The sequence below is a fragment of the Lolium perenne genome, chromosome 1, assembly GCF_019359855.2.
Source record: "Lolium perenne isolate Kyuss_39 chromosome 1, Kyuss_2.0, whole genome shotgun sequence".
NCBI classification, from domain to species: Eukaryota; Viridiplantae; Streptophyta; class Magnoliopsida; order Poales; family Poaceae; genus Lolium; species Lolium perenne.
The window spans coordinates 14,940,746-15,012,834 of record NC_067244.2 but is presented as its reverse complement, the minus strand read 5'-3'; the positions used below and the strand labels follow the sequence as shown (position 1 = coordinate 15,012,834).

General features: G+C 41.5%; 4 protein-coding genes and 1 pseudogene across 4 annotated transcripts; 1 reads left to right on the top strand and 4 right to left on the bottom strand.

Annotated features, from left to right (window-relative positions):
* The first annotated feature begins 13,710 nt into the window (after nucleotides 1–13,710).
* LOC127328848 (uncharacterized) lies at nucleotides 13,711–14,463 on the top strand (annotated as a pseudogene).
* Nucleotides 14,464–22,383: 7,920 nt separating this feature from the next.
* LOC127327897 (uncharacterized) lies at nucleotides 22,384–23,192 on the bottom strand. Its single transcript, XM_051354738.2, has one exon. It carries the CDS (start codon nucleotides 23,083–23,085, stop codon nucleotides 22,384–22,386), a length of 702 nt encoding a protein of 233 aa, XP_051210698.1. The 5' UTR covers nucleotides 23,086–23,192.
* An 18,326-nt stretch (nucleotides 23,193–41,518) lies between these two features.
* On the bottom strand, nucleotides 41,519–42,687 carry LOC127343369 (uncharacterized). Its single transcript, XM_051369492.2, has one exon. The coding sequence runs from the start codon at nucleotides 42,288–42,290 to the stop codon at nucleotides 41,703–41,705; it is 588 nt and encodes a 195-aa protein (XP_051225452.1). The 5' UTR covers nucleotides 42,291–42,687; the 3' UTR covers nucleotides 41,519–41,702.
* Nucleotides 42,688–46,736: 4,049 nt separating this feature from the next.
* Nucleotides 46,737–47,909, bottom strand: LOC127343375 (uncharacterized). Its single transcript, XM_051369498.2, has one exon. It carries the CDS (start codon nucleotides 47,529–47,531, stop codon nucleotides 46,989–46,991), a length of 543 nt encoding a protein of 180 aa, XP_051225458.1. The 5' UTR covers nucleotides 47,532–47,909; the 3' UTR covers nucleotides 46,737–46,988.
* A 4,068-nt stretch (nucleotides 47,910–51,977) lies between these two features.
* LOC127343380 (uncharacterized) lies at nucleotides 51,978–52,837 on the bottom strand. The gene has a single exon (XM_051369501.1). It carries the CDS (start codon nucleotides 52,764–52,766, stop codon nucleotides 52,230–52,232), a length of 537 nt encoding a protein of 178 aa, XP_051225461.1. The 5' UTR covers nucleotides 52,767–52,837; the 3' UTR covers nucleotides 51,978–52,229.
* Nucleotides 52,838–72,089: the final 19,252 nt, after the last annotated feature.

Sequence of the window (72,089 nt, the reverse complement as noted above, 5' to 3'; positions counted from 1 at the left end):
CATCGGGATCGGTGTTCCAACTTGCATCGGTGTAATCTTACAACGAGCTCTTGGTCACCTCCATAACAAAGAAACATATCCTTAGTTCTTTTCAAGTACTTCAGGATATTCTTGACCGCTGTCCGAGTTGTTCCATTCCTGGATCACTTTGATATCTCGCTAGTCAAACTAACAAAGCATGTGCTATATCCGGTCTAGTACATAGCATGGCATACATGATAGATCCTACTGCCGAGGCATAGGGGATGTTACACATCCTTTCTCTTTCTTTTCTGTAGCCGGTCCTTGAGTTTTACTCAATACCTTGCACAGTAACATAGGTAAGAACCCTTTCTTACTTTCGTCCATTCTAAACTTCTTTAGAATCTTGTCCAGATATGTACTCTGTGATAGCCCTATTAGGCGTCTTGATCTATCTCTATAAATCTTGATGCCTAATATATACGATGCTTCACCAAGGTCTTTCATTGAAAAACTATTATTCAAATAACCTTTAACACCGCTTAATAGTTCTATATTATTCCCAATCAATAATATGTCATCTACATATAATATCGGGAATGCTACAGAGCTCCCACTCACTTTCTTGTAAATACGGGCCTCTCCATGACACTTGTATAAACCGTAAGTCTTTGATCACCTTATCAAAGCGTCGGTTCCAACTTCTTGATGCTTGCTTCAGTCCATAGATTGAACGCTGAAGTTTGCATACTTTGTCGACATTTTTAGGATCGACAAAACCTTTGGGTTGTACCATATACAACTCTTCCTCAATGTCTCCATTAAGGAACGCCGTTTTGACATCCATCTCGCCAAATCTCATAATCGAAAAATGCAGCTATTGCTAACAAAATCCTCACAGATTTTAGCTTCGCTACTGTGAGAAAGTCTCATCGTAGTCAACTCCTTGAATTTGTCGGAAACCCTTTGCGACAAGTCGAGCTTTATAGACGATAATATTACCATCGGCATCTGTTTTTCTCTTGAAGATCCATTTATTCTCGACAGCCTTTCGGCTATCGTGTAAATCTACTAAAGTCCATACTTTGTTATCATACATGGATCCCATTTCGGATTTCATGGCTTCTTGCCATTTGTTTGGAATACTGGGCTCATCATCGCTTCTTCATACGTCGCGAGGTCCTCATCATTGTTATCTACAATCATGACATTTAGACAAGGATCATACCAATCAGGAGTGGCACGTTCCCTTGTCGATCTGCGAGGTTGATGGTTTCCTCGTTCGAAGTTTCATGATCATTATCATTAGCTTCCTCTGTTTCCGGTGTAGGCGGTACAGAAACAACTTCCGATCTTGCGCTACTCGATCAACAAGTATAGATTCATCAATCTCATCGAAGTTCTACTTTTTTCCAGTCCACTTCTTTAGTGAGAAATTCTTTCTCAAGAAAGGTTCCGTTCTTAGCAACAAAGATTTTGCCTTCGGATCTGTGATAGAAAGTGTACCCTATAGTTTCCTTAGGGTATCCTATGAAGACGCATTTCTCCGCTTTGGGTTCTAGCTTGTCCGGTTGTAACTTCTTTACATAGGCTTCGCAACCCCAAACTTTCAGAACGACAGCTTAGGTTTCTTATTAAACCATAATTCATACGGTGTCGTTTCTACGGATTTTGATGGTGCTCTATTTAAAGTGAATGCGGCTGTCTCTAATGTATAACTCCAAAATGATAACGGCAAATCAGTAAGAGACATCATACTACGAACCATATCTAAGAGAGTTCGATTACGACGTTCGGACACACCGTTTCGTTGAGGTGTTCCCGGCGGTGTCAATTGTGAAAGTATTCCGCATTTCTTTAAATGCATGCCAAACTCATAACTCAGATATTCACCTCCACGATCAGATCGTAGAAATTTGATCTTCTTGTTACGTTGATTTTCTACTTCACTTTGAAATTCCTTAAACTTCTCGAAAGTTTCGGATTTATGTTTCATGAAATAGATATACCCATATCTACTCGCATCATCTGTGAAGGTTAGAACATAACGATAACCACCGCGCGATGCTACGCTCATTGGTCCACATACATCTGTATGTATGATTTCCAATAAGTCAGTAGCTCGCTCCATCATACCAGAAAATGGAGTCTTTGTCATTTTACCCATTAGACATGCTTCGCATCTATCAAGTGACTCAAAGTCAAGTGATTCAAGTAATCCATCGATATGGAGTTTCTTCATGCGTTTCACTCCAATATGACCAAGGCAGCGACAGTGCCACATATAAGTAGAATTATCATTAAGTTTAATTCGCTTAGCATCAATGTTATGTATATGCGTATCACTACTATCGAGATCTAATAGAAATAAGCCATTCTTTTGTGGTGCTCGACCATAAAAGATATTATTCATAAAAATAGAACAACCATTATTCTCAGACTTGAATGAATAACCGTCTTGCATTAAACAAGATCCAGATATAATGTTCATGCTCAACGCAGTGTACATAATAGCAATAATTTAGCCTTAAAACTAATCCCGAAGCTAGATGTAGAGGAAGTGTGCCATTGCGATCACATTGACCTTGGATCCGCTTTCCAACGCGCATCGTCACTTCATCTTTCAGCAGTTGTCGTTTATTCTTTAGTTCCTGTTTGAGTTACAAATATGAGCAACCGAACCGGTATCAAATACCCAGTACTAGAACGAGAACCGGTGAAATGAACATCTATAACATGTATATCAAATATACCTTCTTTCTTTTTCTTGACAAGGCCGCTCTTGGATCAGCCGGATACTTGGAGCAATTACGCTTCCGGTGTCCCTTCTCCTTGCGAATAGCACTCAGCATCGTGCTTAGGGCCGTTCTTAGGTTTCATAGGAGGCGTGGCAGCTTTCTTGCCACCCTTCTTGAATTTTCCCTTAGACTTGCCCTGTTTCTTGAAAGCTCGGTGGTCTTGTTGACCATCAACACTTGGTGCTCTTTCTTGATCTCAATCTCAGCAGCTTTTAGCATGCCAAAAAGTTCAGGTAACTCCTTGTTCATGTTCTGCATATTGTAGTTCATCACAAAGTTCTTGTAACTTGGTGGCGTTGATTGAAGGACACGATTAATCCCGATCTGTTAGGAATCACTATTCCCAAGTCACTGAGTTTCTTCGCATGCCCGGTCATGGCGAGCATGTGCTCACTAACGGAGCTGCCTTCTTCCATCATACAGCTGAAGAAATGTTTCGATGCTTCATAGCATTCCACTGCCGCATGAGTCTCGAATATAGCTTTCAGCTCATTCATCAACTCATGAGGATCATGGTGCTCAAAACGTTTTTGAAGATCGGATTCCAGACTGCACAGGATGGCACACTGAACTTGAGAGTACCGAGTTTTCCGAGTCGCGTAAACAGCTTTTACTTCATCGGATTCATCTTCTCGTAGGAGGGTCACCTAGCGGTGCATCAAGCACAAATTGCAGATTTCCGCCAGAGAGGAAGATCCTCACATGACGGAACCAATCGGTGAAGTTGCTACCGTTGCTCTTAAGTTTCTCTTTCTCTAGGAACTGATTAAAATTGATTGGGGACGCCATCTCTACAACATATATTTGCAATAGTTTAGACTAAGTTTATGACATATTGAGTTCAAATTTTAATTCAACATAATTAAAAACCTAAGTGAACTCCCACTCAAAACAATATCCCTCGCATTGTCTTAGTGATCACACGAACCAAATCCACCGCACCTAAACCCGATCATCACGAGAAAAGGTGTGATTTCAATGGCGAACACTCAAAGTGTTCATCATATCAACCATATGATTCATGCTCTACCTTTCGGTATCACGTGTTCCGAGACCATGTCTGTACATGCTAGGCTCGTCAAGGCCACCTTAGTATCCGCATGTGCAAAAACTGTCTTGCACCCGTTGTATGTACTTATCGAATCTATCACATCCGATCATCACGAGATGCTTCGAAACGATAAGACTTGATAACGGTGCTACTAAGGATGAACACTTTATTATCTTGAGATTTTAGTGAGGGATCATCTTATAATGCTACCGTCGCGATCTAAGCAAAATAAGATGCATAAAAGGATTAACATCACATGCAGTTCATATGTGATATGATATGGCCCTTTTGTCTTTGCGCCTTTGATCTTCATCTCCAAAGCACGGACATGATCTCCATCATCTTCGGGCATGATCTCCATCATCGTCCGAAGCACCAAGGTCAATGGCACCGTCTTCATGATTGTCCTCCATGTAGCAACTATTACAACTACTTTGAAATACTACTCAACATGAAATTTAAAGACAACCATAAGGCTCCTGCCGGTTGCCACAATACAATAATGATCATCTCATACATATTCATCATCACATTATGGCCATATCACATCACCAAACCCTGCAAAAACAAGTTAGACGCTCTCTAATTTGGTTTGCATATTTTACGTGGTTTAGGGTTTTCGATATAGATCTAATCTACCTACGAACATGAACCACAACGTTGATACTAATGTTGTCAATAGAAGAGTAAATTGAATCTTTACTATAGTAGGAGAGACAGACACCCGCAAAGCCTCTTATGCAATACAAGTTGCATGTCGAACGAGGAACAAGTCTCATGAACGCGGTCATGTAAAGTTAGTCCGAGCCGCTTCATCCCACTATGCCATAAAGATGCAAAGTACTCAAACTAAAGATAACAAGAGCATCAATGCCCACAAACCATTGTGTTCTACTCGTGCAACCATCTATGCATAGACACGGCTCTGATACCACTGTAGGATAACGTTGCATAGAAAACAAAAATTTTCCTACCGCGAACACGCAATCCAAGCCAAGATGCAATCTAGAAGACGGTAGCAACGAGGGGGTATCGAGTCTCACCCTTGAAGAGATTCCAAAGCCTACAAGATGAGGCTCTTGTTGCTGCGGTAGACGATCACTTGCCGCTTGCAAAAGCGCGTAGAAGATCTTGATCACGATCGGTTCCGGCGCCACGAACGGGCAGCACCTCCGTACTCGGTCACACGTTCGGTTGTTGATGAAGACGACGTCCACCTCCCCGTTCCAGCGGGCAGCGGAAGTAGTAGCTCCTCTTGAATCCGACAGCACGACGGCGTGGTGTCGGTGGCGGTGTAGAAGTCCGGCGGAGCTTCGCTAAGCTACGCGGGAAATATGAAGTGGAGGAGCAAAGCTAGGGTTTGGGAGGGGGTGGCCGGCCACTCAAGGGGGGCGGCCAAGCTATGGTCTTTGGGGTGGCCGGCCCCCTCCCTTGGCCCCTCATTATATAGGTGGATCCCAAGTGTTGGTGTCCAAGTCTTCGAATAAGACCCGAAACCAAAACCTTCCATAGGAGGGGCAAACCTAGCCCAACTAGGACTCCCACCCAAAGGTGGGATTCCCACCTCCCATGTGGGGGTGGTCAAGCCCCCTATGGTGGAGTCCACTTGGGACTCCACCCCCACTAGGGCTGGCCGGCCATGGAGGTGGAGTCCCTTGTGGACTCCACCTTCCTTGGTGGTTTCTTCCGGACTTTTCTAGAACCTTCTAGAACCTTCCATAGAACCTTCCGCGACATTTTATTTCACATAAAATGACATCCTATATATGAATCTTATTCTCCGGACCATTCCGGAACTCCTCGTGATGTCCGGGATCTCATCCGGGACTCCGAACAAATATTCGAACTCCATTCCATAATTCAAGAACTACCATTTCAACATCCAACTTTAAGTGTGTCACCCTACGGTTCGAGAACTATGCGGACATGGTTGAGTACTCACTCCGACCAATAACCAATAGCGGGATCTGGAGATCCATAATGGCTCCCACATATTCAACGATGACTTTAGTGATCGAATGAACCATACACATATATTACCAATTCCCTTTGTCTTGCGATATTTTACTTGTCCGAGGTTTGATCTTCGGTATCACTCTATACCTTGTTCAACCTCGTCTCCTGACAAGTACTCTTTACTAAATCGTGGTATGTGGTCTCTTATGAACTCATTCATATGCTTGCAAGACATTAGACGACATTCCACCGAGAGGGCCCAGAGTATATCTATCCGTCATCGGGATGGACAAATCCCACTGTTGATCCATATGCCTCAACTCATACTTTCCGGATACTTAATCCCACCTTTATAGCCACCCATTTACGCAGTGGTGTTTGGTGTAATCAAAGTACCTTTCCGGTATAAGTGATTTACATGATCTCATGGTCATAAGGACTAGGTAACTATGTATCGAAAGCTTATAGCAAATAACTTAATGACGAGATCTTATGCTACGCTTAATTGGGTGTGTCCATTATATCATTCACACAATGACATAACCTTGTTATTAATAACATCCAATGTTCATGATTATGAAACTAATCATCTATTAATCAACAAGCTAGTTTAAGAGGCATACTAGGGACTTCTTGTTTGTCTACATATCACACATGTACTAATGTTTCGGTTAATACAATTCTAGCATGATATATAAACATTTATCATAAACATAAAGATATAAATAATAACCACTTTATTATTGCCTCTAGGGCATATCTCCTTCAAAGGGTAGGTCAAGAGGCGGCGCGAGGGGCCCAGACCATAGGGCCGCGCGGCCAGGGCAGGGGCCGCACCGCCCTATGCTCTGGCTGCCTCGTGGCCCCTCTTCGTTTCGTCTTCGGACTTCTGGAAGCTTCGTGAAAAAATAGGCCCCTGGGCTTTGATTTCGTCCAATTCCGAGAATATTTCCTTACTAGGATTTCTGAAACCAAAAACAGCAGAAAACAGCAACTGGCACTTCGGCATCTTGTTAATAGGTTAGTTCCAGAAAATGCACGAATATGACATAAAGTGTGCATAAAACATGTAGATAACATCAATAATGTGGCATGGAACATAAGAAATTATCGATACGTCGGAGACGTATCAGCATCCCCAAGCTTAGTTCTGCTCGTCCCGAGCAGGTAAAACGATAACACGTATAATTTACGGAGTGACATGCCATCATAATCTTGATCATACTATTTGTAAAGCATATGTAGTGAATGCAGCGATCAAAACAATGTATATGACATGAGTAAACAAGTGAATCATAAAGCAAAGACTTTTCATGAATAGCACTTCAAGACAAGCATCAATAAGTCTTGCATAAGAGTTAACTCATAAAGCAATAATTCAAAGTAAAAGCATTGAAGCAACACAAAAGAAGATTAAGTTTCAGCGGTTGCTTTCAACTTGTAACATGTATATCTCATGGATATTGTCAACATAGAGTAATATAATAAGTGCAATAAGCAAGTATGTAGGAATCAATGCACGGTTCACACAAGTGTTTGCTTCTTGAGGTGGAGAGAAATAGGTGAACTGACTCAACATTGAAAGTAAAAGAATTGTCCTCCATAGAGGAAAAGCATCGATTGCTATATTTGTGCTAGAGCTTTGATTTTGAAAACATGAAACAATTTTGTCAACGGTAGTAATAAAGCATATGCATCATGTAAATTATATCTTATAAGTTGCAAGCCTCATGCATAGTGTACTAATAGTGCCCGCACCTTGTCCTAATTAGCTTGGACTACCTGGATTATCACCGCAATACATATGCTTTAACCAAGTATCACAAAGGTACCTCTATGCCGCCTGTACAAAGGTCTAAGGAGAAAGCTCGCATTTGGATTTCTCGCTTTTGATTATTCTCAACTTAGACATCCATACCGGGACAACATAGACAACAGATAATGGACTCCTCTTTTAATGCTTAAGCATTCAACAACAATTAATTCTTTTCTCATTAGAGATTTGAGGATGTTTGTCCAAAACTGAAACTTCCACCATGGATCATGGCTTTAGTTAGCGGCCCAATGTTCTTCTCTAACAATATGCATGCTCAAACCATTCAACTCAGTGTAGATCGCCCTTACTTCAGACAAGACGAACATGCATAGCAACTCACATGAAATTCAACAATGAAAAGTTGATGGCGTCCCCAGTAAACATGGTTATCGCACAACAAGCAACTTAATAAGAGATAAAGTGCATAATTACATATTCAATACCACAATAGTTTTTAAGCTATTTGTCCCATGAGCTATATATTGCAAAGGTGAATGATGGAATTTTTAAAGGTAGCACTCAAGCAATTTACTTTAGAATGGCGGAAAATACCATGTAGTAGGTAGGTATGGTGGACACAAATGGCATAGTGGTTGGCTCAAGTATTTTGGATGCATGAGAAGTATTCCCTCTCGATACAAGGTTTAGGCTAGCAAGGCTTATTTGAAACAAACACAAGGATGAACCGGTGCAGCAAAACTCACATAAAAGACATATTGAAAACATTATAAGACTCTACACCATCTTCCTTGTTGTTCAAACTCAATACTAGAAATTATCTAGACCTTAGAGAAACCAAATATGCAAACCAAATTTTAGCATGCTCTATGTATTTCTTCATTAATGGGTGCAAAGCATATGATGCAAGAGCTTAATCATGAGCACAACAATTGCCAAGTATCACATTACCCAAGACATTAATAGTAATTACTACATGTATCATTTTCCAATTCCAACCATATAACAATTTAACGAAGGAGAAACTTCGCCATGAATACTATGAGTAGAAACCAAGGACATACTTGTCCATATGCTACAGCGGAGCGTGTCTCTCTCCCATAAAGTGAATGCTAGGATCCATTTTATTCAAACAAAACAAAAAACAAAAACAAACCGACGCTCCAAGAAAAAGCACATAAGATGTGATGGAATAAAAATATAGTTTCAGGGGAGGAACCTGATAATGTTGTCGATGAAGAAGGGGATGCCTTGGGCATCCCCAAGCTTAGATGCTTGAGTCTTCTTAATATATGCAGGGGTGAACCACCGGGGTATCCCCAAGCTTAGAGCTTTCACTCTCCTTGATCATGTTGCATCATACTCCTCTCTTGATCCTTGAAAACTTCCTCCACACCAAACTCGAAACAACTCATTAGAGGGTTAGTGCACAATAAAAATTAACATATTCAGAGGTGACACAATCATTCTTAACACTTCTGGACATTGCATAATGCTACTGGACATTAGTGGATCAAAGAAATTCATCCAACATAGCAAAAGAGGCAATGCGAAATAAAAGACAGAATCTGTTAAAACAGAACAGTTCATATTGACGAATTTTAAAATGGCACCAGACTTGCTCAAATGAAAATGCTCAAATTGAATGAAAGTTGCGTACATATCTGAGGATCATGCACGTAAATTGGCTTAATTTTCTGAGCTACCTACAGGGAGGTGGACCCAGATTCGTGACAGCAAAGAAATCTGGAACTGCGCAGTAATCCAATTCTAGTACTTACTTTTCTATCAACGGCTTAACTTGGCACAACAAAACACAAAACTAAGATAAGGAGAGGTTGCTACAGTAGTAAACAACTTCCAAGACACAAAATAAAAACAAAGTACTGTAGGTAAAATAACACATGGGTTATCTCCCAAGAAGTTCTTTCTTTATAGCCATTAAGATGGGCTCAGCAGTTTTAATGATGCACTCGCAAGAAATAGTATTTGAAGCAAAAGAGAGCATCAAGAGGCAAATTCAAAACACATTTAAGTCTAACATGCTTCCTATGTAAAGGAATCTTGTAAATAAACAAGTTCATGAAGAGCAAAGTAACAAGCATAGGAAGATAAAACAAGTGTAGCTTCAAAAATTTCAGCATATAGAGAGGCATTTTAGTAACATGAAAATTTCTACAACCATATTTTCCTCTCTCATAATAACTTTCAGTAGCATCATGAGCAAACTCAACAATATAACCATCACATAAAGCATTCTTATCATGAGTCTCATGCATAAAATTATTACTCTCCACATAGGCATAATCAATTTTATTAGTTGTAGTGGGAGCAAATTCAACAAAGTAGCTATCATTATTATTCTCATTATCAAATATAGGAGGCATATTGTAATCATAATCAAATTTATCCTCCATAACAGGCGGTACTAAAAGACCAATATCATTATCATAAATAGGAGGCAAGGTATCATCAAAGTAAATTTTCTCCTCAATGCTTGGGGGAATAAAAAGATCATGAAAACCAGCTTCCCCAAGCTTAGAACTTTCTGTATTATTATCAACAATGGTGTTCAAAGCGTTCATACTAATATTACTACCAGCATGCAAATAAGATTCCATAGGTTTTTTAATTTTCGCATCAAACAATCCATGTTTTAAATCAGGAAATAGAAATAGAAGCTCATTCTTGTCCGTTATGCCAAACTAGTGAAATAAAAACATGCATGATATTAAATAAAGTAAAACAAGTAACTAATTTTTTTGTATTTTGATTTAGTGCAGCAAACAAAGTAGTAAATAAAACTAAGCAAGACAAAAACAAAGTAAAGAGATTGAGAAGTGGAGACTCCCCTTGATCTCCCCGGCAACGGCGCCAGAAAAAGAGCTTGATGGCGTGTAACTCACACGTTCGTTGGGAACCCCAAGAGGAAGGTATGATGCGCACAGCAGCAAGTTTTCCCTCAGAAAGAAACCAAGGTTTATCGAACCAGGAGGAGCCAAGAAGCACGTTGAAGGTTGATGGCGGCGGGATGTAGTGCGGCGCAACACCAGGGATTCCGGCGCCAACGTGGAACTTGCACAACACAACCAAAGTACTTTGCCCCAACGAAACAGTGAGGTTGTCAATCTCACCGGCTTGCTGTAACAAAGGATTAACCATATTGTGTGGAAGATGATTGTTTGCAGAAAATAGTAGAACAAGTATTGCAGTAGATTGTATTTCAGTAAAGAGAATTGGACCGGGGTCCACAGTTCACTAGAGGTGTCTCTCCCATAAGACAAACAGCATGTTGGGTGAACAAATTACAGTTGGGCAATTGACAAATAAAGAGAGCATGACCATGCACATACATATCATGATGAGTATAGTGAGATTTAATTGGGCATTACGACAAAGTACATAGACCGCCATCCAACTGCATCTATGCCTAAAAAGTCCACCTTCAGGTTATCATCCGAACCCCTTCCAGTATTAAGTTGCAAAGCAACAGACAATTGCATTAAGTATGGTGCGTAATGTAATCAACAACTACATCCTTAGACATAGCATCAATGTTTTATCCCTAGTGGCAAAAGCACAACACAACCTTAGAACTTTCTCACATGTCCTGTGTCAATGCAGGCATGAACCCACTATCGAGCATAAATACTCCCTCTTGGAGTTACAAGCATCTACTTGGCCAGAGCATCTACTAGTAACGGAAAGCATGCAAGATCATAAACAACACATAGATATAACTTTGATAATCAACATAACAAGTATTCTCTATTCATCGGATCCCAACAAACGCAACATATAGAATTACAGATAGATGATCTTGATCATGTTAGGCAGCTCACAAGATCCGACAATGATAGCACAATGGGGAGAAGACAACCATCTAGCTACTGCTATGGACCCATAGTCCAGGGGTAGACTACTCACACATCACACCGGAGGCGACCATGGCGGCGTAGAGTCCTCCGGGAGATGATTCCCCTCTCCGGTAGGGTGCCGGAGGCGATCTCCTGGATCCCCCGAGATGGGATCGGCGTTGGCGGCGTCTCTGGAAGGTTTTCCGTATCGTGGCTCTCGGTACTGGGGGTTTCGTCACGGAGGCTTTAAGTAGGCGGAAGGGTAGGTCAAGAGGCGGCGCGAGGGGCCCAGACCATAGGGCCGCGCGGCCAGGGCAGGGGCCGCGCCGCCCTATGCTCTGGCTGCCTCGTGGCCCCTCTTCGTTTCGTCTTCGGACTTCTGGAAGCTTCGTGAAAAAATAGGCCCCTGGGCTTTGATTTCGTCCAATTCCGAGAATATTTCCTTACTAGGATTTCTGAAACCAAAAAGAGCAGAAAACAGCAACTGGCACTTCGGCATCTTGTTAATAGGTTAGTTCCAGAAAATGCACTAATATGACATAAAGTGTGCATAAAACATGTAGATAACATCAATAATGTGGCATGGAACATAAGAAATTATCGATACGTCGGAGACGTATCAGCCATCTAAACCACCAACATGCTTCTTACCTAAAACCCAAGTCAATCATGTGTGCTCGTTGTTGTGGTTACCCCACATTAGGAGGTGGGGATCTGGTCGCGTTGAGAGCGGAGAGGTTCGGGGATGCCACTCCCATGGGTTTTGTATGCAGAAATGAAGGATCTATAGATGATCGTAGTCACAAAAATTATTTGAATTTGAATGATGATAAAATCTCGAAAAAATCCTACCGCGGTGAAGGGAATGGTGAGCGATTTTCGCTTCATTTGGTTCAGTATGGTGTTAGAAAATCAATGGCAAGTGTTTTTTACGTGTGACATTTGCCGTAGTGGGTGTGGATGAGGGGTGAGAGAGATGGACATGTGAGGGTGAATTTTTTTGCTTTTCTCAAGATTCAAATTGTCAAAAAAAAAACTATCTTGAGAACGATTCGTACAATTATTAACCGTTTTCACTTTTAAGCTCTTCACATCAAAATATTCAAAAATAGATTTCATGTTGATAGATTTTCATGATACTTTATTTTAGCTTCCAAAACTATTTTGGTTATACTTTGAATTTTATTGTATGTTTAGTTTCAATGTAGTTTTACTTTGAATTTTACTATACTTTGTACTTTTGTTTCTATGGTTTTTTACTTTGGGTTTTCAGTATATTTATGTTAGTGTACTTTATATTTTGTACTTCCATTTTAGTATAATTTGTACTTCTGTTTTAGTATACTTTGTATTCCCGTTTCAGAATAGCTTGTACTTTTATTTTTGATATATCTTACTTTGAAGTACACCCGCACACACTGTGTAATACCAAAGAATGCCTCAGAAAAATACTCCGCTTGTGACATGTGTCAGCATGGAAGCCTTTCGCTGATGAGCTGTCAAATTTTGGGGTGCTACCCACACTGATCAGAAGTAGACCTTTGCAAAGATCAGTCTTTCGTCGATGCCACCCCGATCACGATTATCGTTGTCAAAATTTATGGTGCTCTATCAAACTATGAAAGGGGCTACCCGCATGGAAGAAAATAAGGTGATTGAGGGAGAGGAAAGACGCAAGTAGCAACCGGTAGATGATCACATGTCACCGAAACGTAACGAGGAAGAAGAAAACGAAGAAGAGTAGATCAATAGTACCAAGCCCTAGTTTCAAGATGAGGGGGACATAATGACGGTATTTGAGATTTTTTCCGCGTAGTCACTTCGTATTAAAAAACAATTGTGAAGATAAAGCCCCACGGTATGTTTATTGCAACTATTACATTGATACCAAAACATATCAATATTTGTTTGACAATACATAAAAGTATTAGCTTTTACTTATTAGATAAGTTTAGCTCTACGACTATAAAGCTCATCTAACAATTCAATAATCTCACCAGAGGTGCCATTTGTTGCAAATAACTTTCCGATAGTATATACATTAATATATATTCTCTCATTAAGCGGTAGGAACTATCGGATTATTAAATTAAAGAATTACCTTGCAAGCAAAATCGAAAGTGAATCAGCTAATTTGGCACTATAGGTTGAGATTTTAGAAATTGAGATGAGAGGAGTTGTTTTGTGGCACCCTTAAATAAATACCAGCCCTCTATTTTGGTCCATCTGAAGTCTACAATAATTTATACTACTGTAGAAAACCTGAGAGGTATGATTCATACTCCTTGCAATTTTCATCAAAAAAGGCCACAGATGGGCCCGCCCCAAAAGAGCCCAACTTGTTATTCGTGTGGAAAAACAATTTGTACACTGCTTCTTCCACGTCGACCTTGTTTTGTGGGTGCCGCCGCCGGATTGAATTCCCGCCCAACGGAGTGGCGTCCTCCATCACGAACGGAGCGTCTGCCGCTGTGTGCATCACTACTCGCGGTGAGGCGGTGGGGGCACCAGAACAAGCACAAGAGGGGGCTGCAGCATGCGAACCGCGCGCAGTTCCTGAGCGCCATGGCCATGCATGGCCACTAGCTACCTCACCAACATGTAGCTGGGCCTTGGGCAGTGGCTACCGCTTTTCCGTTGCCGCACCGACGCACATGGCCCTTTACCACTACCCGTCGTCGCACTACCCCTCGTGGCCCAACTACCATATCGGATCCAACGGTCTAGCCGCGGTGCCTAGTTACTACGGCAGCGGTCCCGACTTCGTGTCCCAACCCATCAACGATAGCCCTGTGTCGGCGGCCGTGCTCTGGCGGGTCCCGGATGTCAGCGTGACCGCACTAGCGCCGCTGCAAGCATGGCAACACCCTTGACTCTAGCTTGCTAGACGTGACATGATAGCGGTGGTGTGGGAATTGGAGGACAAGTTGGCTCGGCATCATCAGTGTCGTCATCTTCGCAGCATGAAGCAATACGCCACAAGGAGACGACGCCAACAACAGAGCAAAAGTGAGCTTGGATCCCACCTTGTGTAGTTCAATCTCGAAGAAGAACACTGTTAATTAGTTTGTTCATGCAGAGATTAAGATCGTGAATTTGTTTAGCTTGATGAGTGATGTTGTCGCTTGTCAACGTTCCCTCCCGCGTATTTTTTCCCTTGAACGATAATTACGATTTCGTCGTTGATACATTTCCTCGTTTTGCGTTTGTACCGTGTTCTATGGCTTTTTATTTGAGATTGTGCAGCTGTGCGCATCTTGGTTATGCAAAGATTAAGTGTAATACTTAAACTTTAAGTAATAAAATGCCCTTTATAAAAAAAATACGACCTCTGGACCTGTTGGCCTAATCTACAACGTTTAATATGAGCCGTTTGTGCAATTCATACCACATCCTCTATTATGAGTGGTAAAAGTACAGTAAAAGAATGAAAAAGAAACTACATGTGTAGTTCCAATCAGATCAGTCTACTCGAGTCTGATGCTGGGATGAGTCCAGTCAGGATTAGTGGGCCGGTCAACAAGTGGCCTGCAGCCTGGTCGGTACGCATGGTGATGGGCTATCTAAACCTGCACTTTCTTTTACAGCACCTGCACACTCAGCTTGACCTGATCGATCGCACGGGCCGCACTGCATGCCATGGGCTGATGCGATCGCTATATTTCCCTCACTGCAAGTTTTTTTTAGGGCCACGCTACTCGTCGGTCGGCGGATCCGCGCACCGAAAATCGGTTGCTTCCACGCCCGTCAATCAGCCATCGTACGGTACAACGAAAGTTTCTTTTTCTCACATGGTCTGGGTCCGGTCTGAGTCTGACGGGGCCGTGAGAGGTCTTTCGTAGCCATGCGTTGGCTGTTGTGCATTACCTGGTGTGGCATGGTCCTCCTAGTTGGGTTTGCTAGTGATTATGTCAGGTGCTGTTTAGACTAGTGGAGAGGGTGGCGTAGTTGTTTTCGTCAACTTTGTGGAGCCCATCATGTGATGCTGCATCTCCTACTCCCACTTCCAAACAAGCTGCCTCAAATGTACCGCACATAAGTATTACTAGTTCAATGCATGGGGTGTTACAATAAAATTATTAAACCTTGTGTATAAGAAAATAAAATAGTACAACAAAACCTGTTAATAATTTTTTTTAAAAATAATGCTAAAAAAGTGGGTAAATAACAATTTTTATTACAAAACATCTCTCAACTGATTTATAAAAAATATGTACTATTACAACAAAATATTCATAACAAAAAAAAATAAAATTAATTTTATTAAAAGTGGTTAAACAACAACTAGTTTGCTGTAGGTTACAACAAAAATCACAACTAGTTTACAACAAAAATCACCGACAATTCCAACAAAAAATCACACACTATTACAACAAAAAGTATGTGTTTGTGCCTATGAGAAATTTGTTAAGCAATAACAAGTTCGCTACATTTCTGGTTACAATAAAAATTACCAGCTATTTTTAACACAATTTATAGTCGATTACAACAAAAAATTAATGTGTTAAATTGACTTAGTTATTTTTCCAACTAGGCATAGACCTTTACAACATCTGGCGTCTGCTTTCCCAACAAAATTTCTACGATCATGTTACATATTTAAATAACTAATGCTACATCGAATAATCTAGGGTAAACATAAACTTGAGGCAAACATCCAGTTAAATATTACAACAGCTCGCGTGTTCTTACGCTACAAAATTCATATGTGTTTGTTACAATATAGACACATGCGACATCGAGAAAATTACAGGAAAAACTTAGTTGTACCATTGTCCATTGCGGCCACGTATTCGTCGAAGGCCCGTCGGCGCTTGATCCGACCATCCCATGCATGTTCCCACTGCTCTATCGTCTTCCCTGAAATCGTCGTAATCGATTGAAGGAACTAGACAACATCGCGAATGTAGACTCGAAATAAAATAAGTCGTGGCCGACGATAGAGACAAGGCAAACTAACGCATACCGGGGCGAGCGACCAAAAATAAAACATAGGTATCAACCAAAGGAGAGCAAAACTAGGTAAAAAAAGAGAGCAAAGCTAGCTAGGTACACATGTTAGCAAAAGCAGCAGAAGCTAGCTAAGGGCATGCCCAATGCACTGCCCTAGAGGTGCTGCTTCACACCTTTAGCTAGGTTCGGGTGGTTCAAAATAGGTTCGGATGAGAAGGCAGCCTCTTCTTCAACAAGTGGGATCTTCAGTCATAAAAGCATGCTTTTTGGAGAGAGAAAAAGATACATAGTGTCATATTTGTGGAGTCCCTTCTCTCTTTTTCCTAACTACAGTTGTAGCTTCCATTGGAGAGATAAAATTTAACATGTTGCTTCTTACAACTTTTTTACATGGAGCAGCTAGTTGTGTATGCCACCATTGCTCATGCCCTAAGCGTCCGAGCCTACATGCTACGTAGTAGTTTGCAGCGTACATCGTACATGCATGCTAGTGCCAAACAGCCCCGCGCATGAAAAAGCATCAGCCACCACCAGGGGAGCGGCAGACAGGCCACATGCAGTCCGTCAGCGCGACCGATCTTTCGCGCCGGATCGGTCGGCTGATAGCAAGCGTTTTCCTTTTTTTTAGAAAGTTGTTAGTGTCAATTGTGGGTATGACCCCGGCAACACTTACAAGATAACTCCCGAAAGAGCAAGAGCGCGAACAACGCAGAAAAGACCCTAGCACAAAGGAAATGATAATTAGCCCCACTAGATCTGTGCACAACATAATGTCGCAGATCGAGGGATGGAGCCAACCATTAGGCTTGGAGGGGCATGCTCATGTTGGTGGGGGTAAATAGGCTCAGTATACGGATGAGTATTAGTGTATTTACGGAGAAAATCATAATGTTGGGGGTGGCTTAGCCCCGCTCGTCCCCCTTCCTCCATCCCTGGCAGTGTCAAAGAGGAAGAAGCCAACATCCATCAAAGACGAGTCCGCCGCAGTACCATCGCTTGTCGGCCGGGGCCAAACCCATGTGTGCCGGACCCCAAATCCATGACCAACGTTCGATAAACTCGAAGAAGATGGTTGCATCTGCTGGCCTCCTCCAGCAAAAAAAGGTTATTATGACTCGCATGCATGATCCATGGACGATCCAGTTACAAGAATCTATTTTGCATGCTCTCCTTCACTATTCTTTCTGTTTGTTTTTTCTGTCCGTTTCTTTTTACCTTCCTCTTTTTTGCTCTATCTTTTATTAGCCCTAAATAAGCTCATCTTTTTGAAATAAACCTTTTTACCAGGTGAATAATTTCAAAATATAAACCATTTTAAAATTATGATTCTTTTTTCAGGTTGATATTTTTTAAAAATATGGGCCTTTTTACACTATGAGTGTGGAATTATCTGCAAATTCCATAGAGGCCCGGGGACACTGCTGAATCCCTGTTGGCTGCTAGAAGAGGTTTCAAAGTTCCTTGTTTTGTTGAGATAGCAATTCTGGCATGCTGAAATATCTAGAAACAAAGGAATGCATGGGTATTCAAACAAATAAGTCTAACTTTCAGAGGATGGAAAGTAGGCTTCTTTCATGATATCACCATGCTTATGCATAGGGTGAAAAGTAGTGTAGCTGACAACTTAGTTTTATGGCTTGATTCTCTTCCATAGTTGTTCCTGTATATATTGTACATATTGTATTTTTCATTTTTTACTGTAAGTAAGTGGACCTTGGAGGTTTTAATAAAGTGAGGCTGTGGCCTGTGGGGCTCCCCCATAGTAGAAAGTTTCAAAAAAAAAATCTAAAATCGGAACCTTTTTAAATTATGAATATTTTAAAATCTATACCTATTTTTACATGGTGAACAATTTTTAAAATTATGATTTTTTTGAATCTATACCTTTCTAAATTATAAAAAAAATTAATCTTTACCTTCTTACATGATGAACAATGTTTAAGATCTGAACTTTTTAGTTTAACATTTTAAAATTTAAAACTTTTTACCTAGTGAACAACTTAAAATCTGAATTTTTTTTGAATCATGAGTAATTTTGAAAACTGCATTTTAAAAATAATGGACATATTAAAAATCCAAACCTTAGTCATGAACATTTTTTAAAATATTACCATTTTAAGAAGATTGGTTTTCACATTTATTTATTTTTTAAAATGATTTTCACATAAAATTCTTATAAATTTTCACAAAATAGAGAAAAAGGAATACATAGTTTGAAGCAATGTTCAAGACATCGTTAATTGTTAACTTACCGGTTGGCCTCAAAATGAAGATTAATCGCTTATCGGACGATTAATCAATTTTATCTGTCGGCCATGTATCGGCTTATTTTTTGTAAATCCTAATTTTTGGCACTATATTTTCTATAATATGCAATATCAAAAATAATATTAGAGCATTGAACAGAAGTATTACCTTGATTCTTTGCATTTGAATCAATAAAAATGGAAATTTTAAGCTAATGCACAATACCGCCCCCAGCGATATGTAATCTTATCGGCTATCACCCGATTCACGATAAATCGGTATCTCGGCCGATTTTTTGAACTGTGACTTCGAAAACAAAAAATTGAACAAAAAAGAAAAGGAAAAGAAGCATGTATACATGCGCTGGTACGATCTGAACATGCGTTGATGTACTTGATCGCTATTCTTTCTTTTTAAGTGGCCCACGTTGCTCTTCGCTGGTCGCCTAGATGGATGTTGGGCTAGGTCCATCGAGCACGATATCACTAAATGGGCGAGTCGAGGTCCCGGAGGCATAAGCTATTGTCAATACAATAGTAAATTATCATATGTTCTAATCCGAATAAGCCGTAGATTTTGCATGATCACGAAAGCAGGAAATAAACTAAACATGTGAAGTAATAAAGTAGATAAACATATCACATCTAAACAAGAGATCACATCTACTCCGATTGTTAGAACAAGAAACTCTAGCAACATCTCAAAGAGGAAAGATATGATTAAATACGATGCAGCACCGGCAGAAATGTTCGCGTTGAGGGTGCCCATGTCGGTGGAGAGGTTGTTAATACCGGGAAGAAGTTGTCGCACCTGCTAGAGTGCTCTCTAAATAGTTGATCGCCCCTCACCCATACAGATCTCCAAGAGGCGGGATTCCAAAGACCTATTGTTCCATCCTTCGGTGTCTTCATGAGTTCACGCCGAAGGTTATACAGTGCTTGCAGGTCGGGTAGAACGTGTGGCGCAACCCCGTCCGTGTTAACACAGCTCAATACCCGCAATGTAGTTGCACTCAAGAAAAAGAAAGCTCTCGTGTCTTCTTTTTTAATAGGTAGGGTACAGTTAATTTCCTTGATCACTAATTATGTGAATACCGTTCCTCTTTGTACCTTCTTCTGACGTAAACGACAAAATGATAAGAGCTGAGTTTCCTCTCGATCAGCTTTCAGAGGATGATGCATGATAAGAGCATGTGCAACCTGCTGATCTCGTAGCTACTTCTCCCTAATTAATCAACTACATATATACTTGCCAGCTGCAGTCGCCAACAACTTAATTAACGCGTCACACATCCGTTCAATGGCTTAAACCGTACGTTTCTGTTCTCCGTAAATTCTTTTCCAATGGATTAAGTATATTGTATAGATCTCTGCTTGAGCAGCTGCAGTTTGCTACGTATGTGAGTATATTACTATTACAGGTATGAGAGTTGCGTTGGGATCTTGCTTCTCGATCGCGTACAAACACTAGTTTAGCTTAAAGATTCGATCGCTTTAGAAGTTAGTAACAGTGTGTGCTGCTCCTGGTTGGATCACACGACTAGTGGTAGACGGAATCATTCATCAAAGCTACGTATTCGTGTAGTATTAAAAAAACAAGGGATGCTAAGTCGGATTTGTCAACAGATCGATGTGCTCATGCTAACCTCATCAAGCTTATTATAATCACGGGGAAGAAGTCCTTTTAGTGTTGCTGTATACAGGGAATCTAAGCTACAATGAGCATTGAATTTTTTGACAATTTTGAAAATCACATTTGATGGTTTAAACAACTGTGCAGAAACACTGAATTGGCCCGTAGATGTGTCCTACATGTCTATAGAATGTCACTGACAAAAGTTTGATTTTTTTTATACACAAGAGAACTAATAGCTAGGTTTATTGACCTATCCATATTAGCAAATTAGTAGATATTGATCTGGATGCGCCGTTTTGGCTCATAGGAGCCAATGATCCTATTGTGAAAACAAACTTTTAAAAATGGTTAAAACATGTTCAAAAATTTATTTTGTGTTGGGAATGTACATGCATGTATATGGTACATTTTGTGAAGAAAAAACATATGTAGATCATTTGTAGCAAATTTTGTTATGACAAGTGTCCCATTAGAGTAATTTTCGGGAACCAATTTATTTAACACGGTCGCGACAAATATCTTTTCCCCTAAAACTTTATATGCACAAATAGAAATGTAGATGTACACCAAAGATCTTTTTTTTTTTACATTTTCCAATGTGTTTTTCCACAGTGGGAGTATCTATTCCTGCGAGCCAAAGTGGATTTCCACATATTTGTCACTTATGTAGCTCAGATTAAAACGTATTTCTTAGTGTAATTTTATGCATGGCACATCAATCACATCTATATTTACATGTACATTAAGTTAAGTTTTCTGAAACATTAAACTCTTGTTTTCATTTTATGTGAAACCAGGCTCACTGGAAGCCTAAATCCATGTGGGATTTCCGGATAATACACACACTGCTGTCTCCTTTAATTTATAGGATTTTCAAAGGATTTTTGTAGGATTGAGAATCTGTGAAAATTTCCTGTGGAAGCCATTTGATTCATACGATCATACCCCACAAGAATTTATCGTAGTGTAAATTTAATAGGAAATATTCAAATAGACATGCATCCCAGTACCATATGTTTTCTATATCTAGACTTGAATTGATCACCAACAAATAAATCACTACTTGAATTGAATAATTATATTATGTGAAAAAACACTAGATATATATACTTTATAGAGAATGCTATGAGATTATTATCTACAATAACTCATCTAAAAATAGGCTATTTGCGTTATGTCCAAATTAGCAAGATATACAGATTCCACATCTCTACTATACACACAAAAAATTTGTCATGTTTTCGAATGAATTTCTACTGGCACCAAATATGTAGCATTAGACAAGTTACATTTATTTCCATTTGTTCTGATGAAGTTAAGGCGCAAATTTAATCTAAATGAATTTGTTAAGGTATGGAGTGTGGTTTTGTTTTTTCTAAATGTATGAAATTCTATGAAAGGGAAACAACGAAATTTTAACCAACTAATATGCTCATGTATGTTCTACGCAGAAACATAGACAATAAATGGTTTTTTCTTGTCTTTTTAGGCGACATAACTAGTCACATTTTGTATAATTTCTTTTGCAGATTATTATTCACATAGTTTCTGATATGAATGAAAACAATTGCCCTTATTTAGAACGTCCAAAATACAAACCATTTTTTTGTGTGTGAATGAATACAAACCAGTAGTCAAAAGTAGGCCCGAGTTCATGTAAACAGTAACAGAAATTTCAATGATATATGTGTACAAGATAATATTGTTGTTTAGAGTCAGGTTCGCCCACAAAGTAATTTACAGTCAAAAGTAGACATTCTTACAAATTTTACCGATAGAATAAGCATACATACCAAAAGAAGCAAAATAACATGGAGCGCCAACTGAAACAAACATAAGCTCTATATGCATTTTACTCCGAGTAAATAATTACATTACACACTTAGCCAAAGTTCTTTTTTGCTGTCAACAGCAACTGGAAACCCTAAGGCAAACTAGCTCTGTGAGCCTCAAAGCCACCAAATTGGGGACACTGTCATCTCAGAAAGAAATGGTCTTTGTGCCATGCCATGCCTTAGATTACGCGCTCATATATAGTTATCTAGTGCTACAAAATGTGGATGAATTTCTCCAACCATGTAAAAATAAAATAGAAGCAAAAGTAGTAGGCAGCACACAGAAAATATTGCAGTGTCCCACTATCCAAACGAGCTAGTAGCCGACGCAGTCCACCGCCATGGCCATGGTGCCCGTATCCAAGAACTGGTGGAACGTATGGCCGGCTGCGTCGTGGTGGTGGCCGCACTCTCCGCTGGAATCGCTGTCGACATCCATGCAGTTTTCGTCACCGCACGGCGGTTGGTTCAGGTCGAGCAACAGACCGCGGCTCATGCCACCGCCAACTGCGACATCGTCGCTTTCTGCACCTCGCTTCTTGATCGCTTCCACGGGCGGCATCACACGGCCTCCAGAGGCCATGGCGCGGTGGCGCCGCATGTGGCCGCCGAGCGCCTGGCCAATGGCGAACTCGAGGCCGCAGATGGAACATGCGTGCAGCTTGGGTTTGAGATCTCCGTCCAGCCGCGGCTTCTTGTGGCTGGCCCGGTGCCCTCCCAGCGCTTGGAACGACGGGAATACGCGGCCGCACGTCTTGCACGTGAACGCCCGCTCCGGTGCGCGGTCACCGCGCCCAGACACCGGCATCGCCATCGCCATCGGCTGCTCCCGCGACACGAGCAGCAGCACGCGCGCCATCTGCGCTTCCTCGAACGAAAATCTGTTCATCATCGTTAGTGCTTTCGATCTGCCAATCAATCCTCGAACCCAATCGAATATCGATCGATCTCTGGCAAAGAAGAAGCTAGCTGAGATGAGATGGAGAAATGGATGAAGAAGAAGCGCATCGGACTGCATCCGTATTTATAGTCATGGTTTTTTCTTGCCATAAAGTAATCAGCCAGTAGCAAGGAAGCAGTGAATGGAACAGACTTCGCAGGAGTTCCTGATTAAAGAAGAGCACACGATGCCCCTACAATGAGAACAAGAAACGGTTGCTGTTCTCTGCATTTCGTACGCGGCGCCACGGAACCATGATGACTTGTCACTTCTCTTGCGCTAATGGATAAACTCGCAGCAGAAGGGTGATGCATGGTGCAGGCTTCCAATTAGATTCTGGGTCAACTGTTCTTCATCAAGAAACCTGTCTCTTATTTTCAGACGAACTGGTGAAAATAAATAAATTCAAGTCAAGGACTCCTTCCCAAAATAAACAAATCGTAGAACGTGCAGTGTTAATAAGGATGTGAATATGAATTGAGGATGCGAATATGAATTTGGGTGTTGCAGATTCTTGCATCGATTCAGCCAAGTGTGGTAGAAGTAGAACAAGAAAGGACCTTCCATTCAGAATGCAGAAAATGATGAGACCACATCAGAGTGCATAAGCCACCATTGATTTTGTTTTGTTCTAGACGCACCATTGAAAATTGCCAAGGCTCCAAGTTGGTCGATTATAATGTGGGATGATACTACTCCCTCCGTGCAGTAATATAAGATGTTGTAGATACATTTAAAGTTGACTAGATACAAAATAAAAGAGTGAATCTACTCACTAAAATGGACTAGAAAACACACAATAGTGAGTGAACCTGCAAAAGACCCTAAACGTCTAATAAAATAGAACAGATGGACTATTTTTTACTGGGACAACATAGGGCCCAAACATACACTATATATGTTCTGCACGCCAAGCACGGCGGCGCCCCTAACCCGCCCCCGCGCGGCGGCGCCGCGCCGCCGCCGGGGCGTCCACCTCCGCCCGCCCACTCCAGCCCTCCCCCCGGCGTTCTCCTCTCCGCCGCCACTGCCGGGAGCGCCGCCAGGCAAAGCCTGGTCGGTGTGGTGGCGGCGGCGGCCATCCTCCTGGCGCCGAGTTGCGGCGACGACGGCGCTCGTTGTCCTCTCCCGCGGCGTTGGTGCAGCGAAGGGACGGCGGCCACGGCGGATCCGGGGACCGCAAGATGCAGCGGCGCCTCCTTTCAATCTGATCCGGTCCCCATGGGGATCGGGCGGAGGGGATGGGCGGGCTCCTGCGGGCAGCGGCGTGCGGGCTTCGTTTGTGCCCCTTCCGCTTCACGAGGGCGCCTGGAGTTTCTACTCTAGGCATGGCGGTGGTGGTCTTCTCTTCCGCCGGAGGAGATCGGCTAGTTGTGTGGCTAGTCGATGCGGATCTCGCGATCTGTCGCCTAGCTCCCGATGGCGAGTGATACGTCCCAAACGTATCTATAATTTCTTATGTTTCATGCTACTTTTATGATGATACTCACATGTTTTATACACATTATATGTCATATTTATGCGTTTTCCGGAACTAACCTATTGACAAGATGCCGAAGTGCCAGTTCCTGTTTTCTGCTGTTTTTGGTTTCAGAAATCCTAGTAAGGAAATATTCTCGGAATCGGACGAAATCAATGCCCAGCATCCTATTTTTCCACGAAGCTTCCAGAACACCCGAGAGCCAGCAGAGGGGGGCCACTGGGCCACCAGATGATAGGGCGGCGCGGCCAGGGCCTGGGCCGCGCCCCCCTATTGTGTCACCGCCTCGTCAGCCCTCCGACTCCGCCTCTTCGCCTATTTAAGCCTCCTCGACCTAAAACCTCGAGACGAAAAAGCCACGGTACGAGAAACCTTCCAGAGCCGCCGCCATCGCGAAGCCAAGATCTGGGGGACAGGAGTCTCTGTTCCGGCACGCCGCCGGGACGGGGAAGTGCCCCCGGAAGGCTTCTCCATCAACACCACCGCCATCTTCATCACCGCTGCTGTCTCCCATGAGGAGGGAGTAGTTCTCCATCGAGGCTAAGGGCTGTACCGGTAGCTATGTGGTTCATCTCTCTCCTATGTACTTCAATACAATAATCTCATGAGCTGCCTTACATGATTGAGATTCATATGATGATGCTTGTAATCTAGATGTCATTATGCTAGTCAAGTGGATTTTACTTATGTGATCTCCGGAGACTCCTTGTCCCACGTGTGTAAAGGTGACAGTGTGTGCACCGTGTGGGTCTGTTAGGCTATATTTCACAGAATACTTATTCACTGTTATGAATAGCATAGTGAAGTGCTTATTTATATCCCTTTATGACTGCAATGTGTTTTGTATCACTATTCATCTATGTGCTACTCTAGTGATGTTATTAAAGTAGTTTATTCCTCCTGCACGGTGTAATGGTGACAGTGTGTGCATCGTGTAGTACTTGGCGTAGGCTATGATTGTGATCTCTTGTAGATTATGAAGTTAACTATTGCTATGATAGTATTGATGTGATCTATTCCTCCTTTCGTAGTGTGAAGGTGACAGTGTGCATGCTATGTTAGTACTTGGTTTGGTTATGTTGATCTGTTATGCACTCTAAGGTTATTTAAATATGAACATTGAATATTGTGGAGCTTGTTAACTCCGGCATTGAGGGTTCGTGTAATCCTACACAGTTAGTGGTGTTCATCATCCAACAAGAGGGTGTAGAGTCTAGCATCTATTTATTTATTCTGTTATGTGATCAATGTTGAGAGTGTCCACTAGTGAAAGTATGATCCCTAGGCCTTGTTCCTAAATACTGCTATCGCTGCTTGTTTACTATTTTACTGCATTTATACTGCCTGCAATATTACCACCATCAACCACGCGCCAGTCCTGGACAGCAAAGCACTTTTCTGGTGCCATTGCTACTGCTCATACTTATTCATACCACCTGTATTTCACTATCTCTTCGCCGAACTAGTGCACCTATTAGGTGTGTTGGGGACACAAGAGACTTCTTGTATCGTGATTGCAGGGTTGCTTGAGAGGGATATCTTTGACCTCTTCCTCCCTGAGTTCGATAAATCTTGGGTGATCCACTTAAGGGAAACTTGCTGCTGTTCTACAAACCTCTGCTCTTGGAGGCCCAAGACTGTCTACAAGAATAGAAGCACCCATAGATATCAAGCTATTTTCTGGCGCCGTTGCCGGGGAGGAAAGGTAAAAGGCACTCATACTCCGGTCCCAGGTAACTAAGTACTTTTCTGTTGCCATTGTGTGAGCGCTCGAAGCTATTTCCTTTAGATCCTGCAATTGCATCTTTTTGTCTCTTGTTTTACACTAGTAAGGCTTAATGGAAGACAACAACAAAATGAGAGATCTTTATGAACTTTATCTTGAATTAGGACATGATGTGTTTGAAGAGAGAATTAAAAAACCCATGAAACTTTATATGCATGCTAATGGAAATGTTATTAGTATGAATGCTTTGAACACCATTGTTGCTAATGCTATGGAAGAATCTAAGCTTGGGGAGGTCGGTTTTGATGAAAATGATCTCTTTAGCCCTCCGGGTATTGAGGAGAAAGTTTATGTTGATTATGATATGCCTCCCATATATGATGATTATAATGATAGTGGTCTTCTGGTGCCGCCTACTATGGAGGATAAAGTTTATTATGATGATATTATGCCTCCTACACTTGATGAGAATAATAATGATAGCTACTTTGTTGAATTTGCTCCCACTACAACTAATAAAATTGATTATGCTTATGTGGAGAGTAATGATAATTTTATGCATGTGAATAAGAATGCTTCATGTGATAGTTATATTGTTGAGTTTGTTCATGATGCCTCTGAAAGTTATTATGAGAGAGGAAAATATGGTTGTAGAAATTTTCATGTTGCTAAAACACCTCTCTATATGCTGAAATTTTTGAAGTTACACTGGTTTTATCTTCCTATACTTGTTACTTTGCTCTTCATGAACTTATTTATTTACAAGATTCCTATGCATAGGAAGCATGTTAGACTTAAATGTGTTTTGAATTTTCTTTTTGATGCTCTCTTTTGCTTCAACTCGTATTTCTTGGGAGTGCATCATTGAAATTATTGAGCCCATCTTAATGGCTATAAAGAAAGAACTTCTTGGGAGATAACACATGTGTTTATTTTACTACAGTACTTTTATTTTATATTTGTGTCTTGGAAGTTGTTTACTACTGTAGCAACCTCTCCTTATCTTATTTTATTGCATTGTTGTGCCAAGTAAAGTCTTTGATAGCAAGGTTGATACTAGATTTGGATTACTGCGCAGAAACAGATTTCTGTCTGTCACGAATTTGGGCAGGGTTCTCTGTAGGTAACTCAGAAAAATCTGCCAATTTACGTGCGTGATCCTCAGATATGTACGCAACTTTCATTCAATTTGAGCTTTTTCATCTGAGCAAGTCTGGTGCCACTTTAAAATTCGTCTTTACGGACTGTTCTGTTTTGACAGATTCTGCCTTTTATTTCACATTGCCTCTTTTGCTGTGTTGGATGGATTTCTTTGTTCCATTAACTTTAAGTAGATTTGTGCAATATCCAGAATTATTAAGAATGATTATGTCACCTCTGAATATATGAATTATGCACTGATCCTCTAATGAGTTTGTTTCGAGTTTGGTGTGGAGGAAGTTTTCAAGGGTCAAGAGAGGAGGATGATACAATATGATCAAGAAGAGTAAAAAGTCAAAGCTTGGGGATGCCCCCGTGGTTCATCCCTGCATATTTTAAGAAGACCCAAGCGTCTAAGCTTGGGGATGCCCAAGGCATCCCCTTCTTCATCGACAACTTATCAGGTTTCTTCTCTTGAAACTATATTTTTATTCAGTCACATCTTATGTACTTTACTTGGAGCGTCTGTTTGTTTTTGTTTTGTTTGAATAAATTCATGCTTGTGTGGGAGAGAGACACGCTCCGATGTTGCGTATGAACACATGTGTTCTTAGCTTTACTCTTAATGTTCATGGCGAAGGTTGAAACTGCTTCGTTCATTGTTATATGGTTGGAAACAGAAAATACTTCATGTGGTAATTGGTATAATGTCTTGAATAATTTGATACTTGGCAATTGTTGTGCTCATATAGATCATGTTTAAGCTCTTGCATCATGTACTTTGTACCCATTAATGAAGAACTACATAGAGCTTGTTAAAATTTGGTTTGCATGATTGGTCTCTCTGAGTCTAGATATTTTCTGGTTAAGGTGTTTGAACAACAAGGAGACGATGTAAAGTCTTATAATGCTTACAATATGTTCATATGTGAGTCTTGCTGCACCGTTTTATACTTGAGTTTGCTTCAAACAACCTTGCTAGCCTATCCTTGTATTGAGAGGAATTCTTCTCGTGCATCCAAATCCTTGAGCCAAAAACTATGCCATTTGTGTCCACCATACCTACCTACTACATGGTATTTCTCTGCCATTCCAAGCAAATACTTCATGTGCTACCTTTAAACAATTCAAAAGCTATTATCTCTTATTTGTGTCAATGTTTTATAGCTCATGAGGAAGTATGTGGTGTTTATCTTTCGATCTTGTCATTTACTTCTGACAGACTTTCACCAATGGACTAGTGGCTTCATCCGCTTATCCAATAATTTTGCAAAAAGAGCTGGCAATGGGGTGCCCAGCCCTGATTAATTAACTTGCATTAATAATTCTCTTCACATGTTTTGCTCTGATCTATCAGTAAGCAACTTAATTTTGCAAATAGACACTCCTTCATGGTATGTGATTATTGGAAGGCACCCGAGGATTCGGTTAGCCATGGCTTGTGAAAGCAAAAGGTTGGGAGGAGTGTCATCAATAATGAAACTAAAATACATGTGTAAACAAAAGAGAAGAGGGATGATCTACCTTGCTGGTAGAGATAACGTCCTTCATGGGAGCCGCTCTTGAAAGTATGGTTGATAAGGTAGTTAGAGTACCCATTACCATTCGTTGACAACAACAAACACCTCTCAAAACTTTACTTTTATACTCTCTATATGATTTCAAAACTTAAAAAGCTCTAGCACATGATTTAATCCCTGCTTCCCTCTGCGAAGGGCCTTTCTTTTACTTTATGTTGAGTCAGTTTACCTACTCCCTTCTATCTTAGAAGCAAACACTTGTGTGAACTGTGCATTGATTCCTACATACTTGCATATTGCACTTGTTATATTACTTTGCATTGACAATTATCCATGAGATATACATGTTATAAGTTGAAAGCAACCGCTGAAACTTAATCTTCCTTTGTGTTGCTTCAATACCTTTACTTTGATTTATTGCTTTATGAGTTAACTCTTATGCAAGACTTATTGATGCTTGTCTTGAAAGTACTATTCATGAAAAGTCTTTGCTTTATGATTCATTTGTTTACACATGTCATTACCATTGTTTTGATCGCTGCATTCATTACATATGCTTACAATAGTATGATCAAGGTTATGATGGCATGTCACTCCAGAAATTATCTTTGTTATCGTTTACCTGCTCGGGACGAGCAGAAACTAAGCTTGGGGATGCTGATACGTCCCAAACGTATCTATAATTTCTTATGCTCCATGCTACTTTTATGATGATACTCACATGTTTTATACACATTATATGTCATATTTATGCGTTTTCCGGAACTAACCTATTGACAAGATGCCGAAGTGCCGATTCTGTTTTCATTGTTTTTGGTTTCAGAAATCCTAGTAAGGAAATATTCTCGGAATCGGACGAAATCAATGCCCAGCATCCTATTTTTCCACGAAGCTTCCAGAACACCCGAGAGCCAGCAGAGGGGGGCCACTGGGCCACCAGATGATAGGGCGGCGCGGCCAGGGCCTGGGCCGCGCCCCCCTATTGTGTCACCGCCTCGTCAGCCCTCCGACTACGCCTCTTCGCCTATTTAAGCCTCCTCGACCTAAAACCTCGAGACGAAAAAGCCACGGTACGAGAAACCTTCCAGAGCCGCCGCCATCGCGAAGCCAAGATCTGGGGGACAGGAGTCTCTGTTCCGGCACGCCGCCGGGACGGGGAAGTGCCCCCGGAAGGCTTCTCCATCAACACCACCGCCATCTTCATCACCGCTGTTGTTTCCCATGAGGAGGGAGTAGTTCTCCATCGAGGCTAAGGGCTGTACCGGTAGCTATGTGGTTCATCTCTCTCCTATGTACTTCAATACAATAATCTCATGAGCTGCCTTACATGATTGAGATTCATATGATGATGCTTGTAATCTAGATGTCATTATGCTAGTCAAGTGGATTTTACTTATGTGATCTCCGGAGACTCCTTGTCCCACGTGTGTAAAGGTGACAGTGTGTGCACCGTGTGAGTCTCTTAGGCTATATTTCACAGAATACTTATTCACTGTTATGAATAGCATAGTGAAGTGCTTATTTATATCCCTTTATGATTGCAATGTGTTTTGTATCACTATTCATCTATGTGCTACTCTAGGGATGTTATTAAAGTAGTTTATTCCTCCTGCACGGTGTAATGGTGACAGTGTGTGCATCGTGTAGTACTTGGCGTAGGCTATGATTGTGATCTCTTGTAGATTATGAAGTTAACTATTGCTATGATAGTATTGATGTGATCTATTCCTCCTTTCGTAGTGTGAAGGTGACAGTGTGCATGCTATGTTAGTACTTGGTTTGGTTATGTTGATCTGTTATGCACTCTAAGGTTATTTAAATATGAACATTGAATATTGTGGAGCTCGTTAACTCCGGCATTGAGGGTTCGTGTAATCCTACACAGTTAGTGGTGTTCATCATCCAACAAGAGGGTGTAGAGTCTAGCATCTATTTATTTATTCTGTTATGTGATCAATGTTGAGAGTGTCCACTACTGAAAGTATGATCCCTAGGCCTTGTTCCTAAATACTGCTATCGCTGCTTGTTTACTATTTTACTGCATTTATACTGCCTGCAATATTACCACCATCAACCACACGCCAGTCCTGGACAGCAAAGCACTTTTCTGGTGCCATTGCTACTGCTCATACTTATTCATACCACCTGTATTTCACTATCTCTTCGCCGAACTAGTGCACCTATTAGGTGTGTTGGGGACACAAGAGACTTCTTGTATCGTGATTGCAGGGTTGCTTGAGAGGGATATCTTTGACCTCTTCCTCCCTGAGTTCGATAAACCTTGGGTGATCCACTTAAGGGAAACTTGCTGCTGTTCTACAAACCTCTGCTCTTGGAGGCCCAACACTGTCTACAAAAATAGAAGCACCCGTAGACATCAGCGAGGCGCAGCTGCCGGTGAAAGCCGGCCCGGACTTCGGTCTTGGCGGACGATGGCGGCGTGCTTCGTCGTTACCTTGTTGAAGGCATTGTCTCTGCAGCCTGCGTTCTTCGTCTGGGCTGCTCCGGGGGAAATCCTAGACCCGGGTCTCCTGGATCGGACGATGGCGGCGCGCAACGCCGTTCTCCCTGTTGGGGGCATCGTTTTTGGAGCAGACAACGGATGGCGGTGGTGCTGAGGTGGAGCGGTGTGCTTTCGCTGTGTCGACGTCGTCGAGTCGCCGCGACATGGTGCAGTGGTGTCTCGGGACGGATGCAGTGTGATGGACTCGCGCAGGATGGTGGAGTCGTCTGGCGCCGTGGCGGCATCGATGGCAGGCCTGGCATGGTCAATGCGATGATCTCTCTTGAAGATGGAGTCGAGGAAGACGGCGGTAGCAACTTCTATGGCGTAGGCGTTGGTGTATGCTGGGAGTCTGCTTGACTGGATGTGCTTCTCATCTGCTATTGGGCGGCCTGAGAAGGCATTTGGTTTTTGGTTGATGTGAGGTGGTGAATTGCCATCCCCTTCATCCCTCTGTATGTTTAGCGAGGTGGCTTCGAGTTTGATCTTTTGTATTGCTCTTGTAAGGCGGTGTGAATAATCTAATAAAAAAAGCCGTGTGCATCCTTTGGATGCAGAAGCTGGGGCGATATTTCCCCCATTTCGAAAAAAAATGTTCTACCAAGCAAACAAAAGATGACATAATTGAGAAGTTTTAATATGCTTCAGATTTTAAAATATTTTAGGCCAAGATCTCAAACAGTGTAACCAATGTATGTTCCGTCTTCAGGGTCATACTGTCTTTATGAGATGAGATCTTTGGAACTAGACCTCATGTTGATATGGATTTTTTAATCTTTAATTACAACCCCATGATTTATCAAAATTTTATTACCACCGTATTTTTACTAAAGACACCACGTGATAACTTCTTACAAAATGGGCTGAGTACTTATGTGTTATTCCCTGGTAACAAAAGAGCCTAGATTTTTTTCCTTATGCTTACCCAAGACTTTTGAATCGTCCATATGAAACCAACGGTACAAACAGATTTTCAACCCAGGAGGAATTGTTTGAGCCCAGGCTATTTTTAAAAATTACTCCCTCTGTCCCAAAATGTAAGGCGTCTAAGGATTAGTCAAAAGTCAACATTTTTAAAGTTTGACCAAGTTTATACACAAAAATATAAACATTTACAATACTGAACCAACATGAATAGATTCACCATAAAATATATTTTCTTAATATGTCATTCGATATTGTAGATGTAAATATATTTTTTCTAAATATTTAGTCAAAGTTAGTAGAGTTTGACTTTTGACCAGTCCTTAGACGCCTTACATTTTGGGACGGAGGGAGTACTGGTGTATCTAGCTTAGATCTTTTTATACACACATGTGTACTTGGAAAATACTGATCCAATCATATCCAAACATGCATGCATATACTGTTGCCCACACAACCTCCAATCCTGCAGAGTTTACTTGAGTTGCTGTCAGCTCATGACTCATATACATGACTAGACCAGCAGTACTACCTGGGAAAACAATTATGCCGATGACGATTAGTACCTGCTCGGTGAATGATGATCTCATGAAACGCCTCATGGTTATTCCAAACGCCTCATGGCTTATGCATTCAGTCACACACATCGCTTGCTGACAGTATGAAAGAAAAAGGTCTATTCCAATCTGAGGATTCATCCAGCCGAAAAGATAACTTTAAGTGTTGAACAACCATGTAGTAGTTTTATCCGAGCATTTTAGAAGAGATGAATCTTGCTGGAGAATGGGCGAGGGATATTTTTTCTGAAGTTTTCTATACTCATGAGAATGGAGTATCCCCCCACGGTGCGCCATAGCTATTGATGCTAAATTTGCATTGGTCCTGTATATGAGGGCATACGTTGTAGAAACTGGAGAGTAGGCAATACTAGGTTCGCGCCAAACTACTTCAGAGGATCGATAGATGAAAGTATGAAACACGAGACACGATTTACCTAGGTTTAGTCCGCAGATGTGGATAGCACTATGACCTACTTGATCATTTTCTTATATTCTCACGAGGATTACATCGGTATTTGGGACTAATCAATACTCAATATTGGCAACTAGGGTTTATGGTGCTTGTGTGTTGCTTGTGTTTCATCATGGCCTCTGGACTCTTTTATGTTCTCTATGTTTTGGCCTCTAAGGCAAGACCCGGTCCGATCCGTCTCCACAAATACTAACAACCTAACAAAACATATGTCTATATCTGTTTTAGTCCTGATTCCTTGCCATCCGTATTTGTCTACAAAGTCATTCGCTTAGAATTTGTGTGCTCTGGGAGAGGCACTAGTACTCGCACATGGAGATTCATCAAACATTTTGGTACATCTGTCGGTAACAACATTTGCACATCCGCATGATCCAAATTTATTGCTAAATCTTATTCAAACGCAATTCCACCACCCCCAGCATGTACCCTGTGACAATAATTTTGAGCACATGATTGTCCCTGCATGCAAAGGTTTGCCACAATTTGATTTAAAGCAAGTGTCTCCTAAGCTTTCAAGGTGATATATAAGAGGAAGTTTGTAAATTACTTTCTGCAGTACCCAACAACACACATCATTGCATCCACGGATTGAATACATTTTCTGTCTCTGCTGGCCTCAGAACAGCTTCAGTTTTCTGCGTACGTATGCCCAATACCATTATTAATCTTGCGAGAACAGCTGCAAGAAGAGTTGCATTAGAAATTTGCTTCCTTACACATACTTTTTAAACTTTCTTCAGGAAGATCCGACTGTATATCAACTAGAGCCACCACCATATACTAAATTAAATTAGAAGAAACTAAGGCCTGATTCGATTGCTTTAGTAGTAACAGTGCTACGTGCATCTCCATGAAGGAATCGACGAAGAATCAGTTCTTGTATTGAAAATAATAGTTGGGGATGCTTTGCATTTTGTCAACAGATGTGTGCTCATGACAACCTCACCAAGCACTACATAGTTAGGGCGAATAACAGCCCTTTTTCTACATGCAACTACACACAGGTGGGTATTATATAATCTGGGATTGTGTAGTCCAACTTGTAACGCATTTGCTATCCAATAAAATTTAGGAATTTGTTAAAAAATCAGGAATAAACCACTTCTTCGGATCTCATAACTACTCATGAGCTTGCACAGAAAATAAAAATTCAAATATGTTTCTATAGAGTATGCCTCCATTTTAAATATAAAGCTAACAATACTTATTTAGTTTGTGATGCCATCATTGCAAAATAACATCTTCGCAAGCAGATGTTGAATCATGACTCGTGGTTTACACGACGCAGGGTTTCATATAAAACTTCCAGAGGTGATTTTCATATAAAACTGCACATCCGAAATAAATCTGATAATTTTATTTGGAGTTTGTCTCTATCTATGGGGCAGCGCATGATGCTTTTAAACCTGCCTTCCTTCCCGAGATGGTTAATCTACCAAATGGTAATCCGTATCCCATTATTATAGCTGATGATTTTAATTTTCTTAGATTATGAGAGGAGTAAAGGTAAGTTTGACAACCATTGGCTTTTTTTTTATTCAATGCAGTCATTGATAGCTTGGATTTAAGAGATGTTTCAATGATTGAGATACAGTTTACTTGGGCTAATAGTATCCCGGAGCCTACTTACGAGAAATTAGATCGAGTAATTCCCTCTTATATCTGTACGAGCTCTACATTGGATTTCAGATCTGTCGGATCATACTCCCATTCTATTAACCACTGGAACACCAACGCCTCAGCGTAGAGGTCCGTTCAAATTCGAACTTGGGTGGCTACTGCGGGATGGTTTTCTTGATATGGTTAAGAAAGTATGGCAGAACCCTGTTGCTGGGTCAACCGCCATCGAAAGGTGGAATAACAAACTCCGTTCTATGCGGAGATACCTTGGTGGATGGGCTGCTACGAGCGCATGACTAGGCAGCTCAAACAAGAGAAACTCAACATTTCATCGAATATTAATGATTTAGAGGCACTTGAGGCAATCGCTGAAGTGAGACCGTTGATGACGCAGAAAATTGACCTTAAAGGTCAATATAATGCTAAGTTAGCTAGACTCCTGCGAGAGGAGGAGCTCAAATGGTACCAGAGGTCTATGGCTCAATTTCAGCTAGAAGGAGATTCAAATACGAGATACTTTCATAGTCTCGCCAATGGGAGACATAGGAAGCTCATTCATTTTCTGGTTCAGGATGAGGAAACGATCAAAGGTCATGATAAGCTCAAGTCATATATTACATCTTATTACAAAGGTATGTTTGGCGCCCCGGTGGAATCAGGCATGTCCTTGGATGAATCCAGGACGGATGATGTTCCACAAATGTCTCCAGAGGAAAATATGATCCTTACTGCCCCTTATTCAGAAGAGCAGGCCAGAAAGGCTGTTTTTCAAATGGAACAAAACAAGGTGCCACGTTCCGATGGTTTCTCGGTTGAGTTCTATCAAACTTTCTGGGACATAATAAAAGGTGATTTATTGTTGTTGTTTCTCGAGCTTCATGCTGGACAACTTGAACTATTCCGTATCAACTTTGGAGAGATTATCTACTACCAAGATTTAATGATGTGGAAAGAATTCAACAATACAGACCAATATGTCTCCTTAATGCATGTTTCAATTTTTTTTTTTACAAAAGTTGCTACTATTAGACTAAATTCGGTGGCTGATCGTGTGGTACACCCTACTAAACTGCTTTCATGCAAGGTCGATACATCCTAGATGATGTTGTAACATTGCATGAAACAATCCATGAGATGCACTGTAAGAAGTTGAATGCGGTAGTCCTCAAAATCAACTTCGAGAAAGCCTACGATAAAGTCAAGTGATCTTTCCTTCAACAAACTCTTAGGATGAAAGGTTTTTCCGAGGGGTGGTGCACTTAATTAATAACTTTGTTTTTGAAGGAAATGTTTCCATTAAGGTCAATGGTGACGTTGGTAAATACTTTCAGAAAAAAAAGTTTTGAGACAAGGTGATTCCCTATCTCCAATGTTATTTAACATTATGGCGGATAGGATGGCCATTTCAACTGAGGGTGCTAAAGTTGGTGGCCAGATTGAAGGAGTGGTCATTTGGTGGATGAGGGACTCTCTATCCTGATCTCGACAAAGCTAGACATCTGAAACTAATACTATCAATATTCAAGCATTTGAAGTCTTAAAATCAATTTTCACAAGAGTGAATTGTTTTGTTTTGGCGAGGCTCAAGACGAGGCTAACCAATAGGCTGAACTTTTTCGGATGTGGGTTGGGCAGTTTTTCGATCAGTTATCTGGGCATTCCCATTCATTATCGGAGGCTTACGCTTGTTGAAGGGAAAATAGTCGAGTAAATACTATAGAAGCGACTTGGTAGTAAAGGAAAATTACTATCTTTAGGTGGAAGATTATTCCTCATAAATTCAGTACTCACAAATATGGTATTGTATATGATCTCTTTTTCTAGTTTCCTAAAGGAGTTTTACATAGATTGAACTATTTCCCATCCAGATTCTTTTGGCAAGATGATAGTGAGAAAAACAAGTACTGGCTGACTAAATGGAATATCATTTTCCATCCAAAAGATCAGGGTTGACTTAATCTCCATGATCTGGGGGTTAAAAACAAAGCCTTGCTTGGGAAATGGCTGGCTAGAGTGTTAACCTAGGAGGAGTATGGAAAAACTTGTTGCGAAGAAAGTATATTGGATCAAATGTGTTATCTCAGGTTATTTGGAAACCTGGAGATTCACATTTTTGGGCTGGTATTATGGCTACCAAAAAGTAATTTTTCCTATATGGATCTTTCTCCATTAGGGATGGGTCAGAGATAAGGTTTTGGAAGGATATATGGTTGGGAGCAACCACCCTTCGAGAACAATATCCTCTGTCTATGTCGTTCAGGCGGGATCTTATTAGACCCCGATTAGCTTCTTTGACTGAACTGCTACAACGCTTAGACTTAGTCCAATTGTTACAAGATCTGATGAATTTCATTGAGAACTTACCAAGAATGGTGTATTCTCGGTAGGATCCATGTATAAGGCTCTAGTTGAACCCATTCAGTCGATGCTTAATAATAAAAATATTTGGAAGATGAAGATAGCCTTGAAAACTAAGGTTTTTACATGGTACCTTCGTCGTGGTGTTATTCTTACTAAAGATAACCTTGCAAAACGCATAGCTGTACGAAATGTGTTTATTGAATATAAATACACTGCCTAGTCTATTTCCATCAGCTCGGACTTTTGGTTCAATTGGCTAGTGCAGCAATCGTTCATGGTACCAGAGCCAAGAGGTCTCAAGCTCAAGACCCTGCTCACGCAGTTCTAAAAACAAAACAAAAAGATTCCGCGGCATGCACTGAACCCACGGTAAGGACTAAAATAGTCTAGATGTGAGGGAGAGTGTTGAATATAAATACACTGCCTAGTCTCTTTTTATCAATTCGAACTTTTGGTTCAATTGGCAAAAAAAAGAGTGTTGAATATAAATACACTGCCTAGTCTCTTTTTATCAATTCGAACTTTTGGTTCAATTGGCAAAAAAGATTCTGCGGCCTGCACCGAACCCACGCTACGGGCTAAAATAGCCTAGACGTGAGGAGGAGTTGAATATAAATACACTTTCTAGTCTATTTCCACCAATTCAGACTTTTGGTTCAATTGGCTAGTGCAGCAATCTTTCAGTGTTTTCTATCATGAAGAAGAGATAATAAAACATATTTTCATCTAGTGTCAGTTCGTTAGGTTTATATGGTAAATCATTTAGATAGGTTCTACCTTATATCCTCCAGGAAGCATTGCAAATATTTTCAGCAATTTGCTAAATGGGGTGGATTCTAGGTTTAAGGTTCTTATCAGAGTGTGAGCGATTGCCATAATATGGTCGCTATGTCTATGTAGGTATGACAAGGTTTTTGATGATAAAAGTTCTTCTCTAATGCAGGTCGTCTATTGGTGTACGGTTTTGCTCCATTCATGGTCGTTGCTCTAGCGCTTGGAGGACCGGGACCTCTTTATGAAGGTATCTACATGGTTGGTGGAAATTGCTAAGGAGTTTATTAGCCAACATGGGACCACCAAAGGAAAATTTGGTTTGGTCTATAGGATAGTGGGTTCTTTTTTCACAAAATTTGACTTTTATTAAATTAAAAAATCGCATCAAGGTGATACAAACAAAGACAACTCTACACACAACTGAAGAGAAAGAGCGGAGGAAGATAAAAATACAAATTGCAAAGTCACCCATGACTACAAAAAGGGGAAATTTGCTACATGACACAATTATTTTCTGGCGTTTACCAAAGCACAGTGTCAAATCGTGTTTTTGCCGGGTACCATTAGAATCCTGTGGCACATTTGCCAGAACACACCACCTGGCTAAAACGGAAAGTTTTGCACTTTCACCTGGGATTACTGGTTTTGAAGACAAAATGCATAACTTTCCATTTTTGACCAGGTGGTGTGTTCTGGCAAATATGCCATGGAATTGTAATGGTACGCAAAGACACAATCGGACGGTGTTTTTTTCTCAAATGCCAGAAAATAACGCTGTCATGTATCAAAATTTCCCCTACAAAATGCCTAAGCCTATGTACGGATGATCCCAATAATATGCAACGATCCAGGGGGTAAATATATCATTTACATCCTGCTCCAAACGTAGGCACACCGCCGAGAACAATATGCGGTGTTCCACTCTCTGTAGGGACTGGAGTTAGCTAGTGTGCAAATTGTAAAATAACCTTGTATGGTGATGGAGTTTTAACATTAAAAATCATATCATTTTGACATACCTATAGCGAACCTCTCCCACTTGTAAGATGATTCTATATTTGCAATTTATTTCTTGCAACCAATTGCCAAATTGAAACAACTCGCACGGAAACTTGCATTGAAAGAATAAGTGTTCTATATTTTAGCAGGGTTATCCTAGTTAGGATTACCCTCTTACAAAGGTACCATGTAAAGATTTTAATTTTCAATGGAACCTCCATTTTCTAAATGTAACTATTATTTTTGGATGGCATATCAGAATGGACTAATGATTTGTACATGGATTCCACTTAAAATTTAACATTTTCATTTTGATTGTAAGAAAATTTATTTTGTCCTTGTAACAATTGGACCAAGGCCAACCACCCTTGAAGGGCATTCCATGTGGCTAGAACTGCATCGACTAAGTCTCGTCTGAAAGTCACATTTGTTGGTGATCCTACACAATGGTGCAACTTATTTTCATACTATCTAATACAAATCAGCATATTGGTCTTAGTGAGAGGCATTTCCTAGCCATTAATCCCCCGAGAAAGGAATCTCCGAGCCATAGTTAATCAAGGAAGATGGAAGGTGGAAGAGATGTTTCTTTGAGGCCGGACCAAATGGGCAAATTTCTCGGTTTCCAGTAACTCTGAAGAGCATCTCTAGGAGATACTCAAAAATGCCTTTTTTGAAACTTTTGGAACCCAGTCAGATTTTATATGCAAAACAATTGTACTTAAAAGCAGATTGTCCTCTATTTGTCACATGAATATACTTTAAGCTCAATTTGATCTCTAATTGAATACCAATATAAATCAAAATTAATAAATTTCAATATAATACAATACTTCAACAGTTGGAATTAAAACATTAGATCAAATTATATACTCAATAGACAACATGGGACCGGATATGATTGCAGCAAATGGTCTGAATCAGACAAGAATAGAAATGAACAAATATAAAGGGACTATCTCCCATGTAACTGGAACTGCTGCTCGATGAGATTGTTGTGAAGCTGAGTATGCGAACCCTAGTCTTCAGTCTTCTAGTACACCTAAGGAAAAGCTTCAAACCGATCCAGGTTCTTGCAAAGTTCCGCACGAGTACCTATACTTTCATTCTCGAACTCTAAGCTCGAGAACCTCTCAACCTCCATGATCATGTCGCAAAAAATCACACAAGTGATCATGATGCTGGCCATGGACATCTTGTTCACATAACGAGCAGGACCTCAGACAATGGCGAACCGAGCTTGTAACACACCAAAAACTTGCTCAATGTCTTTCCGACGGGATTAGTGGTGAACTGGAATTACTTGTTACCTTGAGGATTTGTGATCATTTTCACAAAATGTTGACCACGATGGATAGATGTCATCAAATAGATATGCAGCAACACATGTCATACACATGGACATTCACAATGAAGTTACAAGATGGAGCATGACCACTTGGAAGCCCGATAAAACGAGGAACATGTGCAAAATTTGATATCATTTTGAGATCACAACAAGTCCTCCAAGGAAATTTGTAGAATGATTGTTGGGTCATAGTAGTGTCCAGTGTAATGCTTGTGTTATCCACTAGGGCAGTTCTTCATTCTATAGTGCATGCACAGTCGATGCTACCAATCATTCTCGACCACCCTCTTGCTTCATTCATTGACAACAACCATTGTGTGTCCTTCATTAGGAGCTCTCAAATACTCAGCCCCAAATACCTTGATCATTATCTTCGTGAACTTCCATACACTTTTGAGGGTTGTGTCTTCTCCAATTAGAAGATACTCATCGGCATAATCACCAGGAATACCATATGCGACCACTCACCAGCCGCTGATATCTTATGATACACACCAACCTTTTAGGGCCGACAACATTCCCCTGATCACACATTTTTCACAAGCATTGACAATGCACACAAATAATTTCCTTCTCATCTAGCAGCGCCGGTGAAATAGATGATCAGGGTATTTGCATACCTTGGCAAAATAGTCCTTCATAAGCATTTCATGGCCAAGTGCTTGCTTCCTTGGAATGCACAAACGTCTCATTTAGGAACTCGCCGTTTCCTATTCTTCTTTCTCTCTATATCTGTATTGGATGGAAAGCATCAAATACATATCCTCCATCTATTCCGATGATGATGAGTCCTCGAAAAAGAACTTCATGGCTGACAAACTAATCTACACATTAGTTTGTGGTTCAAATTGGACTCTTGTTCTAAAATTGAACTTGTCTCTCACAATTAACACATACTAAAAGTGGCAACAACGGTAAGATACAGTACCAAATGAAAATTCACAAGCTCCATATATATCTTAGTCTGACTAAATAAATGTATACTTGAAAGCCTTATTCTTACCTATAATGACCAGAAAATAATTACCCAAAACCCGTGGTAATTAGCTCTGGTGATTTTCCAAGCCACCTGAGCACATGATTATCTCAAAAAGAAATGATGTGTGACATGCGATGGCTTCCATGGGGCACTCATATCTACTGCTATAAAATGTGGATTCATTCTCCTTCCGTGTAAAAAAAAAAGGAAAGGAAAAAAAAAGAATAAAAATACGGAAAACATTCTACTATCCGGCAAAAACCCCGGCAATCGAGAGGGAGTGTAGCTAGACGCAGTCCACCGCCATGGTGCCGGTGTCCATGAACTGGTGGAACGTGTAGCCGGCAGCAGCCTTGCCGAGGCCACACTCTCCGCTGGCGTCGGCGTCGACGTCCATGCAGCCGTCGTCGCGGCATGGGGGTTGGTTCAGGTCCAGCCACGGCCCGCGCTTGATGTCGCAGCCAAGAGCAACATCGTTGCTGCAGGCTCCGTGTTTCTTGATCGCAGCTACCGGAGGCATCACACCGCGGACGCCAGCTGCCATGGCGCGGTGCCGCCGCATGTGGCCGCCGAGCGCCTGGCCAATGGCGAACTCGCGGCCACAGATGGAGCAGCAGTGCAGTTTGTGCTTGAGATCTGCGCCGTCGCCGTCCACCCGCGGCTTCTTGTGGCTGGCGCGGTGCCCGCCCAGCGCCTGGAACGACGGGAACACGCGGCCGCACGTCTTGCACATGAACGCCCGCTCCGGGGCGCGATCACCACGCATGTCCATCAGAACCGGCATCCGCATAGGCATCTGCATCGCATGCTCCTGCGACACGAGGAACAACACGCGCGCCATCTCCTTCTCCTCGAAAGCAAACGTCTTCAGCATTGCTGATCACTACACAAACTTTCAACTCAATTTTATTTTAGAATTTTCTTTCAACTCAATTGATCGATCTCTGAATTAGAACAAGATAGAAGCTGATGAAGAAGCAATACATCAAACCGCAGCTATATTTATAGGCTATATGCACCATAAACTAATCATCCAGTAGTAGCCAGGAGTAGTGACCGCTTCATCTACTGTGTGTGGCTACGAATCTACGATATTAAAATGGAGCAGCACAAAGGTTGCTGCCCCTAGAGGCAGATGAAGAGTGAAGGAGCGGCTCCGATGCCAAGTGGGTTGAAATCGAGCTCGTTGAGCTGGCTAGCTTGCTTAGCGGAAAAAAAATATCTCATGATGCACGAAGGGGAGCAGAGAGTTTCTTCAGGTTTGACTTGTGCAGCTGGTTAGCTTCTTCAGGTTTAACTTGTTCAGTTTTAACCTAGCTAGCTAGTTTTAAACCATCAATCTGAACTAAGAAAACCGTGCTGCAGCATTGAATTACAGTTTTTCTGCCGATGATTGGTTCTCGGAGTTGCTTGCGCACACAGTGCACCGGCCTGATTCGGCTGAATTGGTCAGTAATTGCTACCTGATGTCAGCAAGAAAGAAAGAAGTTTAAGTTACGCAACAGTATTCTTAATGCAACTTGTGTTAGTAGTGCCATTTTTGGCGTTTCATGGATCAGGATTCAGGAGTTCATGGCGTCTTGGATTGTTCCACACAACAGGAGTGTTTGATGGGGGTCAAGTGGAATCTTTCCCATTTCACATTTCAGAAGAAAAATAGGAAGTTATGGGGTCAAGATTCTGTGCGTTGGATCTTATCGAACTCTTGGTTGCGTCTGACTGATAAAACCTCTAAAGAGACTAACCAGAAACTTAAGACTTCAATTAAAGCGTCTTTGAGAAATCCATTATATACCTGCTCCTCAGTACTTGAGATTCTTTAGGTTAGTAGTAGTACATTGATCGGTGCATTATGCGCATCTGTTTGCTGCACCTGGTCATGTTGGATGCAACCGAAAGATCAAAAAATTCACAACGGCCAACTGGCAGGTTAGTCCTTTGTGGACCCTGAAGCAACACAATCCCTCGGTGCCCGTGATACGCTTAAAGTCAGTATATTTAACAAAGGAGAGCAATTATTCTCTGTCAACCAGCTTCCCAGTTGCTGTAAAAGACTCAGGTAGCTTGCTGAACACACATTTCCCAGGAAACAGAAATGGGCAATTTGCAGTTTGCCAATAGATTATATAGATTCTGCAGATGATTGGTGTTTGGAGTTCTAGTGGACCCTGCATCTTAATCCAATTGGTCTAGCCTAATAATCACCATCATAGCACATAAAATATTACATAAGTAACTTTCATGTCCCTCTGAAGTCTCAATCTGAATTTGGAGCTTAATTTGTGCTCTGCCTGCCCCCATTCTCCGCATAGTTGAGCTAAGATAGAAACTTGCTTCCTTGTCCTTATAAACGACAATTGGAATAACCCTGCTGTTTTTCCGCATAATAAATGGTGAAAAGTAGAAATTTGCTTCTTCATTTGTTTCAAGATTCAGCAAGTGCACCAGAGATCCCAAAACTCCTATATCATCATATGTCAAACGGCTGACTCAGAGTTCCCATAACCTTTGGTCCCTCTCAAGCGAGTCTCCATCTAACCTTGGAGCATGTTCTACACCTTCCGGTCACCACATAATTGAGCAATTGTACTTTGCTTCCCTTTTGGAAAAATGAACTAGAACAAGGCCAGCTTTTTGCCGCATAAATGGTCCATAGTAGAAGTTTCCTTCTTGATTTGCCTCAAGATTCAGCTACAGCTGCACCTGAGATTCCAAAAACTCCTATATCAGCATGTCAAACATATGCAGAGATTGTTTAAACTGGCACACAGCTTTTTGCTAAATGCTGAAAATTGCTTTTGTTGACTTGCCTGCTATGCTAGTTATATCTGATTTCTTCACACTGCAGTATCAAAGCACAAATTTGATACTTTTTTAAAGAATATTCTCACTACGTAAAACATGCTGAGCACAACATATATGAACAAAATATACATTAGAGGAACAATGTCAACCATTTTTTCTGATGGAAAAAAACTAAATGCATCTACTTGGCAAGTGACAGATTGAGGCATCAAGCGGTTCTAGTTTTCTGCATCCACTTGGTAAAATATGCAGTGTGCTGACCACTGAATGCATAAGAATCATCCAGGGAAGGGCAGTACTTTAGATATATACTACTGTTACATTTAAAAGGTTGGGCTACATAATATGATATTTAGGCGCTCTGTCACCATTGAATCTACAGTTTCGGGTTGCGAAAGGGTAGTATATTCCCTAATGATTCTTTGGGGTCAAAATTAGCATCAGTTATGCAACACCTTGCTACTCAAGAGCCAGTGTCTTAATTTTTTGAAAGACATGGACAAGCAATCAGGACAGCTACAAATTATTTTCATCTCTGATTTTTTCTACGCTTTGGAAAATCAAACTGAACTGACAAATCAGAAAGCAATGACCTGTTATAGGATATGCAACACTGTTCTGCTTAGAACCCTAAGATACTGCTTTATGATTTAGTTTTCCTGACATGTTCTATCCACTTCTCTTATGTGTCACAGTTTTAGGCTCACCAAATAAATTAATTTTGGAGTCTTAGAGGAATTATGAATTGTATACTTTGTGCTAATAGTGATGTGATGCAGCTAATATCACTCCAATTCTTGTAAAGCGAAATATTTGATTAGCACACCACACAAAGGTAGAGATGGATGACTTAACAAAACGACAGTCAAATAAACTTAATTAGGAGTTTTTCATAGTTTTTTGGGTGTGTGAAGGAAACATCACAGAAGGATCATGAGCTTTTTTTTTTGTACAATATTCAAGATGGACAAGCGGTTGATGGCGGTGACGACTTTTGAAGCGAGTGCATGAAGTGCTCGCCCAGGGTCTGCTAGACCATATGAGTGCTCATGTTTCCGCCATAGGGTGACTCAGTGATGCCCTGCTGGGGTGTTATTTCTGTTTTCTGGGCACAAAGCCCCGACGACATGTTTCTTGACCCATTGTCGGGTCTGTAGACGTGAAGTGGTGGCTTCGGGTTTTGTGATGTATACTTTGACAAGTGTTTGTTGAATAAAAATATAAATAAAGGCCATATGCATCTCCTCGATGCAGAGGTCGGGGGTTTCATCCTCTATTTTCAAAAAATTGAATAGATACTTCAATAAGATTACCAAAATGTTCATTAGGTAATTCTTCTTTGTTACCATAAAATTCCTTCTCTTTAACAATTTTAACAAACCCAGGGTTGACGCGGAATTCATAAGCTTCATAATATCACACATGTAGTAGAGGCATAGAAACTATCTGCGAGAGAGAAGATCCTCAGTAGAGGCTTATTACATATTGAAGCTTGGAATCCCTTTGAATATTTAATAAAATCATAGTTCACAAATGTCCCGGTAAAATCATTGCATTGAGGCCTGAGTGAACTAAGGTTATAAGGAGGACCTTTTCCGGTCACCTCGATCAAGCATTAATGTTTCATGAACACATTAACTCCACAAATTATAGCTTTCCCCTTGACATCCTATTATTAATTGTCGGGGTCGCAGGTTCCAAGCAATAATAGGTGAAAGAATTTGCAGGTATGATCCAAATGGAAAAATATAGTCAAACAATGTAACGTTCGGATATGTAATCATGTCACTCGGACCCTATTAACAAGCATCACCCATTGCAAAGTTGCATAAACATGTCAACAAGAACATACTCAAGCCAGGCACCATAAATTCTTATGGATATTCATCATTACCTGATTGTCTCATCCAGTTCTTATTCAACAGATATACCTAAAGAGAATTACTCACACGTTGATGGATAAATTTCAATGCATGGCGATGGATATTTGCTTGCCGACGGTGGTGGTGATGATAGTGTCGTAATCCCCCTCTCCGATGTTGGGAGAGAGAGAGAGAGATCTGTTCCCGAAAAAAGTGACCGCGGTGATGACGGTGTTGTGTTTCGTGAAATACTCCATGCCTCTGAAGGGGAAAAAATACGTAAAGGGAGTTGTCAGGAAAAAGGAGAGGGTGATCCAAGCATCTGGTGGAGCTGGCCCCCTATTGCATGGCTAGAAGGGGACACCTCATGGCCCCAGCTTCCCGAGGTGGCCTTGTGGCCTCTCTCTTCGGTCTGCTGACTGCGGGATCTCTTGTTCCACGAAACATTTCAATATATATTTTTTGTTTAATTTCCCTCTTTTTCTGTTTTCTGAACAAAATATATTTTAGCTAAAGACACATTAATTTTCATAACCATTTTTTATTATGAGAAACCGTTTCAGAAAAATCAGGTATTCATCTATTTTTCCATTGTCCATGTTAAAGTAAAATTAGCACGTAATAAAAGAGGGGATATAAAATAGAGCACCAAATGATCCACAAGCCCCGTATATATTTTACTCTCACTAAATATATAATTACATTGAGCCAATTGACGAAGGGTTTTTCATAAATATAACCGGAGAAATAATGACCGGTAAACCCGTGGTAACTAGCTCTGGTAAGCCTACAAGCCACCAAATTGAGCACACTACCACCTCAAAAAGAAATGATCTATGTGACATGCCTTCTATCAGGCACTCATATCTACTATCCGGCAAAAACCCGGCAAATGTGTGTGGCAGCTAGACGCAGTCGACCGCCATGATCCCAGTGTCCAAAAACTGATGGAACTTGTACCCGGCGGCAGCAGCGTCGTGGCCGCACTCGCCGTGATCGGCGTCGTCGCCGCAAGGCGGATGGTTCAGGTCGAGCCACAGCCCGCGCTTGTTGCCGCGGCCAACAGCAACCCCGCGGGGCTTCTTGATCACCGCCAGCGGCGCCATGACGCCGCCCATGGCGCGGTGGCGCCGCATGTGGCCGCCGAGCGCTTGGCCAATGGCGAACTCGCGGCCACAGATGGAGCAGCAGTGCAGTTTGTGCTTGAGATCTGCGCCGTCGCCGTCCACCCGCGGCTTCTTGTGGCTGGCGCGGTGCCCGCCCAGCGCCTGGAACGACGGGAACACGCGGCCGCACGTCTTGCACATGAACGCCCGCTCCGGGGCGCGATCACCACGCATGTCCATCAGAACCGGCATCGGCATAGGCATCTGCATCGCATGCTCCTGCGACACGAGGAACAACACGCGCGCCATCTCCTTCTCCTCGAAAGCAAACGTCTTCAGCATTGCTGATCACTACACAAACTTTCAACTCAATTTTATTTTAGAATTTTCTTTCAACTCAATTGATCGATCTCTGAATTAGAACAAGATAGAAGCTGATGAAGAAGCAATACATCAAACCGCAGCTATATTTATAGGCTATATGCACCATAAACTAATCATCCAGTAGTAGCCAGGAGTAGTGACCGCTTCATCTACTGTGTGTGGCTACGAATCTACGATATTAAAATGGAGCAGCACAAAGGTTGCTGCCCCTAGAGGCAGATGAAGAGTGAAGGAGCGGCTCCGATGCCAAGTGGGTTGAAATCGAGCTCGTTGAGCTGGCTAGCTTGCTTAGCGGAAAAAAAATATCTCATGATGCACGAAGGGGAGCAGAGAGTTTCTTCAGGTTTGACTTGTGCAGCTGGTTAGCTTCTTCAGGTTTAACTTGTTCAGTTTTAACCTAGCTAGCTAGTTTTAAACCATCAATCTGAACTAAGAAAACCGTGCTGCAGCATTGAATTACAGTTTTTCTGCCGATGATTGGTTCTCGGAGTTGCTTGCGCACACAGTGCACCGGCCTGATTCGGCTGAATTGGTCAGTAATTGCTACCTGATGTCAGCAAGAAAGAAAGAAGTTTAAGTTACGCAACAGTATTCTTAATGCAACTTGTGTTAGTAGTGCCATTTTTGGCGTTTCATGGATCAGGATTCAGGAGTTCATGGCGTCTTGGATTGTTCCACACAACAGGAGTGTTTGATGGGGGTCAAGTGGAATCTTTCCCATTTCACATTTCAGAAGAAAAATAGGAAGTTATGGGGTCAAGATTCTGTGCGTTGGATCTTATCGAACTCTTGGTTGCGTCTGACTGATAAAACCTCTAAAGAGACTAACCAGAAACTTAAGACTTCAATTAAAGCGTCTTTGAGAAATCCATTATATACCTGCTCCTCAGTACTTGAGATTCTTTAGGTTAGTAGTAGTACATTGATCGGTGCATTATGCGCATCTGTTTGCTGCACCTGGTCATGTTGGATGCAACCGAAAGATCAAAAAATTCACAACGGCCAACTGGCAGGTTAGTCCTTTGTGGACCCTGAAGCAACACAATCCCTCGGTGCCCGTGATACGCTTAAAGTCAGTATATTTAACAAAGGAGAGCAATTATTCTCTGTCAACCAGCTTCCCAGTTGCTGTAAAAGACTCAGGTAGCTTGCTGAACACACATTTCCCAGGAAACAGAAATGGGCAATTTGCAGTTTGCCAATAGATTATATAGATTCTGCAGATGATTGGTGTTTGGAGTTCTAGTGGACCCTGCATCTTAATCCAATTGGTCTAGCCTAATAATCACCATCATAGCACATAAAATATTACATAAGTAACTTTCATGTCCCTCTGAAGTCTCAATCTGAATTTGGAGCTTAATTTGTGCTCTGCCTGCCCCCATTCTCCGCATAGTTGAGCTAAGATAGAAACTTGCTTCCTTGTCCTTATAAACGACAATTGGAATAACCCTGCTGTTTTTCCGCATAATAAATGGTGAAAAGTAGAAATTTGCTTCTTCATTTGTTTCAAGATTCAGCAAGTGCACCAGAGATCCCAAAACTCCTATATCATCATATGTCAAACGGCTGACTCAGAGTTCCCATAACCTTTGGTCCCTCTCAAGCGAGTCTCCATCTAACCTTGGAGCATGTTCTACACCTTCCGGTCACCACATAATTGAGCAATTGTACTTTGCTTCCCTTTTGGAAAAATGAACTAGAACAAGGCCAGCTTTTTGCCGCATAAATGGTCCATAGTAGAAGTTTCCTTCTTGATTTGCCTCAAGATTCAGCTACAGCTGCACCTGAGATTCCAAAAACTCCTATATCAGCATGTCAAACATATGCAGAGATTGTTTAAACTGGCACACAGCTTTTTGCTAAATGCTGAAAATTGCTTTTGTTGACTTGCCTGCTATGCTAGTTATATCTGATTTCTTCACACTGCAGTATCAAAGCACAAATTTGATACTTTTTTAAAGAATATTCTCACTACGTAAAACATGCTGAGCACAACATATATGAACAAAATATACATTAGAGGAACAATGTCAACCATTTTTTCTGATGGAAAAAAACTAAATGCATCTACTTGGCAAGTGACAGATTGAGGCATCAAGCGGTTCTAGTTTTCTGCATCCACTTGGTAAAATATGCAGTGTGCTGACCACTGAATGCATAAGAATCATCCAGGGAAGGGCAGTACTTTAGATATATACTACTGTTACATTTAAAAGGTTGGGCTACATAATATGATATTTAGGCGCTCTGTCACCATTGAATCTACAGTTTCGGGTTGCGAAAGGGTAGTATATTCCCTAATGATTCTTTGGGGTCAAAATTAGCATCAGTTATGCAACACCTTGCTACTCAAGAGCCAGTGTCTTAATTTTTTGAAAGACATGGACAAGCAATCAGGACAGCTACAAATTATTTTCATCTCTGATTTTTTCTACGCTTTGGAAAATCAAACTGAACTGACAAATCAGAAAGCAATGACCTGTTATAGGATATGCAACACTGTTCTGCTTAGAACCCTAAGATACTGCTTTATGATTTAGTTTTCCTGACATGTTCTATCCACTTCTCTTATGTGTCACAGTTTTAGGCTCACCAAATAAATTAATTTTGGAGTCTTAGAGGAATTATGAATTGTATACTTTGTGCTAATAGTGATGTGATGCAGCTAATATCACTCCAATTCTTGTAAAGCGAAATATTTGATTAGCACACCACACAAAGGTAGAGATGGATGACTTAACAAAACGACAGTCAAATAAACTTAATTAGGAGTTTTTCATAGTTTTTTGGGTGTGTGAAGGAAACATCACAGAAGGATCATGAGCTTTTTTTTTTGTACAATATTCAAGATGGACAAGCGGTTGATGGCGGTGACGACTTTTGAAGCGAGTGCATGAAGTGCTCGCCCAGGGTCTGCTAGACCATATGAGTGCTCATGTTTCCGCCATAGGGTGACTCAGTGATGCCCTGCTGGGGTGTTATTTCTGTTTTCTGGGCACAAAGCCCCGACGACATGTTTCTTGACCCATTGTCGGGTCTGTAGACGTGAAGTGGTGGCTTCGGGTTTTGTGATGTATACTTTGACAAGTGTTTGTTGAATAAAAATATAAATAAAGGCCATATGCATCTCCTCGATGCAGAGGTCGGGGGTTTCATCCTCTATTTTCAAAAAATTGAATAGATACTTCAATAAGATTACCAAAATGTTCATTAGGTAATTCTTCTTTGTTACCATAAAATTCCTTCTCTTTAACAATTTTAACAAACCCAGGGTTGACGCGGAATTCATAAGCTTCATAATATCACACATGTAGTAGAGGCATAGAAACTATCTGCGAGAGAGAAGATCCTCAGTAGAGGCTTATTACATATTGAAGCTTGGAATCCCTTTGAATATTTAATAAAATCATAGTTCACAAATGTCCCGGTAAAATCATTGCATTGAGGCCTGAGTGAACTAAGGTTATAAGGAGGACCTTTTCCGGTCACCTCGATCAAGCATTAATGTTTCATGAACACATTAACTCCACAAATTATAGCTTTCCCCTTGACATCCTATTATTAATTGTCGGGGTCGCAGGTTCCAAGCAATAATAGGTGAAAGAATTTGCAGGTATGATCCAAATGGAAAAATATAGTCAAACAATGTAACGTTCGGATATGTAATCATGTCACTCGGACCCTATTAACAAGCATCACCCATTGCAAAGTTGCATAAACATGTCAACAAGAACATACTCAAGCCAGGCACCATAAATTCTTATGGATATTCATCATTACCTGATTGTCTCATCCAGTTCTTATTCAACAGATATACCTAAAGAGAATTACTCACACGTTGATGGATAAATTTCAATGCATGGCGATGGATATTTGCTTGCCGACGGTGGTGGTGATGATAGTGTCGTAATCCCCCTCTCCGATGTTGGGAGAGAGAGAGAGAGATCTGTTCCCGAAAAAAGTGACCGCGGTGATGACGGTGTTGTGTTTCGTGAAATACTCCATGCCTCTGAAGGGGAAAAAATACGTAAAGGGAGTTGTCAGGAAAAAGGAGAGGGTGATCCAAGCATCTGGTGGAGCTGGCCCCCTATTGCATGGCTAGAAGGGGACACCTCATGGCCCCAGCTTCCCGAGGTGGCCTTGTGGCCTCTCTCTTCGGTCTGCTGACTGCGGGATCTCTTGTTCCACGAAACATTTCAATATATATTTTTTGTTTAATTTCCCTCTTTTTCTGTTTTCTGAACAAAATATATTTTAGCTAAAGACACATTAATTTTCATAACCATTTTTTATTATGAGAAACCGTTTCAGAAAAATCAGGTATTCATCTATTTTTCCATTGTCCATGTTAAAGTAAAATTAGCACGTAATAAAAGAGGGGATATAAAATAGAGCACCAAATGATCCACAAGCCCCGTATATATTTTACTCTCACTAAATATATAATTACATTGAGCCAATTGACGAAGGGTTTTTCATAAATATAACCGGAGAAATAATGACCGGTAAACCCGTGGTAACTAGCTCTGGTAAGCCTACAAGCCACCAAATTGAGCACACTACCACCTCAAAAAGAAATGATCTATGTGACATGCCTTCTATCAGGCACTCATATCTACTATCCGGCAAAAACCCGGCAAATGTGTGTGGCAGCTAGACGCAGTCGACCGCCATGATCCCAGTGTCCAAAAACTGATGGAACTTGTACCCGGCGGCAGCAGCGTCGTGGCCGCACTCGCCGTGATCGGCGTCGTCGCCGCAAGGCGGATGGTTCAGGTCGAGCCACAGCCCGCGCTTGTTGCCGCGGCCAACAGCAACCCCGCGGGGCTTCTTGATCACCGCCAGCGGCGCCATGACGCCGCCCATGGCGCGGTGGCGCCGCATGTGGCCGCCGAGCGCTTGGCCGATGGCGAACTCGAGGCCGCAGACGGAGCACCCGTGCAACTTAGGCTTGAGGTCGTCGCCGTCCAGCAGCGGCTTCTTGTGGCTGGCGCGGTGCCCGCCCAGCGCCTGGAACGACGGGAACACCCGGCCGCAGGTCTTGCACACGAACGCGCGTTCCGGCGAGCGGTCACCGCGCAGGGCCACTGGTACCGGCATGGGCATAGCCATCTGCATCGCTTGCTCCCGCGACACCAGCAGAAGCACCCGCGCCATTTCCTTCTCCTCGAAAGCAACACTCTTCATCATTGCTTTCACTGATCAAATCTCCTGAAATGCTAGATCGATCTCTGAAGAGGAGGAGGAAGAAGAAGCTTGTGAAGAAGCGTATGAAGCCGCATCTGTATTTATAGGCCATATTCGCCCTAAGCTAATCATCTAGAAGTAGTGACGTCTCCGGATAAACAAATGCACAACCCGCCCCTAGAGGGCCATCAAGAGAGCCAAAACAGCGGCGCCGAGTATTTCCTCCTTGAGAGCTGCACGCTACGCGTCGCCGAATGGATGCATATTCTCCCTGATGACGCACGGCCGATTGAGTTCAGAGCTTCAGAACATCAAACAGGTTTGACCTATGTGGTGTGTACATGTTCATGAGGGGCCTTTCTATATATGTTCTGAAGGTTAACTGTTCACTCTTCAGAATCTTATGGTAAGCTATTAACAAGAAAAAACACTTTTATTTCAGAAATAAAAAAAGGACTGCAAGACGATATGGCATGGTACTTTCTAAGGATGCATGGTGGCCCAACTAGTTGCAGTACTGCTGAGTTTACTTCTGACACTCAGTCCCATCAGTTTTAGTCATGGCTAGCTAGGCTGACTGATTAGTAGGGCAATCTGGAAGTACAATTAGATTAGCATCGATAACGATCGCATTCTTATTGACGGGATGGCTCATGCCTGCTCCAAATGCCACATGAAAACAGTAGCATCTTCCCATTTTTGGTTCTGTTTTTTTTTATTTCTTGGGGGCATCTAATTCCTTCTACACTTGGTTACTTGCAATGCTGGTACAGTATCAGAGATGGCTCTTCCAGTCAAAAGTAGCAAGGGTTAATCAAAACCAGCAGCTAGCATCATCTGAGAATGAATTAAACTAATCCAACTCTCTGCATGTTAATTGGTTTTCGTCCAGTCGATGATTGGTTCTCAGGCTTGCTTGCGTCCACACCGCACTGGCTGATTGGACTGAGCTGATCACTAATTGCTAACTGATGTCAGCAGCAGGCCCTAGTTGTGCATACTCTACTTAGTACTAATTTTCGTATCGCAACACTTTCCATTTTTTATTGCAAGTTGTGTTTGGCAGTGGCTTTAATTGATGAGAGTTCATGGCATCTCGGTTTGTTCAGCGAGGTGGAAGTATTTGGAAGGTATGAAATAGATTCCTGCCCATGTTCACATCTCGAAATAAGAAGATACTGCCAGAATAAGATTATACACCATGAATCAAACTCTTGCGATATGGAGGATTAAACCTCTTTAAAATATGTCTTTGCTCACTGGAGTACTTGAGATTCTTCGGATAAGTAGTAGTGCACCGCATCTATTCGCTGCGTCGCGTCATGGTGGGTGAGGTGCAAGGAGCAAAGGAATCGCAAAGGCCACTTGTCAGGATAGTCCTTTGTGCACCCTGAAGTCACATAATCTTCGGTGCACGCGATACGCTCAACTCAGTACTAAAAAAAGAGCACTTGTTCTCTGTTCACCAGTTGTCTAAGATTCAGATAACTTGCTGGGCACACATTTTCCAAGAAACGGAAATGGCCAATTTGCAGTTTGCTATAGATTGGTGCTTGGAAGCTGGAGTTCTAGTTGTGCTAGCAACCTGATCCCATTGGTTTAGCACATGACATATTAACATAAGTAACTTCAGTTTCCGTCAGAAATCTGTCTGACTTGGAGCCTGCCGTGCATCTGCCTTTCCCCGCATAATCGAGCAAGGATAGAATTTTCCTTCAGTTGTAGAATAAATAACTGGAACAAGCCTGGTTATTCGCCGCGTAAACAGTCAAAAGAAGAAGTTTCCGTCTTCATGTGCCTCAAGATTCAGAAACAGCTGAATCAGATATCCCAAAACTCATATATCATCATATGTCAAACAGCTGACTTGGAGTTCCCGAAACTTTTCTGTCCCTCTCAAGTGAGTCTCCATCTGACCTCAGAGCTTTCTCCATGTTTGCTGTTGTTCCCCGCATAATTGAGCAAAGATAGAACTTGGCTTCCCTTATAAAGAACTAGAACAAAGCCGGCTATTTGCCACATAAATGGTCAATAGCAGAAGTTTCCTTCTTGATTTGTCTCAAGATTCAGCAACAGCTGCACCTGAGATTCTGAAAATTCCTATATATCATGTCAAACCTATGTAGAGATTGTTTATACTGGAACACAGCTCTGTTACCCAATACTCAGAATTTCTTGTGTTGACTTACTTGTTGTGCTAGTTGTATCTGGTTTCTTAACACTGCAGTATCAAAGCACAGACTTGATACTTCTTCTTTTTTCAAGAATATTCTCTCTACGTGATACATGCTGAGCACAACATAGATGAATCAAATATGCATTAGAGGAACAATGTCAACCATTATTTGTGATGGAAAGATCCTAAAATATGATAAGTGACGATCAAGGCGTCGAGCGGTTCTAGTTTTCTGCATCTGCTTTGTAGAGTATGCTGTGCACTGACCACTGAATGCATAAGAATCTCCGGGGAAGGGACACTACTTTCGATAAAACTAATTGATTGAAAAGGTTGGCTACATAATATGATATTGAGGTGATGCGTCACCCTCTGCGGTTTTGGGTTGCGAAAGGGCAGTATATTCCTTAATGATTCTCTCGGGGCAAAATTAGCATAACATATGCAACGACTTGCTACTTAGGAGCCAGCGTCTTAATTTGTGAGAAGAATAGATATAGAATCAGGACAGCTATCAGTGTTTTTCATCACTGATCTGAAATGACAAATTAGAAAGCAATGACCTTTTATACGCTACACAGTAGTGTTCTGCTTGGAACCCTAAGATGCTGCTTTATGATTCAGTTAGCTTGCCATGTTCTATCCACTTCGTTTATGTGGTGCTGTCTAGGCTGCACCAAACGAAATTAAGTGGTTAGTTTTACAGCAACTATGAATTGTATACTTTGTTCTAGTAGTGCTATGATGCAGCTAAGCATGACTTCAAATTTTTTAAGAAATATCTGATTAGCACACCAAAGGGTAACAGAGGTGAATGACTTATTTAGTAAGCAACAAGGCTGTAAAACTACATTGATAGGAATTTCACATTTTATTTTGGGGGTGTGTGAAGGAAACATCATGAAACGGCAAACATTTGCGATGCGCCAAACATCCCCATGGGTACTGAAACCGTCTAACAGGAAGTAATCTAAGGTGGATAATTATTTGTTATGTCCACTAAGGTGTAATTTTTTCTTCCCTTTGACCACTTAGGAGGCGTGTAACACCAAACTCTCTCCTTTCAATCAAATGAAATGTAAAGACCTTTTGCGTTTTCTCGAAAAAATATTTTTTTTGTTTCTTCTTCCATGGATAATCAAGGCAATTGAATCTCTCTTTCCCTGTCTTTATCCCTCTCCCTCTCCCCTGCGCTCTCTCTCATCCATTTGACAAATGTATAATCTTGAGCAAGTTGTTCCTCTCCTACAAGACAAAATTTGTGGAGGAAACTTGCTTTTGGAAAAAGAGTTAAGTCAGTGTTAGAAAAAAGAACAGTGGGTTACATCGTTTGCAGATGGAGATCACCTAGTTAGGACCTCTCTGGTTTTTGTTCGCTCCACATAGGTCGCCACTAGTGTGATGCAGACTGCATTGCCGCAAACCGTAATTAGCCTAATTAATGCAATGACGAGGATATACATGTCACTAATTATTTTTCCCGCAATAAAATTTCTTTATGGATCTAACAAATTTCTTTATAGATCTAACAAATAATGCAATCACAAGGACTAGAATTTGTCAAGCTGCGCAATCCCCTTTTGTAGGGGCGGATTATTGCGTAGAGTTTTCGCGCGGATTATTTGAGACGGCCGAAAATTTTCTTAGGCTGGATTATCCGAACCCAGTTTTCCCCAACAGCTACATTTTTTAGGGGGTATAAATACCCCTCCCCTTCTTTAAGATTGGGCTGCTCGTTTTCCCCTCGAGAACCCTAAAATCTGAGCCACTCCAAATTTCTAAATCTCCTCCATTAGCAAATCAAAAGAGTTGATCTTTGGAGAATTTAAGGATAAGACTTAGATCTACAAGCTCACCAAAGCGATTTGAATTTCCTCCTTGAGGATCTTGTGCCTAGTGGTACCTTTGGAATTCCTAGGTGTTGATTTCTTTGTGCTAACTTGTTTTTGTGTTGTAAGACCTTCATGGTAATCTTGGGAGCCTCTAATTCAATTGTGGATGCGTGCCCCAAGCTTTGTGTAGGTTTCGGTTTCCGCCTTCAAGGCTATCGCTTAGTGGAGCGTGAGCTAACCTTCGTGGTTTGTTCACCGGGGAATAAGATGAGGCCTCTGTGGCGTTGGTTGGCCTTCGTGGCACCATACCCCTCCAACGTAGACGTATTCCTCAAAATTAAGGGAAGGAACTAGGGAATCATCCCTTGTGCCTCCGTGTGCTTCAATATTTGTTACCTCAAACCTTTTACCGCACCTTATTACTTGTATCTTGTATCTTATGTAGATCGCTTGCACATTGTCATATAGGTAAATTCACATAGTTGTATATCTAAAAACTAACCTTTTGTGTCAAGTCTAAATTGAAAAAGAATTAAAATTTGATTAGCAAAACTCTATTCACATAGTTGTGTATCATGGAAGCTAAGAGAGCAACTTTTCTTTAAAAGATTGATTAGGAAAACTGAGTATTCATTTGTATCGTAGTTCAGTTTTTATAATTTGTATTTTAAAATTTAAAAGAAATTCATTTTGAACTCTGAATTACGGTGCTTAGTGTCACTCAAAACCTGAATTATGAAACCATCCATGTTAAACCCTAAAGTTTCTAAAACCATTCAACTTAAACAACAACTTGGTTTAGGATAGTGGTTTTGTATTTTTTTTCCTAGATCTGTGACTTTGTACTTCAGAGCATCTAAACAATGTAAAATCTATTATATAATTAAAACAACAAACAACCAACGGTGGAGATTTATCAGTCTATAATCCTAAAATCCCAATGGCTAAGATTAATAAAGTTGGAACGTAAGCACTTGAACGTGTCGCATTGAGTAAAAAATTGACTATGCGCGTGCCCAACAGAAACTCCAACAACTTTATCTGAACAAACTCTTATCTCTATCTACATTTAAATATACGTTTCTGTTTGATTACCTAGCTTGAAATAACTAACAGCGAATAAGGCAATCAGCGATCGATAGCAGGTATACAAGATAGGCACGGGATATCAGCCTACAAAATACCTGTTCGTCCCGATGGATCTAAGATTGCTCACGCAGGTCACCAGGCCGCCATCCCCAGCTAGAGGTCCAGCCGTCCAGCAGCAGGAGCGGACCGCCGATCGACGGTTCCTGACTTCAACGCTTGCCTGAATCTAAACATCGCCACGCCACCATGCTGGGACCTGGAGTCCTGGACAGCACTTTGCATTGGTCTGCCGCGCCAGTGCCTGCAGTTCTCTCATCTCAGCAAGAACCCTTCATGTACCCGATCCTGTTCTCGGGAAAAACAACACAAGAAGAAACATTGTTGGATGGCCACCACCGTCCATCGTACGTAATGCGCCGGAGTCCGTCGTATAAGCTTTACACTGGCCGAAACTTGGAATAGAATTATTGTCGAAACTCACACCGGATGTAAGCCAGGATGTTTATAGTACCAATCGACAAACTACAACGCGCCGGTGGCCGGAGGAACTATCGTCGCCTTCTGGAAGTTCTTGCGCAAGCTATGCCCTGACGTCGTTGCCATCGGCACGATCTGTCCCAGAGCACTTTCTCAGCCAAAAAAATCAGGATCTGTGTGCATCCATATGTTGAGGTACGTAATCATCTCACAAGCAGAATGAAATTTGTAACCTACATAGCAATTTCCATCATGCAAGTCAAGATTGCACAGAGAATATTCAGAGGTTTTATACGAGTCATTCAGAGATTCACTTCCGCCAAAGATAATCACTCTTTCTCCTAGAAAAAAATGTAGTATGGTTTCTTTAGTGGGATATGTATTTGTCTTTTCTCATCGGCATTATTTTTCTTATACTGAATCGTCTTCAGGTAGTTACTTTTCTTTATATATACAAGTATGTGGGCAAAACAACACAAGAAGAAACATTGTTGGATGGCCACCACCGTCCACCGTACCTAATGTGCCGGAGTCCGTCTTATAAGCTTTACACTGGCCCAAACTTGGAATAGAATTATTGTCGAAACTCACGCCGGATGTACGCCAGGATGTTTATAGTACCAATCGACAAACTACAACGCGCCGGTGGCCGGAGGAACTATCGTCGCCTTCTGGCCGTGACGTCATTGCCATCGGCACGATCTGTCCCAGAGCACTTTCTCAGCCAAACAAATCAGGATCTATGTGTATCCATATGTTGAGGTACGTAATCATCTCACAAGCAGAATGAAATTTGTAACCTACATAGCAATTTTCATCATAAGGCAAGATCGCACAGAGAATATTCAGAGGTTCTATAGGAGTCATTCAGAGATTCACTTCCGCCAAAGATAATCACTCTTTCTCCTAGAAAAAATGTAGTATGGTTTCTTTAGTGGGATATGTATTTGTCTTTTCTCAGCGGCATTATTTTTCATATACTGAATCGTCATCAGGGAGTTAATTTTCTTGATATATACAAGTATGTACGTTAACATATGTTTTTGCAGGTATCTTCATATAAATTACAGTTGGATGTATTTTATTTATTGTTGGGTCATATCAATGGATCTTCAGTGAATTTTATTGCAGCTGGTATATACTTGATATGTAAGTTACTATGGATTTTCTGTCAACAGTTCCGAATCTCAGAGAGCAAAAAATATTGTGTTGTTGATTCTACAGTATCGTGACTCTATCACTACTGGCCCACGATCTATAATAAAGTTCAAATACAATTGTACAGAGCAATTGAAAAGTTAGTCTGAGTCAAGCACCAGGGATGATAGAATAGATGACAGACTAATTTAGCAGGCAAGTATATGTTGGTTGTGATGTTAGAATTATAGTTTTGAAGGAGAATATAAGGGTTTGGGAGGCATAAATATGTACGGATGGTAGTGGTAGAAGAAAATATATTGAAAAAATAAATTCTGAATCAAATCTCTATATGGTACCAATTTTCTATGCATCGTATAGACCAAAAAGGTACAAGAATATGTGAAGTTCCGGAGTTGCACAAAGCTTCTATCCTTCCAATTAGATCTTCATTCGTTTGAGGTAAAGGTATATTCGTGCACTTACAATAATTCTATATTTCATACTCACATAATATGTCCATGGTAGCATTGCCATTGGAAATACAAGAAAAAAAAAGATTAACAATCACAACTGAAATGATGTTACTTATAATATTTATCCAAAATATGATGACACCGAAGTACAGTTAATTTTTTTCATTTAGTGAAGATGTAAAAATTGGAAGTCCATGTCATCACATAAAATGAAGAAAGTCTAGCCGTGCAGTATGCACGGGCCACCCTGCTAGTTCTATACATTTAAGGAATGACATGAGACTATAAGTGAAAAGGTATTAACTTGTCAATGCCTACAAGTTGTAGACTAGGGTTTCGCGGAAAGTAGAGGGCAAGTAGATCTCGAAGGTTTCAGCCGAAAAGGTGCTCGACTGTTAAAAACCAGGGTTGTGTTGACAATGAAATCGATCCTTTCTTTATCCCTCGACTCCCCCTTATATAGGAGGCGGAGCCGAGGGTTTCGTTCCATACAAGTTACAAATATCGGGAGACTCTCTGAGTTCGTCCCGTATAGTTAGATCTCTCTTTATTCCTAATCTATCTATATTTTCCATATCGATACTTCAATGGGCTCCCGGGCTTCGTATTCTTCGGGTAGTGGGCCTTCAGGAAACCCCGGGTAGCTTCTTCGGTAGGCTCATTCGGGATGCCTATGTCAGTAGCCCCCGAGATTTTACTTGAATCGCAGAGTCGAGTAAAACCTTCGTCGTATAATCAATCCATAAATTCTTCGAGTCATTACAACAATTACTCAAGACATACATATTTTGTACAGGGATGATGGTAAATGGGGTTGGTTCTTCTGATGGATTAGGTACCAGTTAACTGCTCTCGTGGCAAACCCACAAAAATCTACTTTAAGGTCAAGTCCCTGGACATGATCCCGGAATACTGGCGTAATTCGACATGTGCCGCTTCAGGACTTACGCATGAATCGAATTCCAGTCATATTTATAAGTTTCATAGCACGTCCGCTAGGAATTTTCTTCGCGTCTGTTGACACGGAAAACAGTAACAGAGCGCATTCGGGTGCGATGCCACGCCACACAGAACAGATCATGGGGACTTACCTTCGTAAACTATTACGGCATCCAGAGGTTTTACCGCGGCGGACGCGCTCTGGGAATATATTATCGAGTACCTTTATCGGCTGCTGGAATAACCAATTTTTCCGGGTTACTTGTCGATAATATCGTGTGCTCCCGATGGGAGTACATGACGAGTTATATATAACTCGTGGATGTACGATAACAATTGATCTCCTTTTATTTTTGTCTTGTCACTTGTTTCCTCTGCATATCTTATCTGGTGCGCGACCAACGCTCCCGATGGAAGTAGCCCCCGAGGCTACAGTCTAGTATTTATACTTGGCTGTAGGCTCAACTTTCGTTACCTTTGAACAACTCTATGTTTTTGTTCTTCATATTATCCTCTTATCAGAAGTATGAATCAACACTTCTGATAAGATTAGCCCCCGAGCATTTGAACAAATACTTGTATTTGATCATAGGCTCCCAAAGTTATTTTGTTTGGACAATCGATATTTTCCTATCGCTATTTTGTAAAGAAAACCAGTCGAAATTTTCTTATGGCGACGTCAGCGCTGACGACGGCCACGACCTTCGCATTAGAAATGCGCGAATTTTGTCATTTCACTGATCTGTGGGTCCAAAATCCTGTGCCGTTGACATGTCGCGCAAGTGGGGGACACACGTCCTCCACAATTTCCGGCACGCACGCCGTAACGCCTGTCCAGTAACTTCGCAGTGAAAAGACTATTGTACCCCTGTCGACACGCGTAGGGCGTAAGATCCATTTCCCTTCCATCCAACGGTGCGACGGATTGGTGGCTCGCTATTAAGCTGCCCCTTCGTCCTCATTCTCCCCTTTCATTGCGCCGTTCAACTCTCTCCTCTCTCCAGTTCCGCCATTTCCGTCCCCAAGCTCTTCACGCTGGTGCTTCCAATCACCTTTATTCTCCACCAAAACTCGTTTTAATGCCGCCGCGCACGAACCTGACCAAGCACATCGCTCCTAGGACCAATGCGCCGATGGACAAGGTGGAGATCTCTGGATGGGAGAGATCTAAAATCTCCAACCAGGACCAGAAGACCCTCAAGAAGCTTGGCCTGCTGAAGAAGCATGACTCACTGATCTTCCCTGGTGACGAAAGCTTCTCGTGCCCTCCGATTGGATACTGGGTAACGTTCATCGACCACCTCATTCGTGGCCTTTCCACCCCCATCCACGAGTTCCTTCGTGGACTTCTTTTTGTTTACGGGATTCAGCTGCATCAGCTGACCCCTAACTCCATTCTCCACATCTCGATTTTTATCACCTTGTGAGAGTGCTTCCTCGGGACACATCCTCATTGTTGCCTGTGGAAGCGCATTTTCTATCTCCGGCGCAACAACTCTCGCAACATCGTCTACAACGTGGGCGGCGTTTGAATCTGCGTCCCACCCGACGTTGATTATTTCGACGTCAAATTCCCCGACTCCATCCAAGGGTGGCGCAGGAGGTGGATGTACATCCAAGAGAAGTACATCAACTCCCAGGAGTACGGCATTGCTCCATTTGACAGTGCGGCAGAAATCCTCAGGCGCCAATCCTGGGACGCCGAGGTTACTGCCGAAGAAAAGACGGCGATGGAAGCTCTGATGAAGCGCATCCACCAGCTCCAGAAAACCCACGGTCAAGAACTATCGTGTGTTCAAATCACTGCTTATTTCCTTAGGATCAGGGTGCAACCTCTGCAGGCTCGCAAAAACCCCCTTTGGATGTATGCCGGCGAAAAATACGTTGATCGCGTGTTCAAAGATCTTTCTGTGAAGGACTTGGAGAGGCTCATCCGATGCTTTTCCTCTCTAAGCAAGAAACACGAGGTTCCAACCTCTTGCCGCATGGAGCCATACAGTGGCAGCCACGCTCTTCCCGAAGTAAGTATCTTTTTCTTCTAATTGTGCTACTAATATTCGACTGCTTCCCTATTTCCTTTTTATATTTATCTTGGTCTTGCTTTTTCGCCATGCAGAACCACCCAGTTCTATCTTCTCTTCCTCCCCTTCCTAAAGGTGGAAAGGTGGATGAGCGAGCCGTTGTTACTGATGACTCGCAAGAATCCTCTCGTCCTGAGAGTGAAGTCGCGGGATCTCACAAATCCACGTCCTCCACCGAAAAAGAAACTGACACAGATCCTTCTGTGTCTGGCCGCTCCGACTCTCCCCCTCTCACCGTTTCTCCAAGGAACAAGAGGAAGAGTGATGAGGTTGAAGATTCCGGCTCCTCCAAGCCCACGGAATCAGCTGCCGAAGAAACGTCGCCCGAAGAAGAGGGTGCATTTAACCCTTACGATGACGCGGGCTCCGTTAGCTCGTGAGTTTCTTTGTTGTTATTTTTTGCGCAACTCCTTTTTGCTCGACATGCTTATTTTCCTGTATTGACAGTGGCAAGGATGAAGAAAAGGAAGAACCCGAGGTTCATGGTACGGCTCCGACGAGTACGTCGAACACCGTGGTTCTCTCTGAAGAACGCCGCGCTGCCGAGGAATCTTCACCTCCCCCTCAACAAAACGTGGAAACATCGTCTCCTATAGCTAGCCCTCGAGCTTCTCGCCAAAGAGAGCAAGGACTGGGGCTGGTGATAGCTATGCAATTGTTGCGGGGAGTTTCTCGACTCCTTGTTTAGACGATGTGAGTCTTTTTCTTCTTGATTCGCTATTTTGCTTTGCCAGCCTACCGTTGATCATTTGTCGAGTTTGTTCTTCTTCTGAACTTGTTTCCCGATGCTCTTTTTATAGCCTGTGATGAATCATCTCATCAAACTTGGCACCCAATTTATTGGGTTTCGTGATGCAGCCGAAGATTTGAGAGGTAAGTCCGCTTTGTTCTGGGTGACCCATTTTCTTCGGGAAACCTATTTTGTATTCTGACAATGGATTTCCGCATCTTGTCCATCCTTTCAGAGGCCCTCGACAAAGCCGAGAAACGCGCTGACGCACTCACTGTTAAGCTTGAGCAAAGTGAAAAGGCTCGCAAGAAGGCTGAACAAGATGCCGCTGCTGTTGGAGACCTTCGCCAGAGGCTCCACAATGCTGAAAGTGCTCTGAGCGACAAGGTTTCTGATACGTCTCAAACGTATCTATCTTATGTTCCATGCTACTTTTATGACAATACTCACATGTTTTATACACACTTTACATCATTTATATGCATTTTCTGGCACTAACCTATTAACGAGATGCCGAAGCGCTAGTTGTTGTTTTCTGCTGTTTTTGGTTTCAGAAATCCTACAAAGGAAATATTCTCGGAATTGGACGAAATCAACGTCCAGGGTCTTATTTTTCCACGGAGCTTCCAGAAGACCGAAGAGCATACGAAGTGGGGCCACGAGGGGCCGTAACCATAGGGCGGCGCGGCCAGCATGGGGCCCGCGCCGGCCTATGGTGTGGGGCCCCTGCGCCGCCTCCAACTCTGCCCTTCCGCCTACTTAAACTCTCCGTCGCGAAAACCCTATTACCGAGAGCCACGATACGGAAATACTTCCAGAGACGCCGCCGCCGCCAATCCCATCTCGGGGGATTCAGGAGATCACCTCCGGCACCCTGCCGGAGAGGGGAATCATCACCGGAGGGCTCTACATCACCATGCCCGCCTCCGGATTGATGCGTGAGTAGTTCATCCTTGGACTATGGGTCCATAGCAGTAGCTAGATGGTTGTCTTCTCCTCTTGTGCTATCATGTTTAGATCTTGTGAGCTGCCTATCATGATCAAGATCATCTATTTGTAATGCTACAAGTTGTGTTTGTTGGGATCCGATGAATATTGAATACTATGTCAAGTTGATTATCAATCTATCATATATATGTTGTTTATGTTCTTGCATGCTCTCCGTTGCTAGTAGAGGCTCTGGCCAAGTTGATACTTGTGACTCCAAGAGGGAGTATTTATGCTCGATAGTGGGTTCATGCCTCCATTGAATGCAGGACGAGGACAGAAAGTTCTAAGGTTGTGGATGTGCTGTTGCCACTAGGGATAAAACATCAATGCTTTGTCTAAGGATATTTGTGTTGATTACATTACGCACCATACTTAATGCAATTGTCTGGTTTTTGCAATTTAATACTGGAAGGGGTGCGGATGTTAACCCGAAGGTGGACTTTTTAGGCATAGATGCATGCTGGATAGCGGTCTATGTAGTTTGTCGTAATGCCCTGATTAAATCTCATAGTAATCATCATGATATGTATGCATCTCTATTTGTCAATTGCCCAATTGTAATTTGTTCACCCAACATGCTATTTATCTTATGGGAGAGACACCACTAGTGAACTGTGGACTGATACGTCTCCGACGTATCGATAATTTCTTATGTTCCATGCCACATTATTGATGTTATCTACATGTTTTATGCACACTTTGTGTCATATTCGTGCATTTTCTGGAACTAACCTATTAACAAGATGCCGAAGTGCCAGTTGCTGTTTTCTGCTGTTTTTGGTTTCAGAAATCCTAGTAACGAAATATTCTCGGAATTGGACGAAATCAACGCCCAGGGTCCTATTTTGCCACGAAGCTTCCGTAAGTCCGAAGAGGAGACGAAGAGGGGCCACGAGGGGCCACACCCTAGGGCGGCGCGGCCCCCCTTGGCCGCGCGGCCCTGTGGTGTGGGGCCCCCGTGCCGCCTCTTGACCTGCCCTTCCGCCTACAAATAGCCTCCGTCGCGAAACCCCCAGTACCGAGAGCCACGATACGGAAAACCTTCCAGAGACGCCGCCGCCGCCGATCCCATCTCGGGGGATCCAGGAGATCGCCTCCGGCACCCTGCCGGAGAGGGGATTCATCTCCCGGAGGACTCTACGCCGCCATGGTCGCCTCCAGTGTGATGTGTGAGTAGTCTACCCCTGGACTATGGGTCCATAGCAGTAGCTAGATGGTTGTCTTCTCCCCATTGTGCTATCATTGTCGGATCTTGTGAGCTGCCTAACATGATCAAGATCATCTATCTGTAATTCGATATCTTCCGTTTGTTGGGATCCGATGAATAGAGAATACTTGTTATGTTGATTATCAAAGTTATATCTATGTGTTGTTTATGATCTTGCATGCTCTCCGTTGCTAGTAGATGCTCTGGCCAAGTAGATGCTTGTAACTCCAAGAGGGAGTATTTATGCTCGATAGTGGGTTCATGCCTGCATTGACACCGGGACAAGGACAGAAAGTTCTAAGGTTGTGGTGTGCTGTTGCCCCGAGGGCGAAACCAGTGATGCTATGTCTAAGGATGTAGTGGTGGATTACATTACGCACCATACTGAATGCAAGTGTCGGGTGCTTTGCAACTTAATACGGAAAGGTGTTCGGATGATAACCTGAAGGTGGACTTTTTAGGCATAGATGCAGTTGGATGGCGGTCTATGTACTTTGTCGTAATGCCCAATTAAATCTCACTATACTCATCATGATATGTATGTGCATGGTCATGCCCTCTTTATTTGTCAATTGCCCAACTGTAATTTGTTCACCCAACATGCTGTTTATCTTATGGGAGAGACACCTCTAGTGAACTGTGGACCCCGGTCCAATTCTCTATACTGAAATACAATCTACTGCAATATTGTTCTACTGTTTTCTGCAAACAATCATCTTCCACACAATACGGTTAATCCTTTGTTACAGCAAGCCGGTGAGATTGACAACCTCACTGTTTCGTTGGGGCAAAGTACTTTGGTTGTGTTGTGCAGGTTCCACGTTGGCGCCGGAATCCCTGGTGTTGCGCCGCACTACATCCCGCCGCCATCAACCTTCAACGTGCTTCTTGGCTCCTACTGGTTCGATAACCTTGGTTTCATACTGAGGGAAACTTGCCGCTGTACGCATCACACCTTCCTCTTGGGGTTCCCAACGGACGCGTGTTGAACGCGTATCATGGACCCCGGTCCATTCTTTTATATCTGAATACAATCTACTGCAATCATTGTTCTCTACTGTTCTTCGCAAACAAACATCATCTTTCACACTATACATTTAATCCTTTGTTTACAGCAAGCCGGTGAGATTGACAACCTCACTGTTACGTTGGGGCAAAGTATTTTGATTGTGTTGTGCAGGTTCCACGTTGGCGCCGGAATCCCTGGTGTTGCGCCGCACTACACTCCGTCACCAACGACCTTCACGTGGCCCTTGACTCCTGCTGGTTCGATAACCTTGGTTTCTTACTGAGGGAAAACTTGCTGTTGTACGCATCACACCTTCCTCTTGGGGTTCCCAACGGATGTGTGCTTCACGCGTTATCAAGCTCTTTTTCTGGCGCCGTTGCCGGGGAGATCAAGACACGCTGCAAGGGGAGTCTCTCACATCCAATCTCTTTACTTTGTTTTTGTCTTGCTTTACTTTATTTTATTTACTGCTTAGTTTGCTTTCTTTATATCAATAAAAAAAATAGTTACTTGCATTACTTTATTTATTGTCTTGTTTGCTTCTTATATCAAAAACACACAAAAAATTAGTTACTTGCATTTACTCTACTTAATTTAGTTTGCTTTACTTGTTTTTATTACTGCTAAAATGGGTACTCCTGAAAACACTAAGTTGTGTGACTTCACTAGCACAAATAATAATGATTTCCTATGCACACCTATTGCTCCACCTGCTACTACAGCAGAATTCTATGAAATTAAACCTGCTTTACTAAATCTTGTTATGAGAGAGCAATTTTCTGGTGTTAGTTCTCATGATGCTGCTGCCCATCTTAATAATTTTGTTGAACTTTGTGAAATGCAAAAGTATAAGGACATAGATGGTGACATTATAAAACTGAAATTGTTTCCTTTCTCCTTAAGAGATAGAGCTAAAGATTGGTTGCTATCTTTGCCTAAGAATAGTATTGATTCATGGACTAAATGTAAAGATGCTTTCATTGGTAGATATTATCCTCCTGCTAAAATTATATCTTTGAGAAGTAGCATAATGAAATTTAAGCAATTGGATAATGAACATGTTGCTCAAGCATGGGAAAGAATGAAATCTTTGGTAAAGAATTGCCCTACCCATGGACTAACTACTTGGATGATCATCCAAACATTTTATGCAGGACTGAATTTTTCTTCGCAGATCCTATTGGATTCAGCTGCTGGAGGTACTTTTATGTCCATCACTTTGGGGGCGGCAACAAATCTTCTTGATAATATGATGATTAATTACTCTGAATGGCACACGGAAAGGACTCCACAAGGTAAGAAGGTAAATTCTGTTGAAGAAACCTCCTCCTTGAGTGATAAGATTGATGCTATTATGTCTATGCTTGTGAATGGTAGATCTAATGTTGAGCCAAATAATGTTACTTTAGCCTCATTGGTTGCCCAAGAAGAACATGTTGATGTGAACTTCATTAAAAGTAATAATTTCAACAACAATGCTTATAGAAATAATTCTGGTAACAACTATAGGCCATATCCTTCTAATAATGGTACTGGTTATGGTAATTCTTATGGTAATTCTTACAACAATACTAGGAGTGTACCCTCTGGTCTTGAAGCCATGCTTAAAGAATTTATTAGTACACAAACTGCTTTTAACAAATCTGTTGAGGAAAAGCTTGGTAAAATTGATATTCTTGCTTGATAAGGTTGATAGTCTTGCTGCTGATGTTGATCTTTTAAAATTGAAAGTTATGCCTAATGAAGATAAAGATATTAAGTCATTTGCTACAGCAAACGCTATCCAAGTTCGAATTAATGAAAATATTAGATTGATGGTTGAATTGCATGCTAGGTGGGAAAGAGAAGAAAACAAAAAACTTGCTAAAGAGAATAATGTAGCTAAAGTTTGGACTATTACCACCACTAGTAATGATGATGCTTCACATGTTGCTAAACCTCCTACTATCAATGGTAAAATAATCGGTGTTAGCAATGTTTCTACTACTAGTGCAAAGCGTGCAAAACTGGCTGAAACTGCTAAAACTGCTGAAACTGTTTGTGATAAAACTGCTGAAATTTTTCAAAATATTGGGGACAATTATCCCATTTCTGTAGATCATAATGGTTTAGATTTTGATGATTGTCATATCTCTGAAGTTATAAAGTTCTTACAAAAACTTGCTAGAAGTCCCAATGCTAGTGCTATAAATTTAGCCTTTACAAAACATATTACAAATGCTCTCATAAAAGCTAGAGAAGAGAAATTAAAACTTGAAACTTCTATTCCTAGGAAGTTAGAAGATGGTTGGGAGCCCATCATTAAGATGAAGGTCAATGATTTTAATTGTAATGCTTTATGTGATCTTGGTGCAAGTATTTCTGTTATGGCTAAGAAAATCTATAATATGCTTGACTTGCCACCATTGAAAAATTGTTATTTGGATGTTAATCTTGCTGATAACTCTACAAAGAAACCTTTGGGGAGGATTGATAATGTTCATATTACGGTTAACAATAACCTTGTCCCCGTTGATTTTGTTGTCTTGGATATTGAATGCAATGCATCTTGTCCCATTATTTTGGGAAGACCTTTTCTTCGAACTGTTGGTGCTATTATTGATATGAAGGAAGGTAATATTAAGTATCAATTTCCTCTCAAGAAAGGTATGGAACAGTTCCCTAGAAATAGAATGAAGTTACCTTATGATTCTATTATTAGAACAAATTATGATGTCGATGCTTCATCTCTTGATGTTTCTTGATTCACACTTTCTGCGCCTAGCTGAAAGGCGTTAAAGAAAGCGCTTATGGGAGACAACCCATTATTTTACTTCTGCACTTTTGTTTTATATTTGAGTCTTGAAAGTTGTTACTACTGTAGCAACCTCTCCTTATCTTTATTTTATTGCATTGTTGTGCCAAGTAAAATCTTTGATAGTAGGGTTGATACTAGATTTCGATTATGGCGCAGAAACAGATTTCTTACTGTCACGCAATTGAGCAGCCCCGTCTGTAGGTAACTCAGAAAAATCTGCCAATTTACATGCGTGATCCTCAGATATGTACGCAACTTTCATTCAATTTGAGCTTTTTCATCTGAGCCTGTTAAGTACCCCAGAAAAATTCGTCTTTACGGACTGCTCTGTTTTGACAGATTCTGCCTTTTATTTCGCATTGCCTGTTTTGCTATGTTGAATGGATTCCTTTGTTCCATTAACTTTCAGTAGCTTTGTGCAATGTCCAGAAGTGTTAAGAATGGTTATGTCACCTCTGAACATGTGAATTTTTGATTATGCACTAACCCTCTAATGAGTTTATTTTGAGTTTGGTGTGGAGGAAGTTTTCAAGGATCAAGAGAGGAGGATGATACAATATGATCAAGAAGAGTGAAAAGTCTAAGCTTGGGGATGCCCCCGTGGTTCATCCCTGCATATTTCAAGAAGACTCAAACATCTAAGCTTGGGGATGCCCAAGGCATCCCCTTCTTCATCGACAACTTATCAGGTTACCTCTAGTGAAACTATATTTTTATTCAGTCACATCTTATGTGCTTTACTTGGAGCGTCTGTTTGCTTTTTTTTTGTTTTTGTTTGAATAAGCTCGGATCCTAGCATTCTTTGTGTGGGAGAAAGACACGCTCCGCTGTTTCATATGAACACTTGTGTTCTTAGATTTACTTTTAATGTTCATGGCGAAGGTTGAAACTGCTTCGTTCATTGTTATATGTTTGGAAACAGAAAATGCTTCATGTGCTAATTGGTATAATGTCTTGAATAATTTGATATTTGGCAATTGTTGTGCTCAAATAGATCATGTTTAAGCTCTTGCATCATGTACTTTGCACCTATTAGTGGAGAACTACTGTAGAGCTTGTTAAAATTTGGTTTGCATGATTGGTCTCTCTAGAGTCTAGATATTTTCTGGTGAGGTGTTTGAACAACAAGGAAGACAGTTTAGAGTCTTATAATGCTTGCAATATGTTCTTATGTAAGTTTTGCTGTACCGGTTCATACTTGTGTTTGCTTCAAACAACCTTGCTAGCCAAAGCCTTGTATTGAGAGGGAATGCTTCTCGTGCATCCAAAACCTTGAGCCAAAACCTATGCCATTTGTGTCCACCATATCTACCTACTATGTGGTATTTCTCTGCCATTCCAAAGTAAATTGCTTGAGATCTAGCTTTAAAATTTCATTCCTTGTCTTTGCAATATATAGCTCATGGGAAAATAGCCTTAAAAACTATTGTGGTATTGAATATGTTGCTATGTATCTTATTTCTTATAAGTTGCTTGTTGAGCGGTAACCATGTTTCTGGGGACGCCATCAACTATTACACATTTGTTGAATATCATGTGAGTTGTTATGCATGTTCGTCTTGTCTGAAGTAAGGGTGATTTATCATGATCAAATGGTTTGAGTATGCATATTGTTAGAGAAGAACATTGGGCCGCTAACTAAAGCCATGAATCATGGTGGAAGTTTGAGTTTGGACACTAATCCTCAATCTCTTATGAGAATATTATCTGTTGTTGAATGCTTAGGCATTAAAGAGGAGTCCATTATCTGTTTTCTATGTTGTCCCGGTATGGATGTCTAAGTTGAGAATAATCAAAAGCGAGAAATCCAATGCGAACTTTCTCCTTAGAACTTTGTACAGGTGGCATAGAGGTACCCCTTTGTGACACTTGGTTGAAACATATGTTATGCAATGATAATCCATGTAAATCCAAGCTAATTAGGACAAGGTGCGAGCACTATTGGTATTCTATGCATGAGGCTTGCAACTTATAGGATGTCTTATACATAACACATATAAATTATTACTACCGTTGACAAAATTGTTTCTATGTTTTCAAAATAAAAGCTCTAGCACAAAAATAGTAATCCATGCTTCCCTCTGCGAAGGGCCATTCTTTTACTTTATGTTGAGTCAGTTTACCTACTTCTTTCTATCTTAGAAGCAAACACTTGTGTCAACTGTGTGCATTGATTCTTACATACTTGCTTATTTGCATTCATCATATTACTTTGTGTTGACAATTATCCATGAGATATACATGTTGAAGTTGAAAGCAACCGCTGAAACTTATATCTTCCTTTGTGTTGCTTCAAAACTTTCTACTAAGAATTTATTGCTTTGTGAGTTAACTCCTGTGCAAGTCTTATTGATGCTTGTCTTGAAAATACTATTCATGAAAAGTC

What these genes read in the sequence shown, in the direction of transcription:
- LOC127343369 (XM_051369492.2), bottom strand. Translation starts at nt 42,290, where the DNA reads ATGCTGAAGACGTTTGCTTTCGAGGAGAAGGAGATGGCGCGCGTGTTG.
- LOC127343380 (XM_051369501.1), bottom strand. Translation starts at nt 52,766, where the DNA reads ATGATGAAGAGTGTTGCTTTCGAGGAGAAGGAAATGGCGCGGGTGCTT.
- LOC127327897 (XM_051354738.2), bottom strand. Translation starts at nt 23,085, where the DNA reads ATGCAGTCCGATGCGCTTCTTCTTCATCCATTTCTCCATCTCATCTCA.
- LOC127343375 (XM_051369498.2), bottom strand. Translation starts at nt 47,531, where the DNA reads ATGCTGAAGACGTTTGCTTTCGAGGAGAAGGAGATGGCGCGCGTGTTG.